Here is a 72,089-nt window from a genome sequence, read left to right on the forward strand (position 1 = left end):
AATTCACCAACAATATATCACAATTACATCATCCTCATCAAACTTCAATCAAAACAACCAATACATATATCAACAACAAGGTCATTCATGGAGATTCAAGATCAATGCTTAGAAACTAAAAGAGAGCGTATTTTGTGTTGGTAACATTAGAGCACACATGTAAATGGTAGAATACAAAGAATTTTAATAGGTGATGTGAGTTTGAAGTGTGAGTGTATTAATAGTGTGGGGAAAAAAGTATTGAAGAAGATGGGAAGTGAGTGCAGGGTTTAGATGAGGAAGAATGAAAGGAAAGGAAAGAGAAAACATACCTTTTAAGAAAATCGTGCATTTGACTCGCCTCAGCGGGTTGCTGACTATAGTTCAGCGGACCGCTGAGAATGGTCTTCCCCGCCTCAGCGGGTCGCTGACTATAGTTCAGCGGACCACTGAGAATGGTCTTCCTTACTGCCTCCATTCGAAGGACCGTTGAGTTCAACTCTGCGGACCGCTGGGTCCCTGATCCACTCAATTTTTTTAAAAGTGAAATTACGAAAATTAAAATAACAAAAATATGAAAATGAAAGGTTAAAGTAAAAGTCAATTAAATAAATCAAACTACTACCTTATGTTCTACGAAGAAACTTCAAAGCTAAAAACTAAATAAGAAAATTAATAAAAACGAGAAAACAACCAACATGGAATTGTATATATCACCCGCACTCTACAGAGCTTATCTTGCGGCAGAATATTATGTAAACACAAAATTTGACACTTAACACATAAAATTGACTCCACACAAATATTACCTCAGATCTTTTAGTTTGACTTTATGTTCTTTAGCATTAATTTTACATGTCCACATACATGACTAAATTGTGGATCAGTTTTGTTAGCAATAAAATGAATTAAAATTATAGAGAGAGATAGTTTAAAAGAATTAACCACAATTTTGTTTGTTCTGTTTCCTTTACTGTGAATTTCCTTCATGAGTTCTTTGAAAGATGCGGAGATCGCACTCATCTTCTTGGTCTGACGGTCGTATATCTCCCACCAACCTTCCATTAAACTTGTCAAAACTTCCGTAGTGGAGTCCAGTCTATTTATTCTTTCTGAAACCTCCTCGACATGTCTCTTACTTCTTTCTAAGAGTCTCATCATCACATCTTCAAAGCTTTATTGTTTGGGTTCATCATTAGGCGTGTATGTCCATGTAGGCTGACAATTTTTGGCACGACACGATAACACAACACGAACCCGCACGAAATTAATGGGTATGTGTCAAAGCTTATTGGGTTCGTGTCCTTATCGCGTCGACATGATAACGACACGAAAATTTCGTGTTGTGTTTATGTCGTGTTCGTGTTACACGTTAAGAAATAATATATTATAATATTATTATTATTTTATTTATTTTAAATTTAAATTAGGTTTAGTCTAATGGAACACTTAGTATTAGTATAGTGTCGTGTTCGTGTTACAAGTTAAGAAATAATATTAATATAGTGTCATTATTATGTCATGTAATATATGTGTTGTTATCGTGTCGTGTTGACCCGAAGTGGTTCGTGTTGTTAATGGGTTTGTGTTGTGTTCGTGTCGTGTTCGTGTTCATGTTTGTGTTTGGAGTTTTCTTAACGAATCGTGTTCGTGTTCGTTGTTATCGTGTCGTGTCGTTATTGTGTCGACACGATAACGACACAACATGCACGATTTGCCACCCCTATGTCCATGTCCTTTTTCCATATCAGTTGTCTCCTAAACTGGAACATATCCATTGTAGTGCTTCATGCTCTCTCTTCGAGTACCTCGGAAAAACAAAAGAAAATTAAAATTAAACTATATAAAAATATTACACTCTAAATTAGTTGATAAGGATCCATGTAAATTATGATCCATTTTCCCAAGAAAACCTAATTGTAGATGTTTGATCTAATATTTTTTTTTGTGAAGTAGGTTTTCTATTTTTCAAGAAAACAAAGGCAAATCAAAGATCCAACAAGAACTATTGATTCTAAGCTAAAACAAGTAAGATCAACAATGGATAATGTGGGAAAGGAAAGAAAATGTCATTGAAGAAGAAAGCTAAGACACTTACTCCTTACTAACATACATTCATGGCTAGATCTTCAAGGAGACAACACACTTCAAAGCATACCTTTACTTGACCCATACTTCACTAAGAATTGATGGGTTCAAGCAACCTAGAACTAGGAATTTGGAAGAAACCCTCAAAGGGGAAACAAATCTCTCAAGCTTCTAATTTCAATCAAGTCTACTTGCAAAAAGAGGAAAATTACTATTTATAGTAAAGGCCCAAAATTCTAAAAGGAGCCCACAAAATCTAAGTGTTGCGTCGTTTCACCCGGTCGGGTGAATTGTGCGGTCCAAAACACCCGACCGGCCGACCGGGTGTTTCTTCTGGAATCCGGAACTGCTTCGCAACACTTTCGCCCAGTCGGGTGATTTTCATGGTGAAAAACACCCGGTCGGGTGTTCCTTCTGGAGCTCCCCACCTTTTCTGCGCGGCTTTAGTAAATCGGCCATAATTCTCTCTACCGGACTCCGATTGAGGCGCGCAAGGTACTCACTTGAAGCTCTTTCGAAGACGAAGACTTTGGTGGCATTTTAGAGCATTTGGACGTCATCTTGATAGGCTGATCACTGCTTGAATCCAGCTGTATGTAAAATCATCGATGCACGGCTTCCATGATCGTATCATTAGTATTATAAACCATTCTACAATATCAGTTTAACACAATAATATTCTTCGATAATTGTGCCAAAAACTTGATACACTATTTATTAACACTAAAACTAATTGCAAGTATACAATGTAACATTAGTATAACTAAAGGTTAATACTTGTTAGTATACAAGGTAGATCTAGTATAACTAAATGTCAGTACCGGAATATCGAATACAAAGAATAAGATTGCAACTGGCTATCATATGCTAAGCATCATATACTATCTAGAGGCACAAGATTTTTTTGGGTAGATTAATTAAACTAAACAGAAAGAAATAAATAACTAACATAAAACATAAAAAATAAATAATACAAAGCAGGCTAAGGAATGTAAAGTTTTAGGAACCATAATCAAAAGCTAATATCCAATCGACTTCCTTGAATTACGGTCTCTAGAGTTACTAAGCTATCACAGATGTAAACCCATATCTTCTCTTGAAGCATATAATTTGTAGATTCCTACCTACGACCGAAGTCTCCTTATTAGAACTAAAGCAAGAACTCCTAAAAGCTCCTATGATAATTTACTTCATTCAAAAGCTCAAATCTCTCGATTATATTGGCAAAGACGTCAATTTCTTCTGTTTCAAATTAAACTACTCATCTCTCGATTATTGTAGTAATATCCACATACATTCATAAGATGTCAATCAAACAAACGTATAAGCACAAGAGAACTTGAAATAACTACAAGAGGTAACAAGGAAAATCAATTAAATAAATAACTTATAATCATAATATGTTTACCAAAAATTCCACAAAACATGTTTACTACTCATAGACAAGTGAAAACAACAATTAAAGTACTAGACATGAAGAAAAACAAAACATATGCAGTCTTCAGTCTTCTCTTGCCTGGATCTGCAGAGCTCCGCTCCAATGGAATAAGAGATGGAAGAAGTATAGAGAGGGAGAGGATTGGAGGCTCTGAGATAATATTATGAATTAAGTTATGGGATATATATAGGCTTGAAAAAGGTTTACAGTTGGTAAAAAAGTATCCTCCAAGTAATGGGAAAGATGGTAATTTCGAGTCCTTCAATTCATAGGGGAGATTTGGCTTCGAAAGGCAACAATTTCTTTCCTTCATTGAATTTCCGCCAGCTTTTGACTACACTGCGCGACGTTCGTAGAATGACCATAACTTTCTCCACATAACTTCAATTTAGATGTTCAAGGTAACCACGCGAAACTCTTTCGAAGAGAATGGTATGTACTAGGCACTGATTGGACTTCAAACACGCTGGTAGAATGGGCTCAACCTGAGGCTACTGCACCTTGGCCTTTTTTGCACATTTTTTCTGTCTTCTTCTATCATTTATCAACAAACGCATCAAAATACCAAAATTTACAACATATGCAATTTAAGAACATAATTTGCATGTTTGACATTTAAAAATAGTCAAATCTAGGCCTTAAAAACATGCAAAACCCGTGTTTATCAGTCAATACCGGGATATTAAGCACATAAAATAAGATTGCAAATGACTATCATATATTAAGCGTCATATACTATCTAGAGACACAAAGTTTTTGATTTGATTAATTATTAAACTATGCAGAAATAAATAAAGTAAAAAAAATAAAACATAAAAAAATAAGATAAATTAGGCAAATAATGAAATTTCAAGGATAATGATTCATTTCACAAATTCTTTAATAAATTTTAGATGTAGAGAATGAAAAGAATTAAGCACATTTATATAGAACTAGGGTTTAAATCTTTCTCTTCAAGTTTTGAGTTTATTTTTAGGATTTTTACCTTAAATTGAAAGCTTCAACTTTGGAAAATGGTTGCAGGAAATATGATAAAGAATCAAGATGGAGGTTGAAAAAATATTTGAAGAGAAAGAAGAAATGGCGCCAGATCTATGGGTTAAGGAGGAAATTTTTTTCCTTTTTTTTCTAATTGGGCACAAGAGTGGAAAGAAACTGACCCAAACCAGTATTTAATTTTTAATTGGGTCAAAGCCCAATACTTTTAACTTAATTAGTTGAACATGGACTTTATTATTTGGATAGGCACCAAATAATATTCCAATTTAATTATTTTTCTTTTGCAAGTTCAAAGGAATTAAAGAAATAACTTGTTCACGTATTTTAAATTTCATGATCCCAACATCCGTACAAAAAAATGAATAATTAATACATCAATTTTATTTGAAGTACTCCCTCCATCACACTTGTAGGGTCCGGGTGGTGCACACCCGAACTCCACATTAGTATGATATTGTCCGCTTTGGGCAAAGCCCTCACGGTTTTGCTCTTGGAGTATTCCCCAAAAGGCCTCATACTAATGGAGTTGGGGTAGCCCATTTATATGCTTGCAACTCTTGTTCATTCTCCGATGTGGGATATGGTTTGCTTCACCACAATCCTCCCCTCAAACCAAGACCACCAGACCAAGACCACATGTCTGTGCCCCATGTTACAGGTCACCAGGTCACCACAGGTCTTGGTCGAGCTCACGCAGAGACATCGGAGAACTTGCAAGCGCAACCCACCGAACCCCGAGCCATACAGGCCCAGCCCCTGAACCAGGGCTTTGATACCACTGTAGGGTCCCGGTGGTGCACACCCGAACTCCACATTAGTATGATATTGTCTGCTTTGGGCAAAAGCCCTTACGGTTTTGCTCTTGGGGTACTCCCCAAAAGGCCTAATACTAATGGAGTTGGGGTAGCTCATTTATATGCTTGCAACTCTTGTTCATTCTCCGATGTGGGATATGGTTTGCTACACCACAAACCTCCCCTCAAACCAAGACCACCAGACCAAGACCACATGTCTGTGCCCCATGTTACAGGTCACCAGGTCACCACAGGTCTTAGTCGAGCTCACGTAGAGACATCGGAGAACTTGCAAGTGCAACCCACCGAACCCCGAGCCACACAGGCCCAGCCACTGAACCAGGGCTCTGATACCACTGTTGGGTCCCGGTGGTGCACACCCGAACTCCATATTAGTATGATATTGTCCGCTTTGGGCAAAAGCCCTCACGGTTTTGCTCTTGGGGTACTCCCCAAAAGGCCTCATACTAATGGAGTTGGGGTAGTCCATTTATATGCTTGCAACTCTTGTTCATTCTTCGATGTGGGATATGGTTTGCTTCACCACAATACTAAATCCCTCCGTCACACTAAAGATGACTCACTTTCCTTTTTTATTTGTCCCAATCAAGATAATCCATTACTAAAACTAAAAAGATGACTCACTTTCCTTTTTTATTTGTCCCAATCAAGATAATCCATTACTAAAAATAAATACATCTTTTATCTCTATTTTATTCTCTCTCTTAATTTATTCTCTCCACTTAACACACTAAATAAAGTTACATAAAATCTCGTGCCGCCCAAGGAAGGGGTCATCATCCTTGAGACGGAGGAAGTACTAATTATCAACTAAAACCTCGATCAACACATATCGTAAGTTAGTTATAACTAATAAAATTTAGTTTCTATTAATACCCTTATTGACATTGTTACAACAACTAGTTGACATCATGTATACCCTGATTGGCATCGTTAGGGTGTCCACTATAAGGTGGACACGCCCAATAGCCCCGCCCCAGTTTTTTGTCCATAGCCCCAATTTTTTATCCATAGCCCCAAAATTCTATTTCCGTCACTATAGTGGACAACTCCAATAGCCCCAAAATTTTATAATCAACTTTCATTTTATAATATATCAAGTAATTATTAACAAATTTATCGGGCTCTAATTAGTGGATTAAGAAAGGCCGACTATACGAATTAAAAATAAAAATAAAAATAAAAATACAAATACAAATACAATACAAATTAAAATTAGAATTACACACTAAATTAAAATTAAAATCACACACTACATTGAATCTAGTACAAATCACTACCAAGTTTACACAACACCACTACCTCCCCTACGTGCCCATACTTCTTCAATCAAATCGGCCTGCAGTGTGTTATGTGATGTGGTCCTGCGCATATCAGCGAAGCGTTGGATCAAATATTCATTGCTCCGTGGTACGCCCATTTGGATCGGCGCGGAGGCGATACCGTGACTTGTACTTGCACCCTCTTCCGGCGCCCATCGCTCTGCCGCAAATCCTTCATCTTCTATTATCATATTATGCAATATGATACAGGCTAACATAATATTCGCGACATCATCTTCGTGCCAAACTCGTGCCGGACACCGTATAATAGCCCACCGCGATTGGAGGACACCAAAAGCCCGCTCAACGTCCTTCCTAGCACTCTCTTGTTTGCGCGCAAAATATTGTTTCTTCGGTCCTACCGGTTGGCGGACAGTCTTCACGAATACGGGCCACCTGTTGAATCAGAGCATTCCAGTTGTCTCTCCACAAATTGTTCATTTCCGACCCCAAATTGTAGTGAGAGAAATTTGTATAGATGTTGTGTTTGAATGGTGTGAAAATAATGAATTGAGTGGGGTGTATTTATAGGTGAATTGAAATGTAAAAAAAAAATAAAAAATTCGCGCCGAATAGCCGCGGCTTTTTCCTCGTTACACTATAGGCGCCGCGCCTATAGGCGCGGCTATAGCTCCATCGCCGCGTCCTCGCCCCGCACGCGGCTATCCCGCGTCCGCCGCCTCCCTCCCCCCTCGCCGCGTCCACCTCCGGGGCGGACAACTCCGCCACTATAAGGCGCCCCGCTTCTGCCCCAAACGCGGCTATAGCCGCGGGCGTGTTATAGTGGATGCTCTTACAACAGCTAGTTAGCATCGCGTGATCTTGGTCGTTTATTTTTTGATCGGATGGACTAAATTTAATACTTCATCCGTCCCACAATAAGTGTCATATTTCACTTTTACTATAAAAGAGAGAGAAAAATAAGTGTGAAGAAATGTGTTGACTTTTACTAAAATAGAAAATGACTTCACTACTATGGAACGTACTAAAATGACAAAACGACTCTATTATTATGGAATAGAGTGATCAGTAATTATGAACTTAAGGTATAGCTATGAGCCTAATAGGACTATATATATAGAGATAGATACAATCTCAATCATTAAAAACTGACACACCATTAATAGTCACTCAGTCTATGATTAATAAATGTATAAAAATACCCTCCATGGTCTCTGGCGATATTTTAGTTCCAAAAATGTCAAAAGTGAAAAAAAAAATTACTTCTCATGTTTTTTAAAAATAAAAATTTATTCCTTTTTTTACCTATTACTAAAAATAAAAACATTCATTTATATAAAATAGATTCCACAATTCATTAACACTAATTTCATTATTTTTTTTCTCATCTCCTCTACTTTATGAATTTTACATTAAAATCTGTACAATTCCAAAATTCCTATTTCTAAGAAACAAATAAAGTACTCCCTTCGTCCCCAAAGAATATAAACTTTGGGTTCGCCACAGATTTTAATAAATAGGAGAAAAAATAAGAGAGAGAGAAAGGATAGTGGAAATAATGTTAGTGGAGAGTGGGGTCCATATTATTATAATGATATAAGCGTTAATGATAATGGTATAAGTTGTAAATAATATGATGTGTATGGGTAGTATGCTCTTTGAATTTTTTAAAATTATAAAGTTCATGCTCTTTAGTGACGGACAAAAAAGGAAATAATTCATACTCTTTAGAGACTTAGAGACGGAGGGAGTTTAAAAATTCTCTAGAAAGTAGAAACATCATGAAGTATTTATATAATTCACTCTTTTAAATTTAAAAAAATACCGCTTGAATACCATGTGGTTAAAACAATTGTATCAACAGTACTTAATTAAGTTACTCATTTATCAATGAAACTTGCAACGCAAAACAATTGTATCAACAGTACTTAATTAAGTTACTCATTTATCGATGCAACTTGCAACGCTTGAAGTTAACTTGGTTAAAATAAGCCATAAGGCCACCCGCAACGCGTTACGCGGGTGGCTCGAGTACCGTCCCTCCGTGACGAGATGGGTGCGTGACGCGTTGCAGCGTCCCGTCCCGTCACCATCCCGCCGAGACCCCCGTCACGCCGAGACAGCGCGCGAGCTGTCTCGCCACGCGCTTGCGAGGTGTGGCGCACTCCGGGGCGATGCGTGACGCCCACTCGCCGGCCCGCGAGTGAGTTTCGTCACGCTAACGCAATAAATCATTTTTTTTAAAATTCAAATTTAATAAAAAATAAAATTTAAAATTCAAAAACGGTAATATTACCGTTTTCGACCGTTTTCCCTTTTTTATTTTTTTTATTTTTTTACTCTATAAATACTCCTATTTCATCCTCATTTCACACACAAGCACACATCTAATCCTCTCAAATCATCTCTCTTTCCACTCCAATTTTCATCTCAAATCATCTATTTTATTCTTCTCTCAAAGTTGATCGATCTAATGGATCCATTTGAGCAAACGCGTCGAATAATGAAAGAATCACTTGAAGAAGATCGACGTCGGGAGGCGGAGGAAGCCGCGCCGCCCCAAAGACGCTCCCTGACTTACATCCATCGTAACCGGGAGGAAGCCGCCGCAAGTAGGGATGTCAATTTAGCCCGCAACCCGTGGGCTGGCCCGAATAGCCCGCAAAATTTATAGGGTTAGGGCTGAAAATTTCTAGCCCGATAAAATTACAGCCCGATTAGCCCGCACCCGATTAGCCCGCAACCCGTTAGGGCCAGACCCGAAAACCCGATGGGCTGGCCCGGAAACCCGATAAAATTTATATTGTTCTATTTGTTTGACTCTAATTCGACACTTCATTGATTATTTTATAATATAGATTACTTAAAAAATAACTTTCCATTTTATATATTAAATATATAAATTATATATTAAGTTTTTATTAATATAATAATAGATAAATGAATTAGAAACTTCAAATTCACTAAAAATATATTTAAATTTCTAAACATGCTTTAAAATTTCTTGTTTATGTTTTATTTTGCATAAATCTCAAATATTAGTATTTGATCATGTTTATGTTTGAGTTTAAGCACATATCTTAAATTTATAATAATTAAATATTTTACATTTTATAAATATAACTAATTTTCACCATTATTTATTGGATTGATCGCATGTTAATTTTATCGATAGCAACCCGATTAACCCGATGGGCTAGCCCAAAACCCGAACTTTTAGGGTTAGGGTTGAACTTTTATAACCCGGAAAAATAATAGCCCGATTAGCCCGCACCCGATTGACCCGCAACCCGAATAGGGTTGGCCCGAAACCCGGTGGGCTGGCCCGATTGACATCCCTAGCCGCAAGGTTAGTACGCGACTACTTCTGCGATAACCCTGTATGGGGAGATACCTACTTCCGTCGTCGTTTCCGCATGCGGCGACCTCTATTTCTCCACATCGCAAATACATTGGCGGCCCGGGAAGAGTTCTTCCAAAAAGGTTTGACGCTGTTGGTCGTCCCAGCCACACGACGCTGCAGAAATGTACTGCAGCAATCCGTCAGCTTGTAACTGGACAAACGGCGGATGTGTTCGACGAATACCTCCACATTTGAGAAAGTACTAGGAGAATGTACTTGATCCAATTCTGCAAAGGCGTCCGGGCAGCCTTCACCGACGAATTTCTCCGGAATTCAAGCACGACAGATTGCCAGTTTCTGCTCCGCCTTCACGAAGAAGTGCACGGATTGCCCGGGATGCTTGGCAGCGTCGATTGCATGCACTGGAAATGGAAGAATTGTCCGGTGGCGTGGAGGGGGTCGTACACGAGCGGCCATAAAGGCACCCACCCCACCGTTATACTCGAGGCCGTTGCTGGCTACCGGCTATGGATCTGGCATGCGTACTTCGGGGTCCCCGGCTCGAACAACGACATATACGTGCTCCACCAATCCGACCTCTTCGCCGAAGTTTTGGATGGTAAAGCGTCGGCCATCAACTTCACCGCTAACAACCGACGCTATAAAATGGGGTACTGGAAGACCTCGAGAGGGGCGCGAATTCGGACCAAGTTATATTGAAGATAACCGAATCGATTGGATCAGTTAGCAAATGTCGTTGCCACTTGATCGATGCAAACTCGCTCTCACTCGTTTCCTACCAACGTAATTTGTAAACTCTTAATTTTGCACTACTTTAACAGTAAATCGGCAAGTTCGGAGTCGATCCCACAGAGAAGTTGGTGTATCAAGTGTGTGAATAGTGAACAGGGGTTGGCTGCTGCCACGCTTTAAGTTGGGAGTTTTTAACTACTGATTTTACTCTAGGCATAATTAAATTTGCTAACTTGATCAAGGTAACTTTAACTACTGGGTCAAGTGCATCGTAACGAAACTGACACTAAAGCAGTAATGCGAGGATGAAAACGAAAACAACTTTGATTAAACTAGAATAGTACAGCGTGAAATTTAAACTAAGCTAGCACTTCGGAAAATAAGAAAGCAAGTAAACCGAGAAGATCCTCGGCGGGAAGCTTAAGAATACGCTGACAGATAACAATTATTCTGCAGCGCTTCTTCAATCGCTCTCTCTAACTAAGCAACACTTTATCTAAACTAAGCTAAGCTATCTAGAAAACTAGACTAAGCTAGAGAACTGAACTAAGCTAAACTAAGACGGAAAGTAAAGGATCGGCTCTTTTTATGTGGTGGCACCTCCTCTATTTATAGGCCCGGCACGACCTTCAACTGGATAACGATCTTGGCAGGGAATATTCGCTCATGCTGAGAGTGAGCGACTTATTGATTGCTACGTGCTCTTCTTCTAGAATGACGACGCTTTTCAGCAACAAAATCGTGACTCAGCTCCGTCCTTGTGTCTCATATTTCAGCACGTGTCCCCTTCTAGAACGTTGTCCTTGATAACAGAATGCTGCGCACCATCCAGCTCATAGCCTCGCGTGTTCTTCTTCTAGAAGCCAGCGATCCCCTCCTAACTGCTTGATCTCCCCCTTTGATCAACTCCCTCGAAATCTGGTCTTTTCGCCTATTGTACTCGCTTGATCAGTTTGGCCATGTTGCCTTGGTCAAACGGCATTCCTGCACATTTAACACTTGCTTTGCGCGATAAACCGATCAACTAGAGTACATTTTACCCTTAAACCGATGCATGAAATGAGCCTTATCAGGTACTATCTTGCCGACGACATCTACCCGAAGTGGCCAACCTTCGTGAAGACGTGCACCAGGCCTGTGAACGCAAAGCAGACTCTTTTTGCGCAAAAGCAGGAGGCTGCTCGGAAGGATGTGGCGCGGGCGTTCGGGGTTCTCCAAGCGCGCTTCAACATTATCAAAGCCCCGGCTCGTACGTGGTTCATGGAGAGCATGGTCGACATCATGTATACATGCATAATCTTGCACAACATGATTGTCCAAGACGAAGGACCCGAGGCGGGAAATTGGTTCGACCCTGAAGCCCCTGGAAGCTCAACCGCAAGTAGTCCGCCTCGAAGTGGAGTGCATCCGTCTATACAAGAACGGTTGTCTATTCGGGCAAGGACACGTGACTCTACCGCCCATGCCCTACTCCAAGATGATCTAATTGAGCACATTTGGGCAAACATTGGCAATCGGTAGACGCACATCATCGCCGGTAGAAATTAAATTATGTATTTTCATTTTTTAGGATTTTTAATTATATTTTGTTTTTTTATTTAAGATAGCTAAGTAATTAATCAAGTTTCTCATTTATCGATACACTTACCGCCTCAAAAAGCACTCACGGATAGTCCACAAACCACACCTACCAACTTAAAAAATGACAAAATACCGGAGTACTACTTCCTTTTACATGTATAGAAGTCACTCACGTGCACTCACGGATAGTCCGCCGATGTTGTAAATTACTCTCGCTCCATCCTTGAAAATAGGCCGATGTTGTTAATTTCTCTCTCCATTAGTCAATAGTAGTCTCATTTATTTTTGTAATAAATTTTAATAAATGTTACGAAAAGTGGATAAAAGAAAGTTAGTGATATATGGTCTCACTTGTTTTATTAATTTTAAATGACATGTTAATGAAATAAGTTAGTAGAATGTGAGAGCCTCTTTACCATTTATAGTGATTATGAACTGAGACTCCTATTCGCGGGCGTACCAAAATAGAAGAATTGGATTCCTATTCACGGACAGAATGAGTATTTAGTTTCGGAAATACTACTCAATCTGTCCACGAAAAATAGTCTCATTTTGCCCTTTTGGGATGTCTACAAAAAATAGTCACATACTGTACTCACTTTTTCTCCTCTCTCCCATACTTTATCTTTTTTTTCTCCATATCTCTCTTACTTTACCAACGTTTTCTCTCATCTCTCTTACTTTACCAATTTCTCATTAAAACTCGTGCCGTGCACAAATGGAACTATTTTTTGTTGACGGAGGGAGTATAAAAAATCTACATTTATAAATGATATCAATAAATGCATAGAAATACTATTGTTACATCCAATCAACTCCAAAATATTTCCTTCATCCGATAAAGTTTGTCACTTTTATTCATTCTTGTTTGTTGCGCAAAGTTTGTCACACGTCACTTAGATCAATTTTGATAGTAGACTCAACATTCCACTAACTCATTCTAACTCATATTTTATTATAAAATTAGTATATAAATAGGATCCACGTTCAACTAATTTTTTTCAACTTTTCATTAAATTCTGTATCAAATTAAAACAAGACAAATTGTGTGTAAATGCTAGATATATTATCGCCGTCCAACCATAATTAACTAATAGTACTAGTATTTGTTTTTTTACACCCCGACAAAGTGAGTCATTTCTATTTTTCAATAAAATATAATACAATTATTCCTTCTTACTTTATTTTCGTCCCACTCATTTATTTTATTTTTTCTCCATTTAATTATTTAAATATCCATTCTTAAATCAAGAAACACCTAATGACGGAAGGGATTAATGGAATACTATAGTGCATAAGTATGATAAATTTTTTAGAGTGAGTGAACAACTTCACTCCCACTCAAAAAAAAGTGTTGCAACACTAATTAATTTAAATTCCAAATTGGTGACGAATATTCCATTAAAGTCCCGTGTAGCCGTTCGGTTTTGTCTTGTTTGCTGTCTCTAGCGCTTTTACCACGTCAGTTTAGCAACTTCACTCAATTAATTAAGACCCACGCTTTTGTCGTAAAGCTCTACCTTTCCAATAAAACTGCACAACATGTCACACTCTATTTCCAAATATACTGCATCATTTTCTTGTGATATGGCAGCATCCAATTCTGGTTGTAGTTAGAACTCTTTTTGTGTCTTACTTGTCATCTTGAAATTATTGGACCTAACTCATGTATGATTTGTTGTTTAATTTGATGCAGTGATCGCTCCGGAGTTTAAAGTTGAGGTCTTTTCGTCGTCGGAGGAGGTTACAACATTTCAAATTTTGGATCATGTAATAGTGTAATGTAGGTGTTGTATGGTCTGATTTTTCAATTTTTTTTGGTGGTTTAGTTAGTGTCAAAGCTGCAAGAGAAATGGTCAGGGAAGCCAAAGCCATACCCTGCAATGTACTCCAGTGTGTTTGGTGGCATCATTCTTGATCCAGCCATGATGCTCATCCCTATAGACGATCACATGGTTCATCGAGGCCATGGTGTCTTTGACACGGCTATCATACACAACGGGTACGCACACTTAGGCTCCGTTTGTAGAGTAGATGAGTTCAGAGTTATCTTGGCTCAACACTTAATTGGTAGCACAATTAACGTATTAAATCAAGATAAGTTACTCCCACCGGTCCCCATTAAATGTCTCATATATTGACCGGCACGGGTTTTACTTAAATTGTTTGACTTTGTGTAGGAGAGTGGATGAAAAAAGTTAGTGGATTTTAGGTCTTACTTTTATATATATTATTTTTATAATAAAATGTTAGTAAGATGAGTTAATGGAATGCAAGATATATTTACTAAAAGTAGTAAAAGTGAAATAAGACATTTATTGGGAACCGTCCTAATAAGGAAATATAGGACATTTAATAGGGATTGGAGGGAGTATTATGTAGTTTGTGTGAGTTGGCTGAGCGATAGAGAGGTTAATGCCTGAGGTGGCGCGGCCTTTAAATTATGTTCATTTACCCATAAAAAAAATAGTAAGTTTGTTATGTAGTATTTGAATATTTGTCAATGATTTTAAAACTATTTAGTGGTTAATTCTAGGTACCTTTATGAGTTGGATGTGCACCTTGCTCGGTTCCTTAGATCAGCATCAAAGGCCAAGATTGTGTCTCCGTTTCCTGAAGCCACACTTAGAAGCATTCTCATCCAGCTAGCTGCGTCGTCCGGCTGCAGGGACGGCACGCTCAGGTACTGGCTGAGTGCGGGGCCGGGGAACTTCTCGCTCTCCCCTACCGGGCTCCCTTCGTCTGCCTTCTATGCGGTGGTCATAGACGGGGGGTTCGAGCAGTGCAGGGAGGGCGTGAAGGTGATAACCTCGAGTATCCCAATGAAATCGCCTCTCTTTGCCACGATGAAGAATGTGAACTACCTCCCCAATGTGCTTGCCAAGATGGAGGCAGAGGAGGCAGGGGCCAACACCTCCGTGTGGGTTGATGAGGGGGGCTGCATCGCGGAGGGCCCCAACATGAATGTGGCCTTCATCACCTGTGATGGGGAGCTAGTGCTGCCAACCTTCGACAAGATCTTGAGTGGCTGCACGGCTATGAGGCTCCTGCAGCTGGCGCCTCAGCTGGCCGAGCAGGGGAGGCTGAAGGGCGTGAGGGTAGCAGCTGTGATCGCGGACGAGGGCAAGAAGGCTGCCGAGATGATGTTTATTGGAAGCTCACTTCCTATACTGCCCATCATCATGTGGGATGGCAACCCTATTGGAAATGGTAAACCACATTCATTTTTCACACACACGCGCACACAATACATGTTTTATAAAATTTGTTTGGTTATGTTTTTCAAGGTAATGTGGGAGAATTGACAATGGCACTCTCGGATTTGCTGTGGGAGGACATGGTAGCTGGCCCTGAAACACACAGGATTCCAGTTTCTTATGCCTAGAATTTGATCCTACTGCGCTTTGTGATTGTCATGTTTATGTTCAAGAAAATAAGGAGTTGTGGTGTTTCAAACAGTGTCTGTTTTTATCCATTTTCACTTTAATTTCCAGCATGATTTCAATATAATGCGTCATTGGATGAACTTGAGACGATAAATATTCATTATTTACTGGCTGCTGACAATCTTTTCGGACTAAATTACAAATTGAACATAATAAATTCAAACAGACATTCAAATAAACGAATTAAATGCAATACATTGTTTCAAAACGCGACGATACAATATTTACTCGAGGAGAGAAATATTATCAACGCCTGTGGCCTGGCTGCTCGTGGAATATCCCAACTGCATCAACCGCAACGAAACCTTCCATTTTTATGCCTTCGAGCTTCTTCTTAGTAGGAGTGCCGTTCACAGAAAGACTTGAGCCTCTCCATGGCTTCTTCGAGAGCAGGTACGTCTACTGCAAATGTGATCCTGATCCAGTTCTTCAGACCCACAGCGATCCCTGCAAAACACGAAGAACAACACATTGAGCTTACTTTATTCGCGCTATCTAGCTATCTATTGCTATGAATTTATACACAATCTCTATACCTGGAAGAATGATAACAGATTCCTCTTTGGCCAGCTTGAAGCAAAAGTCGATATCATCACTAATATCTTTCATCACCGAAAGATTCAGCTTCACCTACAATGTTCAAAACGCAATCAGAAAAGTGAACACGATGAATATGAATTTTAACGCGTTGCAGCCGTGCTACAGTACTCACCATGAAAGCCATTGCTCCTTTAGGCTTTGTTGGACAAGTAATGCCATTGATGTCTTCAATCTTTTGGTAACAGATATCAGAAGTCTGCTTGAGTATGTTAATTGTTTTCCTGAAGAAAACTTCTTGTGTTTGCTCAACAATATCAGGAACCGCAGCCTGTATGAACGTAGCAGGACCCCCGCAAATGTCACAGTATTTCTTGATGCGCTCCACAAACTGTGAAAAAATGCACCAATCACTAACTTGGTAAAAAATTCAAAGAAATCATTCAATATTTACTGACCAAATTAATATTATACTCTAACTACCTTAATTTTGCTAGCCACAAATCAATATCCTAGATCTAGACCAACCCAACATCATCAATCACATTCTTAATCAGAGAAAGGCCGTGGCCATAAAAGAAGGTATGTGGGTGAAAAGTAACTGTATGGCCATTGGTAGGCAAGCATCTTCTGAAATTTAATACTACATGCTACATGGCATATATCAAAGAAGAAAACATACTTTTGGGCTCATCAAACTGCCATCAGGGTCATTGATGACCAACCAACCAAGGCGCCAACCAGGAACCAGCCATCTCTTAGACAAAGATCCAAGCGTCAACACCGGGGCGATTGACCCGAATATTCCCATGGGAACAAAAGGGTTAGCCCCGAAAGCCAGATGGCCGTAGACCTCATCAGCTATCACCACTATACCAAGCCTCTTCGCCGTCTCAGCAATCTGATTCAAGTTCATAATTTAGATCAAACTCTAATCTCAGATCAACTAAAACAAACCAAATAGTGTATGTGTATATATATATATATATATCAACCTTCTTCAGGTGCTGGTGTGAGTAGACGTTTCCACATGGATTCCCTGGATTGATGATCACCATTGCAACGGTATTGTGGTCTGCCAAATCTGCTACTGCATCGAGATCGACCTCCCATCCCTTCTCGGGGTGGAGATCGAAGTAGCGGACTTCGATATTCCTGAATGAGGCGCAAAGGCCGTAAATCGGAAAACACGGCCTCGGGAGCAGGATATTAGCACCGGGGCGAGCCAAAACCGACAATGCTATCTCAATTGCTTGCGTGCAACCGGCTGTGACATACACGGATTCCGCCGCTAGCTGGTAGGGGAGATCCCGTGACAAATACTCCGCGATTGCCCTGTTTTGGAGATGCGATGGATCAGATTAGAGAGTGACTTTTCGCAAACACGTAGAGCGCAAACTAAACACAAATTTATAAACAAGTTGAAGATGATGAGATTCGATCAGTCATCTAGAATCATCATCCGGAAACAAAGGAATAACGAATCACAAAGCGCAATTTAATATTCCACCGAGTTGCATGCCAATCAACACATCGTTTGAAAAATCGAGGTTGCATTAGGTTCAAACACGCCGACTAATTGAATATTTCCGAGTTCATCATTTAGATCCTTGCCTCCAAACGCAAAATTAAATCGAAATCGAAGAAATCTACTACTTTAAAATCTCAATTCACAATGAAAACCAAACAAGCAGAAGCTAGCAGCAGCAGCAGCAGCAGTTGTAGTAGGAAGAGGAAGAAGAAGAAAATTACTCTCTGGTTTGGGGAAGGCCAGCGGTGGGAGCGTAGCCGTTGAATTTGGCAGAGCGCAGAGCCTCGACAACACCTTCCTGAGCAGCATTACTAGCGTGGAAGCAGGAGTAGGCAGTGGGATCCCCAATCCCCAGCGAAATGACTCTCTTCCCGTTCTCCTTCGCATCCGTATTCGACATCAACAGCCCTAAAATCCCCTTGATGGTGATGGTAGTCGGCGCGTCGACCTCCTGCGATTGAGTCTGCAACTCCATTGCCGCAACCGAATCGCGAGATCTGAATCACTCCGAATCTCAGCCGCTTCAAGGAGAGAGAGAAAGAGCGGTTATTAGAGAGAAGATATTGTTTGTATTTGAGTAGTTTGTTTGAGCATTTGGGTTCACAATTTAAAGGAGACAGACGGTTTCTTCTTCTTCTCCACAATTTGCATGAAAATGCCTCCAAAATACCAATACTAATACCAATACTAAACACGTGGTCTTTCCACAAATTTTTCGCGTTCATACATAATATTATTATATTATTTTTAAAATTCAGTCAAGCATTTCACACAGAATATTTATGTAATTCCCCTTTTTTTTAACTTTAACTCTTTAATCTCATTTATATTAATAAATTTCATGATAATAAATGAATTTAACATGAGTATGGAAATCCAAGTTGCATGATGGCTATTTACTCAAAAGTGGCATGTTTAGGATCACCTTGATAAATAAAATGTTGCCTTTTTTTAGATTTAAAAGTAGGTTGCTATTTATGACTTCATAATGAAATTGTGAACAATGTCATCTGTTTGAATTTGTTTTGTGGTTGGAATATTATGTTTATGGGAGAATGGTAGGTGGAAATAAGTGCCATGACTAGAATAAGTTTTGGCCAAGTAGATCAAAGCCAAAATTAATTGACGAAAATATATTGTGAATAATACAAAAGTGTTGCCCACGAAACAGTTTAGTACTCCCTCTGTTTCATAGTAATTAAGATATTTTTTTTGACACGGAGATTATGAAAAAATGTGTGTAGGTGAGTTAAGTAAATGGAGAATAAAGTGGAAAATGAAAAAGGTAGAGAGATGGAGAGAGAAAAAAGTAAGAAAGAGTAAAATATGTATGGAAAAATGTGTTGACTTTTACTAAAAAATGAGATGACTCTATTACTATGGAACATACTAAAATGATAAAATAACTCTATTACTATGAAACGACGTGAGTACACCTTTCGAAACAAAGAAAATACAAAAAGAAAAAGAAAGCAAGTACTCCCTCCGTTCCATAGTAGTGGAGTCATTTTGCCATTTTGGTACGTTCCATAGTAGTGGAGTCATTTCCCTTTTTTGTAAAAGTTAACACATTTCTTCTCACTTACTTTACTCTCTCTTACTTTATTCTCTCTTCATCTCTCTACTTTCTTAATCTCCGTGCCGAAAAGAAATGCCCACACTACTATGGAACGGAGGGAGTAGTAAGAAACTTCCTAGTAAAAATAATTTTAATACGACAAAAGAAATTAACACACTTTTGAGTAGCGCGTATGCAGCCACGTTTATACATTAGTTAGGGAGGAATTAGGAAACACAAACGAAATTCATAAACAAACATGATTTTTAATTAATAGTAATATTTTATAGTAAAAGAATATAATTTCCAATTCTGTTTGCGTGTGTAAAGGTTGCGAAATTTTTAGGGGCGGTTCCGTAATAAATTAAAATACTCCACATTGTCACATAATGTATGATACAATAAATGAATACAAATGGGGCCACTTTTAGGGTTTATGTAAATTTAAAAGAATAAATTATTAAGTACACCCTAAATAAAGTATCAAGATTATTGGTCCAACCTACTAATCTTAACGTTTATGAATGACATTATAATGTAGGGTGAAGTAGTAAAAGCACTCACGTTTATGTTTCATGTAATTTCATATATCTATACTAACATTTATAATAATTAAAAAAATAATTCTCTTACGTTCATAAATTGATACAAATATTACCACTCGCCACAAATTCTGTTCAATTTTCAATGTATAAGTTAGAGATCAAGCTGAACAAAATATGATATTAGAAATATTAGGAGTACTCTTGCTACTTTAATTAACCGTATATAAATATTTTAAATTATTTTTAATATAGATCTCAACTAAATAATTAAGACCTCAAAATGATCTTGAACGTACTTCACAAATAATAACTAAATACGTGTAGGATTTAGGTGAAAAAACTAAAATTTTATAAATTGCTATGAATCCCAGGAATATCACATGTTTTACTAGCTACGAACAGCTGGTGGCGTGACAGACAGTCTGGCTCATCTTTTTTAAATTGCTATTAGTACTATTTACCAGAAAAATTGTGTTTTTTAATTGGTAAATCCGTCATATTTATCAGTATTTTAGGTAAATTACATTTTTGTAGGGATAGACTAAAAAAATACTAGTGAGTAATTTAAACTCGTAACTGGTACTCAATTTGATCACATCCAATTGTCTTGACCAAAAATGTGTTTTCATTTAATTTATGAGAATGTTTTATTAATACGCGTAAAGTTCATATTGGTAAATAATTATAATATTACGATATTCATCAAAATTTGTATTTTTTTATCGGCCTGAATATTTTTACTGAAAATATATCGATATGATTGGATTCGTAGGCTGTTAGAATATTGCATCAAAAACTTAAAATTAGTGGAACGCGACTAAGTTCAATTGCGACAGGCGTGGGAGAAACACAAATATTTGAAAAGAGAAGAAAATAAAATAAAACTAAATGAATAAAATAGATTACACTTCGTAAATCACGGAATGAAAATCAACGGATCTCCTTTTAATTAGAAATTTTTTTTAGAAAAATGACGTGCGCATCGCAAGACTCAAACAAGGACTTAATTATGATTATCATGTGTTACACAAAAAATGAATTATAACGATTAGAATTATACGTTGTATCTATAAATTACTCCTACCCTTTATAATATCAATGTGCATGCGTAATAGTAACTGATGATTTTTACGTCGGAAATATCAAATAAAATCTATATATTCGAAATTAGATATATACCAACTAAATTAAATAAGGGCAATGATAAGTGTACATATATAAACTTTTTTTTAATATTTTACATTTAAAATCGATTTATAAATTGATTTAAAATAAATTACATACTACTAGTCATGTTGCAATAATTTTAAAAAATTAAAATTTTAACTTATATTTGCTTATTTAAAAAATATTTTTTTATAAAATATTATATAATTAATTCGAATTAAGCTCGAAGTCATGTTACAGTATAATGAATCTATATAATTTTTTTTATTGCAACATAATAATATAACAAATAAAAAAATATTTTTAATTAAATTTAATTAAATATAAAAATTAAAGATACATACATGTACAATTTATATACATTTATCTTTATTCATTAAATAATGCGTATTTATTGTTTTACTCGAGATCGTGTAAATGTCATTATACAATGCAAGTTATCATTAACTTCCACGTTATTACAAAAATTATTGTAGTAACTAAATAATTAAAATAGGACACCTACTACTACTAGCACCACTACATAACATTTTGTTTGGAATTTCTTACATACAAAATCTAAAAGAATTTGCGGTTTATTCGCCGAAAGCACTAACTACATCATGCATTTAATTAGTCCTATTCACCATTTTTGTTCAAAACACAAAAAAATGGAACATTGCTTAAACTATAATTAATCTCAACAAAATTGAAATCTTGAAATTGCAAAACAAAAAAATCTGGTACAAGTAATAGAATTATTGCGTCATCGAAATTTTAAAAATAAATTTCAAATATTAGAATATTTTGTAGTCCACTAGTTAACTACTCCTCCAATTTAACGTGGAAGTTTCCATAAAAAACACAGATGTATTTTTCACCTAATTATATTAGTGAGTCTCTGCATTGACTTACCGCTGAAGCACGTGCTTCAACTAAAGCAGAATCCATCTGTGAGTCGCAGTTCCATTAGGTGCAACTTATTCTTTTATTCATTAAATCTATATAATAAACTATCATTCCTAATTCCTAATCAAGAAAATTATTCGTCTGACATTTTAATCAACTTGCTGACTATCTTAATCCCTCCAACGGTTTTCTTATTATGTAAATTATGAAATAAAAATTGAGATGCAATTACTTGCGTTGAAATTTTTTAAAAAATAACAATACTTTAAGATGCAAAAGAAAATATTTTTAAATTAAGGATAAATTAACTTAATCTTTTGCTATTTTAGGACGCTTCTATTTGTGTCGTCTAATTTTAATTGAGACACCAATAATGACATTTTTTGAAGCGTGAGTGCTATATTTAGAAACACAAATCAACATCCTTAACTGTATTAAAAATTATTCTAAACGAGTTTTTTGGTTGTACTGGTTTTCTTATTATGTAAGTTAGGAGATGCTTCATTACAATAGGAGTCTCATTTCTTTCCGACACGGATTTTAAGAAATGTTAAGAAAAGTGAGTGAAAAGAAGTTAATAGAATATGAGCACCACTTATGTATATTAGTTTTAAATGAAATATGAGTGGAATGAATTAGTGAAATGTGAGACATATATATCATTCATAGTAAAAGTGAACCGAAACTCCTATTCGCAGATGGATCGAAATTGAAAAACATGATTCTTATTCGTAGACAAAGGGAATATATAAGTGAAAAATGGAATTTGGGAGCCTAATCATATGATTTTTCAGAAATTTAGGAAAAGAATACAGAAAATATTTTATCCTAAACAATGTGATGCTCAAGAGAGTACACAATGCCCAATTAATTATTTTATATTTAATGCTAATCTCACAGATTAGAAATCTAACAATGTAGTACTACTATACATGATTATAGATATAATTTATTATGAAAGTCTACTATCTTAGGATTCATATCGATAAAATTATAACTATAAGACAAAATAATTCCTTGTAGCTGTTCAACATTCGAGATCCTTTCATTAATCATTGTACTCCAAGGTTATAATTAGCTTCAAAAGTTTGCATCTCGATATTTTAACTATCGTGACAAGTAATGAGGCACATTACAACAAAAAATAATTTAGGCACTAAACAGTTGCATTCATTCATTAGTTTAAAAGCTCCATTATGGTAAGTAAATGAATAAGCGAGTAACCGTTTATAAAAGTAAATAACCAAATAGTAAACGCAACGCCACATGCAAAACTACGTAGGTCAGCTCATGATAGACTAGTAGTACTATTATATTATTAATAGATATAACTGTATATTATTATCATGTTTTTATGCTCATGAGCTTCGTTCGTTATTTTATAATTTATACTGTCATTATTACAAATCTACATATATTGTCTATTGATCATAAAATTTTTTTTGGATGAATATAACACGTGACATAAATAACCAGTTGGCCCACCCGAACACACTTATTTGGATTCTCACTTCATAAATCTTTTGAATGTCATGGAATTATTTTTCTATATTGAGGTTCTTATGGTGTTTTGAACGTCATGGAATTATATTTTTATATTAAGGTCTTAGGGGATAGAGAAGATAGAGAAAATGACTATGTAAGGAAAAAGCTCAAGGCATTTTGCCCACACTTGATAGAGTAATTTGATTTGATTTTATGGCACAACTATTGACAATTATATATGAGTAGGTTGGTACTCCCTCCGTCCCCAAAGAATATACACTTTGAGTTTGACACAGGTTTTAATGCAAAATTGTTAAATCAAGAGAGATAGAAAGAAAAAGTAATTAAAGTATTATTAGTAGGAAATTGGTCTCACTCATCAGAGAGAAAAGAGTTTCCAAAATTGAAAAGTGTGGGTCAACTAAAAAGGAATGAGTGTCTTATTTTGCAAAGAATGAATTAAGATATTATCAATGATACGAGTGTTGTCATTTTCACCAAGAATCAATGACGGAAAGTGAGGGATGACAGATATGATGTTTAACTGAAAATGGTAACTCAATTTTCAATAATCATGACATTATTGTTCTAAATATGGAAGTTCAAGAGAGATCAAAGTGTTCTGTTCATCTCTATTAGGAGTATTTAAGATTAATGTATTTATAGAAGTAATTGATTTGTTACTTCAGGAACTTGATAACCAATATGGAGATGATTAGGTGCATAATTTGCTTCAATCTTTCTATAAACTTCTCTTTTTTTGGCAAGGAAAATGTATTTAAATTTGTCACTTTTGTCTTTCTGAATTTTAAAAAATTGATGGCCATTGAGCGTCAATTTAATATATTCGTATGAGATATTAAAAGAGGTAATCACTTCCAAAATTTGCAAGATACTATTAGTTCTTTTTGATGAAATTTCGTTTATTAAAAGAGGTAATCACTTCCAAAATTTGCAAGATACTATTAGTTCTCTTTTGATAAAATTTATTTAAATGAAGAGAGATGCATAGAGAATGTGTTTTTTCTAAGCTGTTTGATTTTGATTCTTCAATTGTTCCTGTAAGTGAAGATAGTGTGTTTCTTGAAATGACATTTATAAATAATAAGAGTATCCACAATAAGGCGGAATAGCCACGCCGCAACTACAAAAACTTGTCCAGCCTAATAAACAGTCACGCTACAGCCACGAATCACATTATTTTATCAATTGTTGGTTTATTTTAATTGGATTAGAATAAAAATTATCGGAGGAAAATAATTAGATAAAAAAATCCACAATTAATTTTTAAAAAAATATAAAAAACTCGTCGGCGCCGCCGCGACCGCCCCCGTCTAGCAGTAGGCCGCCGAGGCGGCCCTATTGTGGTTACTCTAAGGTGCAAAACAATATGGATGACAAATCTTTGAATGATTGTTTCTTCACTTTTATTGAGAAAGATATGTTTCTATATTTCTCGATAATGATGTACTCAGTAGTTTTGAAGAAATAAGGCACATTAAAAGATAATTTAGTTATGCATCTTTCTTTTTATACTTTTAAATATATAACGTTAAAAACGAACAATGTTTCAAAATATAATACTCCCTATGTACCATAAAAATAAAACATGTGCATTTTCTATTTTCGTCCGTCCCATAAAAATATGTGCATTTCATTTTTGGAAAGTTATATCAATGTAAGTCCCACTATTCATTAACACTATTTTAACTATCATTCTCATCTTGTCTCTTACTTACTAATATCATTCTTCTCATCGCTTACTTTAACATTTTTATCTTAATCCTCGTATCATATTGCCCACGGCGGCGGACGCAGAATTTTGACATTGGGGGTCTAAATCTAGGGTATTTTTTAATGCCAGTGTTATCTAAAATTGCGGCATTATAAAATTGCTTGGGAAACAAGTAAGAAGATAGAAATAATTGCGGCATTATAAAATGCCAGTGTTATCTAGAGATATGTATGTATTTTATAATGAATCTTTTTAAATAGTTTGATTAATGAAGTACTCCCTTCATCCTATTAAATATGAAACGTTTGCTTTTCGGCACGAGATTTTTTGTAGTGTTGTTTTTTGAGTTAATGAAAAGAGAATAAAACAAGAGTGGGAAAAAGTAGAGATGATGATATTTTTCAATTTAAGAAACACTTCATTTTTAATAGACACCCCAAAAAGGAAAACATCATGAAATTTTTTGTGCACAGTAGTTGTAGAAAAATTAAAAAAAACATTACAATAACAAAAAGAAAAATGATCAATTACATTAACTTTATTTGTGTATAATAGCTGTAAGAAAAGTAGAAAAACATCACAAAGAAAATAAACTAACTGAAAAAAAAGAAGAAGGCCAAGATCCTATGCAGGTCCGCCCCTGATTGCCCATAATTTTATGGAACGGGAGGGAGTACTTCTAGTATTAGTTTTTTCCGTGTTATATAACTATTTGTCACATGAGTCGTAACCCAAATCAAAATTGTTGGATACGTCATTAGTAGTTGTCCATGCAACATTCAAAGCATCAAGTTAAGAATAAGCTAGAAGTTTGAAAGTTGAATATGAAAGAACCAACTCGAAAAGGAGCAATGCATTGCCGTGTGGCTCGTGTCTATAAGGGGTATAAATTCATTAGTAAGCATGTATTAGTACATAAGATTACTTTCATAAATTTTTAATTGAAAATCTTTACAACATTATAGATAGATTTTTAGTATTGGATTATTCTTCATCAAACCTCTCTACATGAGTAGTTTGAATGTGTGCACTTAATTACTATGACAAGTTACACATTACCTTTGGATTTTTTTTTTCAACTTATAATTTTTAAATTTTCCGACAGCGTATAAATTAAGTTTTTTTTAGTAATTTCTTACTTTATGTCTAATAAAAAGTTCTAATATTTTTACATCTATCTTGATGAAGAATTATTCTAATGAGTTAATCAAAAAGTTGAATAAGAATCTATTAGTAAATGGGCTAAAAATATCACCCCCTCTCTGCCTCAAAGTACATGTCACATTTTCCTTTTTAATTTGTCACACAAAAGATATCACGTTTCTCTTTTATTTTTCTCTTAAAGTGCTCTCTCACATTATTACATAAAAATATATATTTTCTCTTCAATTAACACGCAAAACAACATATCTTAAAATCACGTGACATCAACCAAGTATGACATCTACCTGGGACGAAGGAGTACTTTTTACATACACAAATATATATACGACATCTAGACATGAAAAAAACTACTCCAATTTGGAGAAAGATAATGTAAAACACATAGAAAACGTTTATAACATGTGCTTATGCCTTTTCCCAAGGGTAGTATTAAATCCATAGGGGGAAATGTACAATTCGAATAGATTTTTGTTATTATTCAGAACGGTCAAAGTTGGGGTAAGGCGGACCACAATTTGAATAGATTTTTGTTACCCCTTCCGTTCCGAAATAGAAGTCCTATTTAGTTATGACACGAGTTTGAAGAAATATAAAAAAAAATGAGTTGAATAAGTTAGTGGAATTTGGATTCCACTTATATATATTAGTTTTATAACAAAATGTGAGTGAATAAGTTGGTTGAATGTGAGACCTACTTACCATTTATGGAAAAAGTGAAGTATGACTTTTATTGTGGGACGGACCGAAAGGACAAAACATGACTCCTATTGTGGGACGGATGGTGTATTAATCAAAATGGTCAAGCCTTGGGGTAAGGCAGACTGCATGGTAGAAAAGAGCATAAGCATAGTCTCACAAACAACAAACACTGCCAAAAACAAAACCAAGACAAAATGAAACCACAACATTTGAATAGAAATTGTAAACGAAATAAGATTTTGTTGACTATCAATATTTCAAACAAATGTAGAAGAACCAATAAATTCCTTAATTTCTTTAATTAGCATGCATGATAGATTGTAGGAGTAGTATTTATCAAGAAAGTAAAAAAAGGTGTGCTTTTATGAAGTTTAATTATTGTATGAATGTTTTATTATAGATGTACACGTGGCATAATAGCATGCTTAATTACATACACTAAGCCCTCCCATGCATGAAATCCACTTCTATTTTCATTATTGTATCAAACCACGCATCTATTTTTCTTTAAAGGTATGCACACTTAAACACTTTCAGACTTAAACACTTTCACTTCTATGACTATGGGATATGGGGAGTCATGGTCTCATGGCCTCCCAATAATTTTTCCTTTATAGAAAGCAATTTATGTAAATAATATTGTGATTACATAATTCATATCATACGCCTCAGATAAATGATCCAATTTAATAATTATAATATTGGTCATAAAAATTGACATGGTGAATTAATCATTGACCTTGTCATCTTCATAATTATGAAGCTCGATATTTGATGAAAATTACATCTAACAAATCAATTTCTTTTTTGAGTGATGCTAACAATTCATTAATAAATGAAAAGAAAGCGTGATATTTTTATTCATCTAACAAATCAATTTCTTTTTTGAGTGATGCTAACAATTCATTAATAAATGAAAAGAAAGCGTGATATTTTTATGGGATTGAGAGAGTATGTAATGTTAGAAATTTGGTTTTCATATGAGTAATTTTAATGTGTATAGTTAATTTTCAGTTTCCCAATTAAAGGGATCCATTAAAGATTAAGATTGGGTTAAAAGTGTATTTATTCATTATGGAAATAAGTGTAGATACCATATGAGATTTTCTATTTGATAAGGGACCAAATAGAAAGTAAAGGGGTTTATATTTATATAAATATAAGCTAGGGTTATGCTCCCCAGACATCAGAAGAACGATTTAATATATGTATTCTCTCGGCAGACTATTGTGAAGAACATCTCTGATCGTCTGGAAGATCCATAGCCGCTGCAAAGCAATTCCGCTTTTTAAATTCGTTATGGATCAAGGTACGCTTCCGCTCTAAGTTTATGCTCCTTCTCCGTTGTTCTTGGTTAATCATTATAGAGAGCTTCATGTAATTGCTCATTCAATTAATCTAACAAGTGGCATCAGAGTCACTCTATTGATGATTCTCTGAAAATTGAGAAAAGGAGAATTAAGATCTTGTCTGTTTTGTGAATCCATAAAATCTAGGGTTTGTATTTTATGGATTTGGATGAATGTTTTGTTGCTGAATTAATTTATGAATTCATGTAAACATGGTTTGAACGAACTGGACAACTACAATTCTTGTGAGAAATTTTGTTTTTTAAGTAATTAAGTACATGTATGGATTAGATCACCATAGTTCACTAATTATCGAGACCTCTTTTGTATTATAGCGCTTACTGAGATGCCTAGTCTCAGAGGTAACAAGCCGAATACAAAGGAATACAAGATTACAAGATTACTAAGTAAAAGATACCAGCAAAAGACTAGTTCTAGTCTTAGTCCTTCACCAGATCAGACACTTGCAGTCACCTATGCTTGGCTCTTCCTGCACACTAAGTAACAAAGTCAATATAACAAGAAATTGATTCTTTCTAATCAAAATCAAAGAAAAGACAAGGATCAGAGATGGAGATGTGGCTCAGGTTGCAACACACAACTGCACCAGGCCAAAGACCTCCCCGCAGCTCAACAAACAGTCACAAGTGAGGAACTGTCAAACTTAGTAGTCAGACACCCTAGTCTCACCGACTACCACCAGCTCCGACCATCTCAACACACGGATCTTCACAAATCTCACACTCTAAACTCAAGATCTCTCAAGCACAACTCCGAACACAAGGAAATCTAACTTTAGAGTCAGATCCAACACTGGATCTCATAGGAAACCGAAGAAGTGACCTCAACTCGAGAATACCATCGATTAGATATCACTAAAGCAAAAAATAATCAGTCCAGAAAGAAGACCAGAGAGAGTAAACGGCGTAATCGCCATAGAGAGATGGTAGAGAGAAGGGAGAACGGATCATCGCAAGGAGAGAGAAAGGAAACGACGCGGTGACTTATCTCACACATCAAGCACAACCTAAGATCCAACAACTTGTGCTCATGATCCGTGTGGAGGTGCCACGCGGTGGCCATCGGGAATAACAGGTAAGTGATGAGTTGGATGTTGGGCTGGGCCAGCACTTCAAGTGTTTGGGCCTATAGCATTTAATATCATCAGGCCAGGCCCAATTGGAATACATGGAAGCCCATTAACAATAGGTTCACCAATATTCAAGATTCTCCACCTTGGACCTCATTCAAAGTACATGGGAAAAGCATTGGTCGATATGTTTCTTCATCACAGCCTATAATGCATTCCTAATCACCAAAGAACACAAAGTTCATTAGATAAGGAATACCAGTTGCCTCGAGACACCGAATGGCCAAAGCCAATTAGTCAAGTAGGACTTAGTTGCCTTTAGACACCAGATGAAGTCGATTAGTCTAAAGGACTTTTAACCCCCGGGACATGAACATGCTTAACCAAAATCAAAGTGTAACCTTTTGATGCAAGCAAATAATTTATCCACAGAAAGACATTCAATACCCATGTCTGTAGGGTTTGAATCAGTTTGCACTTTTGCAAAGAAACTTCACATTCTCCCACAACATCTCTAATGAAATGGAACCTAACATCAATATGCTTAGTTCTATCATGGAAGATATGATTTTTACACAGTTATATAGCAGATTGACTATCAGAATAAAACACAGGAGCACACTTATGAAATTTGAGTTCAGAAAGAGCTCACTTTATCCATATTGCCTCCTTCATAGCTTCTGTAATATCTATGTATTCTAATTTAGTAGTAAAGAGATCAACAATGTGCTGGAGTTGAGATTTCCAACTAATGCAAGACCTGCATACAGTAAACATATAGGAAGTGGCGGACTTCCTCTTATCTTTGTCATTAGCATAATTAGAATCAACAAAGCCACACAACTCAACACCATGTTCACATTTAGAAAATAGAGACCATACTTAGAATTATTTTTCAAATATCTTATCAACTATTTAAGAGCTTCCGAATGCACAGGGCTTGGATTAGACATGTATCTACTCAAACAAGAAACAACATAGGCAATATCAGGCCTAGTACTAACCGTGAGATACATAACAAAGCCAATAGCATTAGAAAAAGGAACCTTCCTCATAGCTTTGATTCCAAACTCAGCTTTAGGACAAAGGTCCTTACTCAGCATGAAATATGCAGTCAGAGGAACAGAAGCAGGTTTAGCATCAATCATACTCCCTCCATCCCAAGATAAGCGACTCGCTTCTTTTGGGCACAAGAATTTAGGAGGTGTTGTTTAGTGGTGTAAGAGAGATTGCTAATAAAGTAGATTAAGTGATGAGATGTATTTTTATTTTTGAACTTAAAATAATAGAATAATTGATTGTTTTTAACATTATTTATTTAGTTCTACTTATTTTAAGTTGGGCATATTTCTAATTAGATGTACTGATACTTTAAATTAGACCTATTTCAAACAATACGTATAGCTGATACTTTAAATTAGGCATATTTCAAACAATACGTATAGCTGACATTAAAATAATCAAACCAAAAGTAATTTGAAATTTGAAATTTTTGACTCACATCAAAAGTTGGAGCCACACTTTCCAGCTGCCATACGAAATTTTCATTCAAATTCACCAAAAAGTGGCGCCATATAGTTCCCTATATATACATCGACTGACATACATTTTCCATAAATAATCTGGCTAGACTTTACATTCTAAAACACAAAACAGATTCGAAATGCAGTCATCCATAAACTTTTCCATAGAGCATCAGTAAAAGGTTGTGCAGTTCATCATAGAAAGATGCATAAACGGTAAACCACCGCAAGGCAAGATGGAGAAAGCTCGGGAGAAGTTTAACATATCAAGATCTACCTACACAAGGTATTGGTCAGAAGCTAAAAAACAAAGAGCAAAAGAAAAAACAATGCGGGTAATCAATCATAGGAAGAACAGAGCCTATAGCAAATGTATTCATCTTGATCTTACTTTACTTCAAAGTTTGCACTACACCAAAAGAGGAAGTATCAAAACATTGGCTGTTGGATTAGGATGCACTAAGAGCACAATAGGAAGATGGGTGAAATCAAGGCTTATTAGATCACATACATTAGCTATAAGGCCTGATTTAACAGGCCCCAACAAACTGTTGAGGATGAGATTCACAATAGAGGCCTTAGAATTGGATAGGATTTTGAAGATAATCAAGTTCAAAGATAAGCACAACACAATCTACAAAGATGAAAAGTGGTTCTATATCACGAAAGGTACACACGGTTTTATTTAGCACCTGGAGAGGATGAGCCACATAGATCATGCTGATACGCTTGGATTTTGCACTATTTTAAGGTCATTATTTGGTCCATTTTGAGTGTTAAAGTTGCATTACATGTCCATTATTTACATATTTGATCCATTTTGTGAGAAATGTGAAAAATAGAGCTGAAAAAGGACATAAAGAGGTCAAAATCTGGAAGCTGGAGTTGAAGCGCAACCCAGTGGGCCATTGGCACACACCAGTGGTCGCTGAAAACCAATCCAGAGAGCTCGGAAACTGTCCAGTGGCTCGTTGGGCCATCCCAGCGGCCGTTGGACCTGTTCGCGCTTAGTAGTCTTAGTTTAAACCCATTTTTCGGCAATTATGAAGTCCGATCAGGATGTTCTATGTACTATTCTCTTCATCTTTGAAATAGCCTTGCGTTGGTACCTTGATCATCACAATTGGACTTCTGTGGAGAAAGTTATGGCAATTCTACGAAGCACGAAATTTTTTCCTTAACCTATGGAGCACGAAATATCCAACTTGGAGGATACTTTTTACCAAGTGTAAATATTTTTCAAGCCTATATATACCCCATAACCTAATTTATAATATTTACATATTCATAGCCTTCAAAATTGGGGAGCCCCCAAGGCTCCTCCTCCATTCTCCAACCCTAATTCCTCCATCCATCATTCCATTCACCATTCTTGGAAATTCGAGCAAGGTAAAAAAAAAACTAAAGATTGCACAACAATTCATCATTGGGTTTTGTTTGCTTTTTCTTTATGTTTTGTACTTTAATTTGTAGTTTTTACCATTAGTCTATGAGTAGCTAAACAATAGGAATTATTTGTATGTGTTGGTAACTTTTATTGGTTTATATAATTCCAGTTTTTGGTATTCGTTTTGTTCATTGCTTCTATTCTAAGTGTTGGATAATTGCTTCATGTTTGAGTGGCACATTCTATGATGATGTATTGATGCACTTTTTATTAGTACAAAAAATACCTGCAAGTATATAGGGTAAGAATAGTATAGCTAAAGGTTAGTACCAGATATCGAACATAGGGAAAACAAACATAAATTGTCTATCCTCTACTAAGCTTCTTTCACTATTAGGAAAACCGAGAAAAAATTGAATTTTTGAAATTAAAAACTTTAAAAAGTGAATTAAACAACTTAAGCAGATAAAACACAGAGACAAATATATGAGATAAGGGAATTCCAGGGATGTGCGTTCACAGTTATGGTTATACAAATTCCAACTACAATACCCTAGCACAGTTCTTACTTCAGTAGGACGAGTCGCCTAAGTTATGCTCTTGCGATGCAAACGTAGGTTACTAGCACTAGGGGCGCTAATCCTAGATCCGTAACTCCCTAAAGCTCCTAAGACCATTAGCAGTGGGGCGCCCTAAGGGGCGCCCTAAGGCGCGCCCTATGGCGCGCCACGTCATCAGTTGTACTATTGTTTTATTTAATTAATTTAAATGTTTTCAAATATAGTATGCAAACGAAAATTAACAAAAAAAGAACAAGTAATTAAAAATCGGCGAATATTTATTACATAAAAAGTTACACAATTCAAGTTACACTAAAAACCGGCTAATCTACGCAATTCCTAACTTCCGGCGCAGATCATCGATCAACGCCCGGGGATATTCGGCTTCTTCGGGGTCCGTACCCTTCTTGAGGGCCTTGTGCGTCTGCAACAACGTCTTCGCCATCGAGGCTGTTGCCAACGACTCAAAGGCGGCGGCCTTCGGGGTTGGGGCCGGGAACGGCGACGGGATTGTGGCGGTCGAGGATGATGTCACCGTAGCCTTCCCCTTGGCCTTCGCAGCCTTGACGCCTATGGGACGCAGGGAGGACATCGGTGTGCCAGTACTATCGTCCTCCATGTACGTCCGGTTGAGGTCTACCGGACGATTCCCGCAGTCGTTGCTCGTGCCACCACCAGCTTCGGTGGCCTTCGACCTCTTTCGCCCCCGGTGTGCACAATCCCGCCTTAGAACTTCTGCTTGTCCCTCAAGAGTGCCCAGATGGCCTCGTGCTTGAACTCGCCGTACAGGGACTGGTACGACAACAGCGCTTTGGAGCGCACGTCGCTTAAGCTCTCGCCGCTGCCCTGCCCCCCGCGCGCACTTCTCGTACTCCGATGAGAACAGGTTGATTTGCTTCTTCACCTAGTCCCAGTGCTTGCGGAGCTGCTCCCGTTAGCGCTTGTACTCTCTCGGCGGCTTCGCTTCATTGGAGTGCTCGGCGATGCGCTCCCAGTACGCGATCTGCCTTTGGTTGTTCACGAATATCGGATCCTCCGATATATCCACCCAACAACTCGCCAATATGAGGATTTCATCCGGCTGGTAGTTTGTACGGCCGGGTGCGTACTCTTGACATACTTTCGGAGGTGTCAACTTGTACGCGCGATGCCGGGTCCACTTCTTTTTGGCGGGTGCGGTGGATGGGGTGGCGTCGGTGGTGGTGGCGGCCTCGGCGGCGGCGCGGCGGGAGGGGGCGACGGGTCGGTTTGGTGACAGCTCCATGTCAGAAAAATTGTACGATTCCGTGCTGAATTCGGGATCGTACTGCGTGTTGGCGACGAATGATCGATATTCACCGGGTTCTGTACCCAGCCAACGAGCCTCACCACTGAACATCGGACTGTTGGGACTTAATGAATTTATTTCGTAGTAATAAAAAATGTGAGTTTCGAGAGTGGAATCGCGAAATGAAATGTTAAAAATTAAGGTTATTTATAAAAAAAATGAAACTGCGTGTCATCGTCCGCAGAGCCCACAATGCGGTGGACGATGGCGCGGACGATAGCCTATCGTCCACCGCTCCCACAATGGCGCGGACGATAGGCTATCGTCCGCGCTATACGCCGTGGACGATGTATTGGCCGTGAGCATCGGGCGCGCCAGATGCCACGCACCCACAGTGGTGCCATCGTCCGCGCCCGAGGACGATTGACGCCATCGGGCGTGCCATCGGACGCCCCATTGTGGGTGCTCTAAGACCCTTGAAAAGTCCCCACTCTTAATTAAAAGTGTCGTTTAAAGACATAGAATCCTATGAATTTAGTTACTAACACATCCCTAGAATCCTATGAATTTAGTTACACATGATAGAATAATCTAAATACATAGTTTGTAGGGAAAACAAAGGAAACATAAGAACTAAAGCTAATAAAACCTAAAGGTTGAATCCTTGTAGCATTGATCTTCTCTTGATTCCTTCTTCAAACCCATCCACCTTGATGAACTAGTAAGAACTCTCAAATATATGCTCTGGAATTATGTAGCAGAAAGAAGATTCTTGTTGAAGTGGTTTACGGGGGTATTTATAGCCATATTTTCGAGCAACATCTATTAAGGCTAAAAGTGGCTAAGTATGGTAAATCTTGGGGAGAAAGTAGGTCAAAATTGTGTGCCACGTTTTCTCAGTGGGCTGCTGCACCTTGGCCAGCGGTCGCTGTGGGTTGATCCGTAACTTCTGCCTCTCGATCGGCGGTCATTATCTGTGTTGCAGCGGTCGCTGGAATTAATCTCGTAGCTTTTGGATCTCTTGGAGAGGTCGCTGGGCGTGTTCCTCTTTTCAGCACAACTTTCCCAGAGTGGACCGCTATTGGCTCTGCGGTCGGTGGCTGCCAACGGTCGCTGGCTCGGTTGCAGCGGACCGCTGGACGTCTTGAAAGCTCCAGATTTCCAACTTCGACTTTTAGCTATCTTTTAAGGCTCAAATATACAAATTTCTCACAAAACACGTCAAAATACCAAAACAGATAAAATATGCAAATAATGGACATATAATGAAACTTTGACACTCAAAATGGACCAAATAAAGACCTTAAAACAGTGAAAAATCCGAGCTTATCAACTCCCCCAAACATACATTTTTGTTTGCCCTCAATCAAAATAATAAAGAAACAAAAGTAGACGCACGGAATGCATAAGGACTAGACTTCTTTGTTGCCTCAAAGTACGGAAAAGATGGACTAAGCATAAATTAACGCAATCAAATCAAGCAAGACTTATTAGTGCACTTTCATTACGAACTTGTGGAACACCTTGAATACATGCACTCACATGTGGCAAACTTCCAAAGATGGGAAGCGTATTAATCTCTCACTCTCAAAGTGTATAAAGGTAATGTGTATAAGCACTCAAATCATGCATCATGCAAAGTTTACCATAGGCTTGCTCAAAGTCTAATCCCTCTTCCACTTGATGTGATTAAGCATCAAAAGTCCTAAAGGTCTTTATTTTTTGTTGTAATGTAGGCTCGTTGGTAGGCGAGGAATATTTGGCTAAAAAGTGACTCAAAAATAAAAATATCCCAAGTAGAGTAAAAATGACTCCACTTTTCTTATAAACCTAAGACACTTTTTACAATTATTTCTAACTTCAACTCACATTTCCAAACTTTTGAATTTTCTTTCTTTTCTACACAACTTTCCTTTCTTTATTTCTCTCTCTTTTTCGTTCTTTTCTTTCTTTTTCATAAGCATCCTTTCTAGATCATGAACACTTTTGCATTTTTTTCTATTTCACAACTTGCACTTTTCTACATTTAAGCACAATACTTTTCTTTATAACTTACCTCCTTATCTCTCTAATTCCTTTACAAAAGGTATAAAAACTATACTAACCCAAGGAATTGTCCCCATTTATTTGGCTTCCAAAGAATAGGCTTCAAAGGGTAAAATTTGAGAGGGTCAAAAATTTAGGATATAAAAGATGGCCTAACATCCTCCTTTATCAACTTAAACACTATGTAAACTTAGGCACACTAGGAGCAAGTTCTAGAAACATTTACATGCATGCAGATAAATCACACAAGAAAGAATTTAAGGCTCAAATCTCACAAGGTATAATGAGCATGCTTCAAGGCGAACAAGCAATTCACTAATTATGCACCTTTTCACCAAATCATCATATCAAAACGTCAAGCCATACTTAATCAAAGATAAAAAGAACTTCATATCATTGGAAACTCGGTCTAAAGTGTCCTTAAACATGCGTGTTTCAAAGTTCTTCATGCTATGTTTATGACATGGATTCACCTTTCGGGTTTTTTAAACAAAAACAAAAACTTAAACTAAGACAAAAACCTAAACTCACGTTCCACCACTTCACCCCTCAAACTTATTTACAAAAAGTGTAAAATAAGTTTGTAGAGTCGGTCGGGAAGTGAGTAAACTATGAAAACTGTAAAGATACTTTGAAATTGCGGCTGGAAAACTATAGTCGGGCAGCGGTCGCTGGGAGCTCTCCAGCGGTCGCTGTGAAGAGTCAGATCGTTCCAGTAAGTTGCCAGCGGGCAACTGCGCGCGCCAGCAGTCGCTGGGTGATGTCCACAAACTGCGAAAATTCCAATCAACACAAAAATGAAAATTAAACACAAAAATACTTAAAAACTAGAAATAAATGACTGGGTTGCCTCCCAACAAACGCTCTTTTATTGTCATTAGCTTGACTTTACCCCTTTTACTCCTTGGGAGGTTCTTCTAGTGTCACTTCATCCTCTTCCATCACCTTGTCCAAGCTATAGAATTTCTTCACACAATGGCCATTGGCTTGAAACAACGTTCCATCCGGAGCTAGTAACTCAACCGTTCCACTATTATAGATTTTCTTGATCATATAGGGACCGGTCCATTTGGACTTCAACTTTCCGGGGAAAAGATAGAGTCTCAAATTATGCAACAAAACAACATCCCCTAATGTGAGCTCTCTTGGACTGATCATTTTTTCATGGTAAGCTTTCATCATTTCTTTGTAGGTAGAAGAACTATCATATGCTTCCTTTCGGAATTCGCCAATCTCATTGAGAAACATGCGTCTCTCTTCTCCGGCCTTTTGGAAATCTTGATTTAGCATCTTTACCGCCCAATAAGACCTATGTTCCAATTCAAAAGGCAAATGACATGATTTTCCAAAAACTAATTGGTAAGGAGACATACCTATAGGAGATCTGTATGCGGTGCGATATGCCCACAACTCATCATCCAAACGTAGTGCCCAATCCTTTCTGTTTATGCTCGCTGTTTTTTATAGGATGAACTTAACCTCCCTATTTGCAAGCTTCGTCTGCCCATTAGCTTAAGGATGGTACGAAGAAGTGACCATATGCTTGACTCCATACCTAGCCACCTATTGTTGAAGTGGGATCCTCCATCACTTATGAGGGCACGGGGTGTACCAAACCTACTAAAAATGTTTTTCCTCACAAATGCAGTCACAACTTTAGAGTCATTAGTTTTGGTAGGAATTGCTTCCACCCATCGAGAAACATATCCAACTGCAAGTAAAATGTATTGATACTCCCCCGATTTTGGGAATCGTCCCATAAAATCTATCCCCCATACATCAAATAATTCTACCTCAATGATGGTGTTCATAGACATCTCCTTCTTCTTAGATATTCCTCATGTGCTTTGGCATTCATTGCATTGCAACACATAACTTGCAGAGTCGCGATAAATAGTCGGCCAATAGAAACCACTTTGAAGGATTTTGATGGTAGTCCTTTGCACACCGAAAGGCCTCCGGTTGGTGATGAATGACATCTTTCAACTATGACATCCCACTCTTCTTGGGGTACACACCTTCTAAGTATAGTATCTGCACATCTCTTGAACATATATGGCTCATCCCACACATAAGACCTTACATCTCTATAAAAAAATTTCTTTTGATAAGGAGTAAGATCGAGAGGATGTACCTTGGCCACTAAATAATTGACAATGTCAGCATACCATGGAAAATTGGCTTGGGTAAAGAGTAGATGCTCGTCGGGGAAGTCCTCATTTTTTTTTATGAAAAACAAATTCTCAAGCCACAAGACGGCGAGCTACAAAGTGGCAAGCCCAAAGGAGAGACCACCAACAAAAGCGAAACCCCCAACCTCCCAAAAAGGGATCCAAAACAAGCAAAAAAATACCTAACAAAGAAGCCCCAACAAAGCAACAAACCAACCATCCTCTCACCGAGCCACAAAAGAAGGAAAAAACATCAAGAGCCCGGAATTCAAAAAAAGTCAGCACAACCTACCTACCTCTTCGTGGAGCTCTTGTTCCTGCACAGCCTCGTCGGGGAAGTCCTCGTTGATTTCTTGTGATAGATCTTCTCCCTCTATAGGATGCTCCAATCGAGACAAGTGATCGGACATTAGATTCTCACAGCCCTTCCTATCGCGTATCTCCACATCAAATTATTGCAGCAGCAAAATCCATAGTATGAGCCGGGGTTTCGTGTCCTTCTTTGCGAACAAATGCCTAATAACTGCATGATCAGTGTAAACAATAGTTTTAGTCCAGACAAGATAAGCTCTAAATTTATCAAAAGAATAAACTATAACAAGCATCTCCCTTTCTGTGGTCGTATAATTAGATTGTGCAGAATCTAAGGTTCTACTAGCATAATAAATGACCCTAAAATTTTATCTCTTTTTCTGCCCAATGCGGAACCAACAACAATGTCGCTTGCATCACACATGATCTCAAATGGTTGGCTCCAATCGGGGTGATGAGAATGAGAGCACTCACTAAAGCTTTCTTCAAGTTTTCATAAGCTTGCAAACATTCATAAGTAAAATTAAATTTTACATCTTTTTCAAGTAATTTACAAAGAGGCTTAGAAATTTTAGAGAAATCTTTGATGAATCTTCTATAGAATCCTGCATGCCCTAGGAAACTTCTCACTGCCTTTTCACTGGGTGGGGGTGGCAATCTTTCAATGGCTGCAATCTTGGCTCTATCCACTTCTATCCCTGCAGAAGATACCTTGTGTCCTAGAACTATACCTTCTTTCATCATAAAGTGACATTTTTCCCAATTAAGAACAAGGTTAGTTTCAACACATCTCTGCAAAACCTTGGCCAAGTTGTCAATACAGTGATCATAAGATTTACCAAAAACAGAGAAATCATCCATAAAGACTTCCATCACATTTTCAATCAAATCATGAAAAATAGCCATCATACATCTCTGGAAAGTGGCAGGAGCATTACATAAACCAAAAGACATATTCCTATAAGCATATATCCCATAAGGACAAGTAAAAGCGGACTTGTGCTGATCTTTAGGAGCAATTGCAATTTGATTATAACCAGAATAACCATCCAAGAAACAATAGTAATCATATCCCCTAATCTATCAAGCATTTGATCAATAAAAGGTAAAGGGAAGTGAATTTTGCTAGTGGCTGCATTTAATATCCTATAATTAATCCAAACTCTCCATCCTGTGGCTACTCTCGTGGCAATCATCTCACCATCCTTATCGGGCACTACAGTCATACCCCCTTTCTTAGCTACCACTTGTGTAGGACTTACCCTTTCACTGTCAGATATAACATGGATTATCCCTGCATCTAGCAACTTAATTACTTCTTTTCTTACTAAATCTTGCATGGTAGGGTTCATTCTACGTTGGTTTTGCACACAAGGCTTATTCCCTTCTTCAAGTAAAATCCTCTGCATGCATGTGGTTGGGCTAATCCATTTTAGATCACCGATAGATCATCCTATAGCAGACCTATACTTGTTTAGCACACATAACAATTTCTCACACTCTTTTTCGGTCAAAGCAGCGGAAACTACAACAGGGTAAGTGTTGTCCTTATACAAAAATGCGTACCTGAGGTGCTCAGGGAGTGGCTTCAATTATACTTTTGGTGATCCTCGTGGTTTCCCTATTGTTTTCTTCCTCTTCTTCAGGAGTGCGCAACGGCAAGAATGTATTTTCCTTCTGAGGAATTCTTTCGGGAAGGACCTCGAGTTTTGCAATCATAACATACACATTAGCCTTGCAATTAGATGAATCAGTAGTAGGGGTGAGAAAATTAACAAGACAAGATTCCAAAGGATCCTGAGTTCGGTGGTATGTGACTTCTACTTCTCCTACGCAATCCGTGACTACTTGGATGACACTGCACTCCTGATAGCCTTCCGCTCCGTCTTTCCCATGGAATTTCAAAGTGTCATTGATGTTGAAGGTGATACTTTCATTATTCATTCGCAAAGTAAGCTCCCACTTCTGTACATCTATCATAGCTCCCCAGTGGCTAAAAATGGTCTCCCAAGTATCAAAGGTACCTTCTTGTCTTCCTGCATGTCCAAAACAATGAAATCAGCAGGAAAAATGAATTCACCTACTCTTACCAACACATCCTCCACGACCCCCCTTGGTGTTACTGTGCTCCTATCCGCCATTTGCAAAGTGATTGATGTGGGGCGGATATTGTCAATATTGCTTCATGTAGAAAGAAAAATGCATTAAATTAATACTTGCTCAAAGTTCACATAAAGCTTTACTTTCTACATTATTTCCCAAAACACAAGATAACGTAAAACTCCCTGGATTATAGCGCTGCAGTTCTCGGTTAGATCAACCGTTTCATACTTCCCCTACTTCCATTTCTTAGCGACCACATCTTTCAGAAATTTGGCATAGTTGGGCATTTCTTGTAATGCTTCCACTAGTGGTATGTTGATGTGGACCTTGCTCATAACCTCCAGGAATTTGGCGAACTGGGCCTCTATCTTTTTGCTTGTCAGTCGCTGGGGGTAAGGGACGGTGGCAGTGCTAGAGAACCGTGGTTCTGGAGACTAACTCTTCTGCAGGGGCCGCTGGTGGTGGTTCTGAATCTAGGTCTGGTTCTAACTCGACTGGCTGTGAAGTTCCCAGCAGACTGTTGTGGAAATGTGCAGCGGGCCGCTGGGTTTGATCGGCAGCTGGCATGGGATCGGTCTGTTCCCTTTCTCTTTGTTTCCTTGTTCTGCCTATATCTGCTGCTTGTGGAGGTTGGTATTTGGTCCCACTACGTAGTTGCACAGCATGACAGTTCCCCTTTGGATTAATCACTGGTAGGCTGGAAAAGTACTAAAAATGCCGGCAAGTATACATGGTAAGAATAGTATAGCTAAAGGTCAGTATCGGATATCGAATACAAGGAAAACAAACACAAATTGTCTATCCTCAACTAAGCTTCTTTTACTATTTGGAAACCGAGAGAAAATTGAAATTTTGAAATTAAAAACTTTAAAAAACAAATTAAACAACTTAAGCAGATAAAACACAGAGACAAATATATCAGATAAGGGAATCCCAGGGATGTGCATTCACAGTTATGGTTATACAAATTCCAACTGCAATACCCTAGCACAATTCTTACTTCAGTAGGAGGAGTCGCCTAAGTTATGCTCAGGCGATACAAACATAGATTACTAATTCACCCCAAAACTCTTGTTTCTCTAGATAGTATTTGATGCTTAGTACATATAAGCCAATTGCATTTATATTCCCCGAGTTCGATATCCCGATACTGACCTTTAGCTATACTATTTCTACCTAAGAAGTTTATTTCTAAAATTATGTTTATGTGCACTGTTGCACGACCATTATTTGGAAGAAATGGAGAGGTTTTGTTTGATGATAAGATAGATATATTTCCATTCATAACAAGGGTTCTAGCAAAGAGGAATAGCGAAAACAGAAGGGCGGGAATAATGGAAACCAAACCAATCGAAAGCATCACAAAGCAACTGATAAGGGACTGTGTGATAAACAAGGTATGGTCTTCTAATCAACATTTAATATCTGCAGTGTTTTAATGCATTATAGTGATAACACATACTGCCAATGTTTTGTTGCACGCATTGAATGAAAAAATTACAGTTAAGATTTGTTTGATGCATGGTTTTAATGTATACATTCAAGTTATACATTCAATTTATGATGAAAGTTGAGTGCATACAATGCAATTAATGTAAGACTTGAATGTAAACACAGATTATTTTAGCCATCATGTCAAAATGGCCAGAGGGAGCAAGTAAGCAAATCATCATACAACAAGATGATGCAAAGCCACACATTATGGATGGAGATTTGGATTTTATTGCTGTTGCAAATTAGAGCGGATTCAATATGAAGCTAGTGCAACAACCCCCTAACTCACCCGATACTAATGTAAATGACTTGAGGTGGTTTCAAGCAATACAATCACTTCAAGTACAAACTGCATGCAATACATTGGATTATCTATTGAAAGATGTGGACAAATCATTTCATGACCTATGTCATATAACCTTGGACAATGTTTTCATGTCTCTACATGGATGCATGATTGAGATCATGAAGTTCAAGGGGCACAACAAGTTCAAGATTCCCCATATGGGGAGAGGTGCTCTAAGAAGATCAGACCAGGACCAGCTACCTTAGAACTTAGAAGTTCCAATGGAGCTAGATGTTGCTTGCATTGCTTATTTGGAAGCACACGGGTATAATGAAGGAATTGAAAGGATTGTGCAAGATTTGGGATTGGAACCTACTGTGCATCTTTTGGGAATATGGGAATCTTTTGGCCAGAAATATTTTGCTAAGATGTCAATCTTTTGGGTAGAAATATTTTGTAGAGATGTTGTAACATGTCAACCTTTTTTAAAAGTGCTATAGTAGCATGTGTATCTTTTGTAAAAACAAAAAACACTAATGTGAAGAAATCTTTTAAAGCAAAATATGCATTACAGCCACACACAATTTACATAGATTCAAAATCAATTCATAGCCTCCAACAATTCACATGGATTTAACAACAATTTACAAACACCAAGAATTCAAAATCACCAACAATTCACAACCACCAACATATCAAATGGATTTAACATGAATTCAGAGCTACCAACAATTCACATAGAATCAACATCCAATTCACAGTCACCAACAATACACATAGATTCAACAAACAATTTAGTAACAACACTGCACATTTGCCACAAACTAACAACAATTAATAATAGCCAAGTTGAGATGAACCATAACAGATGATGAAATATCTCACCAATATTACACTTTCTCAATCTTCTTAGAGGAATTTAATTCATCATCATCATCATCATCATGGTTGTTGAAGCGAGAAAACCCTTCCTCTTTCATCTGTCGTTCAACCTCTGCCTTGGAAGCCTCCCATCTTTTATTAGTCATCGGCCAAGGAAAATACATAGGTGAATATACATCAGATTCAATATCTGCTTCATCAGATTCAATATCTGCTTCGGCAACGGCAGTTGCAGCAGCATCATCCCGGTCCAATATTAGTTGGAACCGATCTTTGAGATCTTGTAACGTGACGCAATCGGAGAGCCCATCGCTCCTTAGCTTATTTGCGTTAGGGGTGGCATGTGGACTTGAAGCTTTTCCATCGGAATCGTCGATCGGCCCAACGAGGGGGCGGGAGGGTGAGAAACTTTGAGCTTTCCTTTTTCCTTGTATCACGGTGAGAGATTTTCCACCGCCACCGCCAGCGGACCCATAGCATCCAGAGACATATAACAAGATGGGGCGAGTGATGGGGCGTTGGTGGTTAATCCACCCATCGTCGGTTGGGTTAGGTTCTCCACTACCAGCAGCCACGACGTCGTCATACTTTGTCGTCGGAAGCCATTGATTGAGTGAGAATTTGAATGAGAAATGTTTGATCTAGGGTTTTTATATGAGGCTGAGAGAGAGAAATGAGAGATTGAGCGGGAAGAAAGAGAGACATAAAAAGTGAATGATTTTGGAATTGGAGCGTTGGGTACTGAAAAATTTCTCTCAATTAGCATTCTATTAGAATACATTATTTTAATGCTAATTGTAATAAGGGTTTTAATTATACTTATTCTAAATCATGTTTAAAATTCCTAATTTTTACTATAAATAGAAATGGCTCATGTATGTTGGGACACCCCAAAGTGGAATGTGACTCGCTTATCTTGGGATGTAGGGAGTATTAAACTTCTCAAGAATTTTTTACACATAAAGTTCTTAGTGAAGGACTAGGGTAGAAGACTTACTATCCCTATAGATGTTGATACCCAAAATCTTCTTAGCATCACCAAGGTCTTTCATGTCAAAGTTATCACATAGAGCAGATTGAACATGTTTCACATACTTAATGCATGGACCCATGATAAACGTATCATAAAAAAAACAGCAAGAACATAGGCACTGTATCCAAGTTTTTCACATACAAACAAGCATCAAAGGTATTTCTAACAAAGCCTAACTTCTGTATGCAAGTATTAAACTTGATATCCTACTGCCTAGGGGACTGTTTAAGACCATACAAAGAATTCTTAAGTAAACAAACATGAATGAGAAACTTAGGATCAACAAAACCCTCAAGCTGCTTCATGTAAATAGGTTTATCTAAATCACCATGAAGAAAAACAGTTTTGACATCCATTTTTTCAACTCCCAATTAAAATGAGCACATAAGGCAAGCATAACTCTCAAAGTAGTGAACTTAACCACATGAGCAAAAATTTCAGTATAATCTATCCCCTATTGCCGAGTAAAACTCTTGACAACCAACCTAGCCTTGTACCTAAGCCTCTCAATTTCATTTTTCAACTTAAACAACCATCTGCAGTCAACCACAGAAGCACCATGAGGCAAAGGAACAAGAATCCAAATTTTATTGACAAACACGGAATGCGTTTCATCTTTCATAGCCTTAAGTCATAAATCCCAAAACTTAGATTTCAAAGCCTGTTTGTAAGATTGAGGTTCATCACCATCTGACTCAAACACATTAAAAGTTAAAGCAATCAAGTTCACACAAGCACCATATCTGTCAGGTTTATTAACAACCCTTCTGGTTCTATCCCTAGCTAGCATGTAATTGTGTAAATCTGGAGTATTATTGGAAGGTGGCTCATTGTCATTAGCATTGTCGATAACTTGGGCATCTGAAGGGTCAGGTAGATCAGAGTTAGGTTCACAGGGTAAGAATTCCATACCTGCTCTCTTCACCTATTTATAAGATTGACTTCTATTGGCTAGAATGGGGATCCATGGAGTTATTAGATGTTGGGCTAGCCCATTAGACAATAAACTTATTAAATCAATTAATCCATGATTTAATATATTATCTAATGGAATATTATTTTATTCCACTAAAGAATAAAGTTGAACTCTCACCTAAATCACCAAACTACGAAGAACTTTGGTTCCATTTTATTTTATAATTGAAGTCCTTGCAGTTCTTAGTGTGTTTTTTTTTGTTGTTGTGCATGCAGGGAAAAACCAATGCAATTGCTCGGTCAATACACCGCGCTTCTTAAATCCACTGGATCACTAGGTCTAGGAACTCAAGGAACACAGAGTATTTTTGTCGTTGAACACACTCGACTCTCCTTCAAAAATTAATCCCTCAACCCAAATTTACTATTAAATTAGTATAGGGAAGTGGGGTCGATCCCACGAAGATGGATTCGTGAAGTAGTGCTTAGAGACTCTGGAAACAAGCGGCTGCTGCCACGCAAAAGGGTTGAGGCTTAAACTACCACTAGACCTAGGCACGGAATTTAAATGCTAGACCTAGGACACCGAACACTTATCAAATCAGACATCATCACCGAAAGAAACAATTACTCACTAGACCGTGTAAATGACTAACTAAATATGACTAGGCAGAGAGAATTAAAAAGTGGGGACCATGACATTCAATTAAAGCAAGTACTGTAAAAGCTGCAACTAACAAACTCATGCAGTTTCCTAACCAGCTCGGAAACGTAAATGAAGAAAACAGAGCACACTCCTAGATTCGAACAGAATATAGAAATCGGGACGCCGGAAACTTGCTACGAATCGGAAGTACATCAGATCTACATAAACTAAACGAGATGAAACGAAAACTCGTAAGCTAGGCATAAAATTAAACCAACACGACTCAGATTCACGTCGAATGCTTAATCCACTCCGGATCCAAGCCATCCGAACTCAACACCCAGCACAATCAACTCCATAGCTCCGATTCTCACAGATCTGCTCAAATCAACTCCAAATACCAACAATCACAGACAACCCTACAACATCAGCAAGTAAAAAAAACGATTCATCCACAAACAAACTCCATTCTCCCAGATCTAACCTCGAACCTGCAATAATCCAGAAAACAACCTCGAAAACAACCAACTCCAACAACCCAACTCAGAATTCAAGTAAACATAATAAACAAACATAGATCAACACAATCGGCATAAACGAAAACGAAACTTGCATAAAAAAACAGCGAAATATCCAGAAAACAAAGAGGTCCGAGCTTCGAACAGCGAAGCTCGGTGAATGCAGCAGAAACGAAAACGGAAAATAAATTGTTTCTTCGCCCTCAAGAAGGACGGTGTTACAACCAGATCGAAGAGTATGTAAGCTAGAAGTGAACCCCAAGAACGCCCTGAACTTCCCACGAAAGAACCCAAGTGTGTGAAAAAGTGAACTAAGCTACATGCTGTTGGCGAGGTCTCCAACCGAGAAGATCCCTCCAGCGTGCATGCTTCTCCCTTTTATAGACGCGGACATAACCTTCTATAGTCTTCGTAGAAATCTCTATTCTACCCTTCAACTCCGAGGCTTCCTCCGTCGAGCAATTTTTCCGCATAATGTCCACTTTTTCGCCTTCTTCCTAGGTCCATGCAACTGTCTCCCTCCTTTGCTGGACCTGGCGAAAATCTTCACACACCTGGCTTAAAACGTGTGTTAGACCCAGAAATTTCATGAATTAAAGCCCTAGACCTATGCATGAAATTAGCCTTATCAATAATATTGTTCACGTTTAAGATTATCTTAATCCATTAGTTTAATTCTTTGTTTGCCATGTGAATTGAGTTAAATTAATTCTCCAAAGAATATTTCTAGTTTAAAACTTTATGTATTAGTCATGGAATAGAATTTCAGCTGTGCAGATTTCTGAATAATAAATTCTTTTTCAAACACCTCTTGGGGATAAAATCATACCATAATGGGCACGCGAATTCTATAAAATAATATTCTAATATTTTCATGTTATTCAATTACTACCACCCAAGATACCATAATTGAGTTGCGAAAAACTCTCACATATTGATGAGTCAAAGTGATGTCTAATTAAATAAGCAATATTAATATTATTTGCACAGACTAGGAAATACTAAAATTTCTGAAGTATATTTTTTCAGTAGATAGCAATAAAGAATATATTTCAGGTTGATCCTTTCACTGCTCTACCACACTAGTGTTACTAATCTCTTCTTAGGTAAGAGAGAATTATCACAAACACCCTTAATCAGTTTGAGACCTTTTGGGGAGTGACCCAAAAAATAAATCCGTGTCGGCTTGACCCAAAGCGGACAATATCAAACTTCTATTGCAGTCGATAATCCGAACAAGTGGTATCAGAGCCGAGTCGACTGCGTCTATCTGTTCCTGATGTGATCTGATTTGAGGGGGAGGTTTGTTATGTACAAACCCATCCCACATCGGGAGTCTGAGGGAAGTTGGAAGGTGTATATAATCCTCTCCAACCCCTAATAGTTTGAGGCCTTTTGGGGAGTGACCCAAAAATAAATTCGTGCGGGCTTGACCCAAAGCTGACAATATCAAACGTCTGTTGCAGTCGACAATCCGAACAATACCAATAGGTGGCCAAGGTCTATCTAGGTTGTGAACTTGTTTTTCTTCTTACTCGCTCCGGCCAAGTCCCCTACTGAGAACCCATCAGATACCCTACTTTAACCTTTTTAGTAAGAAGCCTAAGACTTGTTTATTTATATTTCAATAAATAAACCATTATATTATATTACCTATACATACACAAGCTGACTGTACAAAGGCATATACGCTCGAAGCATCTTTTACTATACATACCCCAACAATCTCTCACTTATACTCAAAGAATGCTTTCGAATATACCAACCGCTTTATTGGCCCTTGTGCTACATATTCACACATTTTCTCCCACTTATACTTGAAGCAGGATTTGACCACTATGTACTCAAATTATAATTCTATAAAAGAATCTAGCAATATAGTTTGATAGAGTTCACAAAAATGCAAATACAAACTTGTTATTTATATCCTTAATTCTTACTTAGGAGCACGTTTACTTGATCAAGATATTACTAGGTCCTTTGATCCAGTAGGCAGAAACCTAGTAACTTGGAAGAGTAGGAAACAAAATTAAGGTAGTGGCACTATCAAGTGCTGAAGCAGAATTTCGAGAATTGGTGAATGACCTAACAGAGATATTATGGTTGAGAAAGTTGCTTGGAGAAATCGGCTTCCCTCCACCAATGTGTCAGTTATACTGTGAAAAGAAAGTAGCAAATAAGTATCTCAGGAAATCCAGTTTAGTACAATAGAACTAAACACGTGAAAGTAGACCGACACTTCATAAAGAGAAGATTGAAAATGAGATTGTGGAGTTACCATTTGTATGGTCAGAAGACCAACTAGCAGATATTATTACTAAGATGGTGAGCACTAGGAGCTTCGAAGAAATGCTGTGCAAGTGGAATATTGGAGACCTCACTACTCAACTTTGGGGGAATGTTAGAAGAAAGATAAGATTACAAGAAATCAATCAACAATAATTATTGGCATTCTCTGTTATGTTGTAACCAAAGATACACATATTACCTTGTAAGTACATATGTAAAATACCTATTAAGAGGATGGCTGAACCGTGTGATAATTCTTTTAGAAATTAATCTCAATCCTACTTGTGTTACTTTCTCTTCTTCTATGGCCTCAATAATCAATATCATTTAACAAATTCACAAAAATATTAGTTATCGAATAGTATTTCATTTTTTTTATTACGTTAGCCCAATTATATACAATTGGCGTTGGAAATCATAGTTCTGTAAACTGATATTCCTACTAAATACATTTCAGTTTTCAATTTTATTTTTGTTATCCTTTGTATTTCCGTAGTAGGAAATTCATCATAGGCATGCCAATAAATTATGACACTTTGTTTATCACTCTCTCCGTCAGTAATAAATGTCTCATACTCCCCCATTTGATTGATTTCTTTTGGCCATTATTTTGAAAAAATGATAATAAATAGTTAAAATGGAGAGAAAATAAAGCAAAATAGAGAAATGTAGAAGAGAGCTTCCTTTATATTATTCCCTCTCTTACTTCACTTTTTCTCCACTTTAACTATTTATTATCATTTTCTCAAAACACGTGCCGAAAAGCACTCAAACACTTGAGATGGGACGGTGGAAGTATTTGACTAAAGGTTAAGAAATAGTTTCACATTGTGAATAAAAGTAGGTGGAAAAGTCATTGGAATGAAGAATCTACGTTTATAGGGTATATTGGTTTTATAATAATCCCTTCGTCCACAAATAGGAGTCCCATTTTAAGTGAGACTCATGTTGCACTAACTCTTTTCAACCCACTTTTCTTACATTTCTTAAAATCTGTGCTGCCAAGAATGAGACTCCTAATGGCGAACGAAGAGAGTAACTGAGTATAATGAGTTAGTGGAATGTGAAGTTCACATACTAAAAATAGCAAAAATGAAATGATACATTTGTTAGGGACCATCTAAATAAGAAAATAAAATATATTTAATGAGAACCGGATGAAATATCAGTATACTTTCTGTTTATAATTTAAAGTAATTCAATGTACCTGCTAAGAAATACATGAAGGAAAGTTAATAAAAATCTTAGTAGGATGTGGTTTTTATTTTGAAATACTAATTTATTGTACTCCCTCCGTCCTGGCTAAAATGACACATTTTTTAGTCAGCACGAGATTTTAGGAGTTATTGGTTAATGTATTTAGTTAGAAAGAGAAAATGTGAGTGTAAGTATTAAAATAGAGAGAGAAAGAATGATGAATATTTAAATAGGAGTGAGAAAAATTAGTTAGGTGTATTAATTGGAAATAGAAAGTTACCAAAAAATGAAATGTGTCATCTTAGTTGTGACAAACTAAAAAGGAAAACGTGTTATCTTAAGTTAGATCTTAGGTGGGACAGAGGGAGTAGAATATAAGAGTAATGACTAAATATAGTAGTATAAAGTCTACTTACCCCAAATAAAAAGAAAATCTCAAAATAATAAAATAAGATATTATTTCATCAAAGGACGAGTAGTTCTTAATTGATCAATAACAAGCTATCTTCCTTGAAATATACTGTATTATATTTTTTCACTGTCGAGATATACCTTGACAAGAGGAGCGGTTATAATAAAAATTAGTATGAGTACTACATTCATCCATAATAAATAATTTCTTTTTAATTTTGGTTTTTATAAAGAATTTAACTATTTCCACTTTTGGCATTTTGAAATAGCCGCGTCTTGAGTGTCTTCTGTAGTTGTTCTCCTCTTTTTATCGTTGTGGATTGCTCAAGTTAATTCGTTAAACTAATCCAGCTAGCTAATCCAACCAAGCTGCTCTAGTGGCTTGGGAGTTGATATCAGGGAGCTTTCACTTCCTAGGAGGTCGCAGGTTCGAATCCTAGGAAGTGCAGATTTGGGGATTAATTTCTCCTTGGGCCTGTGGGCCCAGAATGACAACGAAGCGCACCTACTGGGTAAGACGCTTCACCTCCAACTGTTAGGTCGGGGGTCCGAGTCACATCGGAGGGTAGATGGGGAACCATCGTCGATCCTCCTAAAAAAAAAAAAAAAAAAAAAAAAAAAAAAAAAAAACTAATCCAGCTAGCTAGGTGTATGTCTTCTACCTGCAAAATGCCGGTGAGTAGATCCGGTGGAGATTCAGATTGGTCAACTTGACTTAGATCCGACTTGAGTGAGGTGAGTGGAAGTACTCGAGAGCGTTTTCAAAACCTTAACCCACAATACTATTAACTAGTATAAGGAAGTAAGGATTGATCCCACAGAGATGATGTGTTTTACATTTATTGTGGACACGAATGGGAATGGCTGCAGCCATGCTTTCCGGAGGTGGGTTAATTTAACTACTTGAACTGAGAGACTAAACTACCAAACTGATCCACTTGCTAGAGCTTAACTAATATCTACTTGATCAACTCATATTAAAACTTTCCTGAAATGGACAAATAGAATAAAGTGAACCATTGTCAGTCTCCTGTAAACGTACTATAAAGTCTGAAACTCAGATCCAACCAGATCAAACCGTAACAAAACACTTGAGCTAAGATATGCTTCATAAAACTGAAATTGAAAGTAAATCAGAGCATTCATGCATGATAAACAAACATTTCTACAAAGATCGAAGTCAAAGTTTGCTAAATCAAAACATCAATAGTCTGCAACATCAAGCGTAAACTGAAAATAGACAAAACAAAACAGAAATTGTTTCATCGCCCCTTCTCGATGAGGAATAGCCGAACCAGCCGATTAAAGTGATAAGACTAACACCAAAGCACTGCAAAACTAAACTAAACAAGAATCAGGAGTGCGTAGTGTTGGGAGCCCCCATTTCAGCTCTGGAAGAGAGTTGAAAACTACTGAGAGTCAAGAACTGGGAGCTAAAAGGCGCTGTCTCCTTCCTCCTTCTCTATTTCCATTGATAGGAAGGTGTGAGGTCTTGATCCCTAAAGCATCTGTTCTCTGAAAAGTCATTCTCACCCTTTGCCCTTGGGGATTTTTTCTTGTGTGACACTCAATCTTTTAATCGGGTGCTCCTGCTGCATGCCATTTGATCTGACTTGAACCGTTTGCACAACGAGTTGACTCCTTTTCCTTGATCCATTCGTCCGCCCAGTTGATCCACTTGTTTTCTGAATATGGCGGACTTTCACACACACCTGGCTCAAAATTAGACGTTAGATCACATATTTGAGTGTAGTTTTATCACATAACACATGCATGAAACGAGCCTCATCAATGGTCCCCTATATATATTCATGGGCAATTTGCCATAACAACACCCGGTTTAGCCAAATTCTTGTTAATCTCGCATATTTAAAAAATATACAATTATATTATAATTAGCATTTTTCTCAATTTTTTCATTGATTTAGATTTTGAAAAAATTGTGTATGATTTGGAAGCAAAAATATTATAGCATAATCTTATATTCTTATATTTTTCGTGTTGGAATCGTAGTCCGGTCAACGCAATTGGACTTGGTGTTTATTTTTATTTATTTTTAAATAAACTCCGATATAAAGGAGGAAATTACAACTGATGTCAAGAGGGCTCGAACTCGGCACCTCATACAATAATGTCTAAGCTCCTTGCCACTGGGACAAAGGCTCTAGACAAGACGTAAACGTGTAAGTTCTCTCATCCGCGAGATTTTGTGGACTTAGGTGTTTAATGATCTACATGAAGGTGCTAAACCTTTAGAATGCAAATGGGTCCTTAAAATAAAATTTAAGGCTGATGGAACAGTTGATAAATATATGGCCCGACTGGTAGTAAAAAGCTTTAAACAAAAGGAAAGACACGACTTCTTCAATACCTATTCACTTGTAATGAGGATCACATCCATTAAATTGCTTCTCGCGATTGCTGATCTGCACAATCTTGAGATTCATCAAATGGATATAAAGATTGCGTTTCTAAATAGTGAATTAGAAAATGAAATCTATATGGAATAACCCGAAGGGTTTGTAGTACTTGGACAAGAGAAAAAGGTATGCAAACTAGTAAAGTCCATATATGGATTGAAACAAACGTCGTTACAATGACACTTGAAATTTGATAATGTGATGTTATCAAATGGATTTAAAAACAACGAATGCAGCAAGTGTGTCTACATTAAGAACACTGATAATGGTTATGTTATAGTGTGTCTTTACGTTGATGACATGTTAATCTTGGGTAGTAACATTCACGTGATTAACGATACGAAAGCCATGTTAAAAAGAAATTTTGACATGAAAAACATGGGTCTAGCCGAGGTAATTCTTGGAATGAAGATTCTAAGAACATCTGATGGAATCATCTTAACACAATCTAATTATGTTGAGAAAATATTAAAGAGATTCAATGCCAATGATGGCGCGCCGGTTAAGACTCCTATTGAACTCGATGTTGACTTGAGCAGGAACAAAAGCGAGCCCATTGCACAAGATGACTATGCACGGGTCATTGGGTGCATTATGTATTTAAATAATTGCACTCGACCTGACATTGCTTGTGCCGTGAACAAGTTGAGTCGCTACACGAGTAATCCAAGAAGAGAGCATTGGAGAGCTCTACTAAGGGTTTTGAGATAATTAAAACATATTCAAAATCATGGGCTACACTTCTCGTGATATTCTCCGGTACTTGAAGGGTATTGTGATGCAAATTGGATATCCGACAACAAAGACTCACTTTCAACAAGTGGATACGTCTTTACTATTGTGGGTGGTGCTGACTCATCGAAATCCATAAAACAGACATGTATAGCCCGATCAACCATGGAATCGCAATTCATAGCTTTAGACAAAGCTGGTGAAGAAGTCGAGTGGCTTAAGAACTTCTTCGAAGATATTCCATGTTGGTCTAAGCCAGTGCCTCCAGCGTTGATTCACTGTGATAGCCAAGCTGCTATTGGAGGGGCAACAATGGCTTTAACAACGGTAAGTCTCGACATATTTGTCGACGACATAATACTGTAAGACATTTGATCACAACATGGGTGATTACAATTGACTATGTGAAGTCATTAGATAATCTAGCTGATCCGCTAACCAAAGGGTTAGACCGTGATCAAAAGTATAAACTGCTAGAGGGAATGGTTTGAAATCCACAAACTAAAGAATTGTCATAGTGGTAACCCAACCATGATGAGTGGAGATCTCAAAAACTTGGTTCAATGGTAAAACTAAGCTATGAGAGTTCGTGTGAAATACTCATCCACATTAATTCCCTAGAAAGAAATAGAGTGTTGAAAAACATGCCTAGTGGTGAGGCTAAGTCTATGACTTTAATCATTCTGAAGGATCTCAAGGAGATTGAGTTCTCAAGGAGACCGAGTAGGGCAAGATACTCGACTGGGAATCACCTATGCAAGTGTGAAGTGTGGCCTCTTTACATAACACGCTTATGAATCCAAAGTGGTGTCCAAGGCCGCAATGGACACAAAACGTGAGAACATATGCGGTTGAGGTGTTTAAGTGTTAACATCATTGTCTCGGTGCACGCCGTGGAGGAATAGTTCAAAGCATCGAGCTACTAGTTCGCCTATGTATCCGATGATGTTGACTATGATGGTTTAAGGCCAACAACTACCTAACCTTGTGCTTACATACTTCTAGAGGGTTGAGTTTGTGTCTGCATGCATATTGCATTTGGCTATTTCCACTCATGTGAGGGATTGTTGGAATCGTAGTCCGGTCAACGCAATTGGACCGGGTCATACAAGTGACGTCACAATTTAATTTTAAAATAATTAAATAATTTATAATCGATCTACGCTCCAAGTAGATGATTGTGGTATATTCACTTTCTCTAAATCGATTCTCGGTGAGTGAGAAATAATATATTAAAGTATGTCACAATATATGGAGATATGTAACTAATTAATTGAAACATAAAACATGCTTCGTAGAATGCATGCACATTGATCGGGTCGTCCAGATACATTTCTGAAATGAACAACTACGTGAGAGATGTCTAGGTACATCCGTCCAGTTCATGCTCCATGATTGGCGTTCGTAATGTCTGTAACGTTTGTAACCGCCAACCGTTACAAATTAGACTTAATGGTAAATTTGTCTCCATATCGTCCACATGACCTATAAATAGTGATGCATACTCTTGCATTCTCTACACCAAGACATTTCAAGATACACTTGAAACCTCTCTCAAAGCATTCTCTGCATTCATAAGCTCCCTCTGTATTTTTGTGCATTGTTCTTCTGTCGAAGCTCTGCCCTCATCTCCATCTAGTTCGCCAGAGCTCTGTTGGTAGCGGTGATGCTTCATCAGAGACAAAGCCGTTTTATCTTTGGGGACGAGACGCCAATTCGAGAGCACTATCGGAGAGTATCTCGTCTTGCGAAAAGATGCCTCCTCGACTCGGCTTACTACTACATTTACGGTTTATTGTTTCGAATTATTCATTGTAATTTCTTTTCAGTTTACATTTCTTTATTTTTATTTTGGGTTGTATTACACTCGGCTAGTATTTATCTCTTGTAATCCATAAAATTCAACATTTCGTACTAAAATCAATGGCTTTTGTGGGTAATATACAAAATTGCAAAATAAATCATGGATTTCGGCTTCAATGTCAAAGTTATAATATAATAATTGACTATTTTTTAAAAGTTATGCGATTGACCATAATTTGTCTAAATTTTGTGATTTCTTAGCAATTTACCAATTTTCATTTTCACTCTCATTTATATTTATGTACATTGAATTAATAATACTCCAATTATTATTTTATTTTATCAATATTTAATTGTGAAACTGATATCATTTGCTATTATACTAAAATGAAATAAAATGTACAAATATAGTAATGTGGACACAGACAGACGACGTATGATGTGATATTGAATTATTGATAATCAAACGAAACCTTTGTGTTTTTAGGTAGTTCAAGAAGGGGGGTAGTTGGGCTGTTGGGGTAAGAACTCTATTTTTTTGGTCCCGAAATTCGCAGCTACCCATTTTTTATTATTTATTTTGGAATTTATGTTTTTACGTCACTATCATGAAATCTATTCTATCAAAATACTCCATCGGTCCTATAATAATTGCCGCTCTTATTATGGGCACGAATTTTAAAAAATGCAAAAGAAATCTGATTGAAAAAGTTAGCGGGACGTAGGAATCACTTTTTTATATTGGTTTTATAATAAGATACAAGTGAAGTGAGTTAGTGAAATGTGAGACCTACTTATTATTTATAGTAAAAATGAAATGTGACAATTATTGTGGGACGGATGGAGTAAAAGAATTTACTTCCAATTTCACAACCCAAGTGAATATTTTTCGGCCATCTTAAGATTATTATAATAATTATATAAAAACCAAGCACATAATTGTATTTTGGATTGGAATTTTCCTCGACAGCCACCTTAAGTCTTTTATCGAAAGGGATAATTTTGTATAAATAAAATTTGGCCAAATTTTAACTTATTCCATTCTACTTTTTAAAAAGGAAATAAAAAATTATGAGTTAAGAAAAAAATCATTTTCCATCGGTGATATTTTCAAGCAAATTTATGGCAACATTTAAAATTTTTGTCATAGATAAATAGACAATAGTAACATAATTGAGTATTAATGTGAGTTTAAGAAGCGAAAAAAAATTAAAAAATAAAATAAATTTGGTCAAATGTGATTATTTGAGAATTTATAAAATTTTATAATCTCTCATTCAATATTTGAAATGTACATTAAACTAAAATTTGGTCAAAGTTGATTTAAAAAAAAACCTTTTTCGAAATGATTTGTTGTTATTTGGTTTCCATTGAATAAAATTAAATAGAATTACTATGATATGTTTGTGAACTGTGGGTCACAACCCACGTGTTTTGTTGATATGAATTGAATTCTTCTCAAACTTTAATATAAACCCAGTACATAAAAACAAATACGCAAAGTTTTATACTTAATCAAACTATTTTTTCTTATTTAAACCATTGCGCTATACTTCTTTATCAAACTATTTTTTTATTTAAACCATTGCGCTATACTTCTTTCGTACGTCGCGTCGCAAGTGAATAGAAGTCTCATTTCTTTTTGAAATTTTTTTAGAAAATGTTAATAAAAGTGAATGAAAAATATTTAATGGTATATTAGTTTTAAATGAAATGTGAGTATAATGAGTTAGTGAGAATATGAGTCTTTAATAGTATATATGATTCGGGACTCTTATTCACAGACGGACCGATATGAAAAAACAGGACTCCTATGAAGAAGTATAATCCTATTTGCATCTTTTTTTCAGAGACTTTCCTGATGGGGGGGCAGCAGAAGAGCAAATAAATCAAAGAGTTAGATCTATTTAGCAAATTATTTAGACAAATTTTATTCGCGTAATTATCACAGGTATCATGCTCAAAACTTGAATTAAAACATGCTTTTGATTAATTGAAACATAAAACATGCTTTTCTACGGAGATGATTTAATACCCTCTTGATTCTCTAAAGGCTTGTAGATGGCTCGCTACTTCTCCACGTGATGATCTTCAATATTAGACCACGAATCTTCTGACTGATTCCTGAACTATATTTCGATATCTGGGTGGGCTGATCTTATCAAAATATATCGGACTTGAATAAAGAAGACCGAACTCACACACAAAATATATAGGACTTGAAACAAAAAACGGCGCCTCATATTAGAGAGAGATAGAGAGAGGGACGAAAATTATGTGTGGTGCGTACACTGTTTCTCCTTTATTGTCCTATTTATATTAAGTTACATATGGGGCCAATCAGGGAGCTATATAGGTTTGGATGCAGACCACCCTCAATTGGCTCTTATCTAATTAAATTGAACCCTGATAAGTCATGTTCTAAGCCTTGGTTACTGGTCAGTATGATGTGCTTGATGCACTTTTTATTTGCACTAAATAAACGTGCAAGTATACAGAGTATATCTAGTACAACCAATGGTCAGTACCAGATATCGAACATAGGGAAAACAGACACAGACTATCTACCTTCTACTAAGCTTCTTCTACTATTTGGAAAACCGAAAGATTTTGGATTTTTTAAAATAAAAACTTATAAAAACAGAAGTAAACAGCTTATGCAGATAAAATACGGAGATAAAACAGAATTGATAGGGGAATTCCAGAGATGTGTTTTCACAGTTATGGTTATACTGATTCAAACTACAACACCCTAGCACAGTTCATACTTCAATAGGACGAGTCGCCTAAGTTTTGCCCATGCGGTACAAACGTAGATTACATACACTAGGAGCGTCAATCCTAGATTTGTAATTCCCTAAAGCTCCTAAGACCCTTGAAAAGTCCTCACTCTAAATTATCAGTGCCGTTTTAAGGGAAGCTAATTGTAGTGTCAACTTAGTCGTTCTAACTCACCAACCTCCTATCACGATTATGTAGCAAGTTAATAGATCATCATAGAATGTGCCACTCAAACGTGAAGCAATTATCCAGAACTTAGAATAGAAACGAAGTAAGAACAAAACATATATTAAATAAATAGGAAATGTATAACCAAAGTCGTTACTAACACATCCCTAGAATACTATGAGTTTAGTTACGCATGATAGAATAATCTAAAAACATAGTTTGTAGGGAAATCATAAAGAACATAAGAACTAAAGCAAATAAAACCCAAAGGTTGAATCCTTGTAGCATTGATCTTCTCTTGAATCATTCTTCAAAACCCTTGAACTTTGATGAACAAAGATGAACTCTCAAATATTATGCTCTGGAAAGATGCAGCAAAAAAAGAAGATCCTTGTTGGTGAGGTTTGAGGGGGTATTTATAGCCTCCAATTCGTGTACCACAAATATGACAAATATTCAGCACAGTATGGTAATTCTAGGGGAGAAAGTATGTCAAATATGTGCGCCGCATTTTCCCAGTGGGCCGCTGCACCTTGGCCAGCGGTCGCTGTGGGTTGATCCGTAGCCTCTGCCTCTTGAACAACGGTCGCTGCACTTGTTTCAGCAGTCGCTGACAATCATCCCGTAGCATCTAGATCACTTGGAACGGCCGTTGGGCGTATTCTTCTTTCCAGCACAACTTTCCCGGAGCGGACCGCTACTGGCTCAGTGGTCGGTGCCGGCCAGCGGTCGCTGGCTGGGTTGCAACGGACCGCTGGACGGCTGGAAAGCTCCAGATTTCCAATTTTAACTTTTAGCTATCTTTTTAGGCTCTAAATTGCACATTTCTCACAAAACACGTCAAAATGCCAAAATAGATAAAATATGCAATTAATGGACGTGAAATGAAACTTTCACGCTCAAAACAGACCAAATAAAGGCCTTAAAACAATCAAAATCCGTGCGTATCAACTCCCACAAACTTAATATTTTTTTGTCCTCAAGCAAAACAATAAAAAAACAAAAGTAGATGGACGGAATGCATAAAGACTAGACTTCATAATTGCATAAGTATGGAAAAGATAGATCAAACATAAATTAACGCAATCAAATTATGCAAATCTTATTAGTGCACTTTCATTACTAACTCGTGGAACACCTTCAAATCATCCTTTCTAGATCAAAAACACTTTTTTTTGAATTTTTCTATTTCACAACTTACACTTTTCTACATTTAAGCACTCTAGTTTTCTTCATAACTTTCCTCCTTATCTCTCCAATTCCTTTACAAGAGAAAATAAAAACTATATTAACCCAAAGAATTGTCCCCATTAATTTGGCTTCCAAAGAATAAGCTTAAAGAATCAAAATTGGCTCCAAAGGGTGAAAAAAGATTTTTTTAAAAGGGTCAAAAATTTGGATATAAAAGTAGCTATGAAAATATGACCTAACATCCTCCTTTATCAACTTAAACACTCTGTAAACTTAGGCAGACTAGGAGCAAGTTCTAGAAACATATACATGCATGCAGTTAAATCACACAAGAAAGAATTAAGGCTCAAATCTCACAAGGTATAATCATGATTCAAGGCGAACAAGCAATTAACTAAATAAACTAATTATGCACCTTTTCACCAAACTATTAAATCAAAACGTTAAGCCATATTTAATCAAAGATGAAAAGAATTTACTATCATAGGCAAGTCAGTCTAATGTGTCCCTAAAAATGTCTGTTTCTAAGTTCTTCATGCAATGTTTATGACATGGGCTCACCTTCGGGTTTTTAAAAATAAAAACAAAATAAAAAAAAACCTAAACTCACGGTCCACCACGTCATCCCCCCAAACTTATTCACAACAAAGTGTAAAATAAGTTTGTAAAGTCGATCGGGACATGAGAAAACTATGAAAGCAGTAAAGATACCTTGAAATTTCGCGTTGAGGCTCGACGGGGTAAAAATTCAAAAAATTTGAAAATTGCGGCTGGAAAACTGTAATCGAGCAGCGGTCGCTGGAAGGTCTCCAGCGGTCACTGTGGAAGAGTCAGAACATTCCAGTGAGTTGCCAGCCGTCGCTGTGCGAAGTCTAGAATTTCAATCAACACAAAAGAAAAAACAACTTTAAAACTAAAAGAAAAATTGTCTAAACATAAAAATAAAAATAGTCTTCAACAAAACAAAAACAAAAATTGATACAAGTGCTCATTTAAAGTCATGAGCTTGACTCTTCAATCTTCATTCTTGAGGAGAAGGGAAACGAGTGTTGAGGTCGTCAAAGGCGCCAATGAGATATGCAATGTCGCTACTCATGGTTTGACGCTCCTCTTGAGCCTCGACGACCACCCTTTGGAGCTCGGCAATTTGTTGGCGTTGATGAACATCTTCTAGCCTTTGAGTCTCCCAAAAGTCTTGCTACGCCGTCCGCCAATCACCTTGAGCCGCTCATCCTTGTCGGTTGAAGGCGTTCTCTTATTGTTGCTCCGCCCATCTATTGTCCCATGTAGGAGAACATCTCTCCTAAGCGGGCGGAGGTGTTGACCTGAAACTCCTCGTTGGCACTCGGCCTTCCGCGACGGCGGTTGGCTCTATTGCGGTGGCGGTTGCCCTCTACTTCCTCTTCTTCATCTTGCGGTGCCTCACTTCCATGAGCATGTGAATGTTCCTCGCCTTTATGATAATTTTCTATAGCATCAAAGGCAGAGTCCTCCTCAGAGTCGAAGGCGCGGATGCGCATCGGGATGTTCCTCTTCCTTAATTCCCCTTGAATGGGGTTCGCTTCGATGGCTCGTCGGTGGGCTTGAGTGTTAAGCTTCCGCATGGTTTGATTATCCCACGTGTCAACCTTGGTCAAGTATGAGATAGGAACGAGAAAGTGATCCTGCTCCACTTGGATAAAGAAGGCTTGACCACTAGAATCGGTCTTCAATAGCCCCATCGAAAACAACACCTCTTAGGTGATGTACATCTCGCCCAAGTCCGCGGAAAAGTCCGTGGTTGGAATCGCGATATGCTCGGCAATCGCCGTGATCAATCCCCCACAACATATAGTGCTCCCGTCCTTCTTTGAAATGCGGTCGACGTAGGTAGTAAAAAGTACTTCAAAGTTGATCCCCTTCTTGGTTAGAAGGCACTACATACCCTCAAGCTCGGTTTGGGACACTCCTTTTGGGGATGCGGGAACGTCGGTTCTTGTGCACCTTCTGTGTGCTGAGGAACTCGAGAGTGATTCTCCTATATGAGGGCCAACACCCTTGGAACATGTGGCTAAGGCCATTCCCTTCCCCGACGTTGCATAACGCCAAAAAGTCCTCCAAGATCCCCAAAGTAGTGCGGGGTAACTCAGGGGGTATCGTGATGGCACCGTGTCTCTTGTCGAGACTCTCTTCCACATTGCCTTGTGGTCATCAGTGGAAAGGCTAACCCCATATCCTTTCGCGCTCTCGGGATTTCCTCTTGTTGTAATTTTCATACAAAAGAAATTTAAGTTCTTAAGATAGCACAAAATAATAGACAAACAAGGGTTCTCCCCCCCTAAAAGTCCAAAGCCTTTGTCCTAGTGGCAATGAGTTTAGACATTATTGTATCAGGTGCCGAGTTTGAGCCCTCTTGACATCAGTTGTAATTTCCTCCTTTCTATAGGAGTTTATTTGTAATTTCCTCCTTCAAATAGGAGTTAATTTTTGAAAAAAAAAAGAACAAAAATAAGGGTTCCCCAAACTTGCATCCAACAAAATATATATCAAATAATAATCAACAAATGTGTGCAAGCTTGCATCAAACAATGTTTTAAATTATAGCATATGAACATTAAAGCAATATCAACAATTTAGAACCACAAAAAATTCATCCCCCAATGTGAAATAATCTCTCATGCAGAGACGTATCAACATAATTAACACAAATCAACAATCTCTAAACCTACTCTAGTGTCACAATTCATGGTAGAAATAATAGACTCACAATGCTATGAACATGATTGCAACATTTAACCATGAAACTCAAGTAAAATCATCATCACAGAAAGAGCAAAATCCATGAAATAATTCAACCAAAACTCAGAAATTAAAAGTAGGATTCATACCTTGAGTCGGAGAGAATTGGACGATGAAAGCTTGACATAACGATTGCAATGGAAGAATGAGAGTGTGGGTGTGTGAATTTGATGATTATTTGGAGCGGGGGTCGTGTCCAAGGAAGAAATTGAGAAGATGGTGAACAAAAGAGAAGAAGACATACCTTTTATAAGCTGTCGCGCGTCACTGCCTCTCGCGCAGCGCCCGCTGCGCGTTCGCCAGCGACTGCTGCGGATGCTCTGAAAACGGCGCATCTCCACCGCGCCGCTGCGGCCCGCATAGCGACCGCTACATCCCGCCCTAGGGCCCGACCTGTTCCCGCATACGTGTACAATAGACAGCGACCGCTGTGAATTTTGCAACGGCCGCTCTAGATTAATTTTTTTATGTGCTTAGTGCACGAAAATTATGGAAAAACAAGGAAAACAAAAATTAAAGGAGAGAAACTAAAACAAATTGGATTGCCTCCCAACAAGTGCTTTTGTTTTATGTCTTTGGCTCGACATGAAGTGACCTAACTAGGTGGGTGGATCAACGACTCTCGTGCTGCACACTGCAAATGGGATCAATTTGTTGCAAATCTTCTTCCAACATTTGTATTTCCCATTCGAGGTTTTGATCACGTAGCCCTCAGAGTCGACTATATGTAGAGGCTTTTTTGTCCTTTTGGTTCTTTCCTGCAAAGGAGTTTTAACAAGCTTAGGCTTGCTCTTTTTGGGAGCTCGAGGTATAGGATTAACTATAAAAATAGAAGGTATAGAAAAAATTTCCTCTTCTAAGAATTAGAAAGATATCACCTAATATAAACACTCCTTCGTCTTCAAGTCCAGACGAGGTAGATGGCTATCACCCCCAAGAACACGAAGTAAGTACCTATAAAATAAAAAGAAAGATAAAATAAAATAAAACAAAAATAAACAAACTAGAAGTTAAACAACCTATTGCCTTCCCTGGCAATGGCGCCAAAACTTAATGCGTAATTTTTGTGTTCAAATATCAAGTGCAAGATCACACAAGTTTAATAAAAATAACTCTAATATTATAACGATACTGCAAGAATACAGCGTCGAATGTAGTACTTAGAGTGTCGATCCACATGGAAGGCAAAGATTATTTAATTCTAAAGCAAACAAAACACATAATAAAAAGTACTTTGGTTTGAAGAATCTCTAGGCGTTCCACCAAAACCAACACAAAGACAGCCACAACCCCAAAACATCCAATATTTGATAAGTATAATTTTAGCACTGAATGTGATTGAGGAAATGCTTCAAAAAGGATTCTTTGTTGTAAAACCACACAAAGTTGAGGGTATAAAAAATTGAATATTTGATTTGAATCAGATGTTTACACTCGCTCCCAAGTCGCAAAGGGCTTTGTCCACCTTGCGTTTTCCAATGGAGCACCTAATGATGAATTGGTCGGGATATCTTTGCTTTACAGTCCTCTCCTTTTGTATGATCTCGCTGCAGTGAAGAGGCAACTTTAGGTCGGCCTTTGTGAGCTTTTTCTTCTTCATCTAAAGTTGAAGAGGCAACTTTAGGTCGGCATACCTAGGAATTTTCTGCAACGAATCATCGAGAGGGATGTTAGTGTGTACCTTGACAAACATATTTAAAAAATGTTTGAATCGTTCTTCAAGCTTAAACTTCCTCTTTGGTTGGAATGGGAGAACAATCCCAATGTGCTACACTAGCTGCCAAGACTCGGGTGCTTCTGCGCTACAGAGTGTGCAGCGGTTCGCTGGGAATCGCACAGTCCCCAGATTTCGTTCTGGAGGTGCTGGCTTCATCCTTTTTTTTGTTTAGCTACCCGTATTTTGTTGATATTTGCAATCCGTGCTGCTGCCCTAGCTTTATCCTCCTCCACCTTCTTTTGAACTTGGTCCATTTGATTTTTGATAATCAAGATGGTGGAGGCAATTGTGTTTATCCTTGCCTCGAGGTTGTTTAACCTTGCTTCAACGACTCCAATGTTGGTATCATTGGTCTTTCTATCCTGTACTAGCACTTCCAAAATCTTCATGCTGTCTTGCTCGTACATTTCTTCCTTTTTGACCGGCTCAACTACTCCACCTTTACTCACATTAAACTCTGCAGGAGGTTGCAGAAAGTTATTGTTAGCATAGGAAAGGATAGGATGAGGAAGATTTCCATTATAATTATTGAAATTACGGCCCACTGACTAGGGCGATAATTGTTGTTAAATGGCCTATTGGGACCACCCCTATTTTGGATATAGTTGACGTCTTCAATCGGAGTAGGAGGAACATCGGGTTTGGTGACTGCAATAACTGAGTTTGGAGGAACCAGATGCTCTCTCCTCGACGTGTCCATTTAGTTCACTCTGCCTTTAAGCTTGGTCAATTCCTTAGCAAAGGAACTTTCCTCTGTTTCCTCCAAGGCTGCTACTTTCATTGAATTGTGCATTTCTTTTGACCACCCTCTACTATTGGCGCCGAACTCCTCGATGACTGCCATGGCCTCCGGTCCACTCTTCCTTAGAAATCCTCCATTAGCCCCTGAATCCAACATTGCGACAATCTTTTCAGTGAAACCATTATATAAAATGCCTAGCTGATGGTCCACGGAAAAACCGTGGTTGGGGCACTTGCGGAGGAGGCCTTTGAAGTGAGCAACAGCCTCGTAGAGTGGCTCGTCATGGCCTTGTATGAACGGGAAGATCTCACTCTTGAGCTTTAGGATAGTGCCTGACGGGTAGTACTTGACGAGTAGTACTTGTGGAGACTTGCTTTGTAGGCAAACACTCAAACCACTCTTTAGCATAATCAATCAATGAGAATGGAAAGAGTCTTACCATAATGTTGTCGTCGTTGACACCATTCAACTTCAGAGTGTTCACAATCTCCACGAACTTGGTGAGGTGGCGATTGGCATCTTCAGTGGCCCTACCTGCAAAAGGATACTGCTCAACCCTTTGTATAAGGGGCATTCACAGTTCAACGTTGTTAGCATCTATGCGAGCGCCTTCAGGAAAAGTAATTGTGTTCCCATGATTGAACACAGAGAAAACAGACACAAATTGTCTACCTTCTACTAAGAGTCTTCTACTTTTTGGAGAAACAAAAGATTTGAGAATCTTGAAAGCAAAAACTTGTAAAAGCAACTAAAACAACTAATGCAGATAAAACACAGAGATGTAAACATATGAGAATAGGGAATTCCAGGGATGTGCTTTCACAGTTATGGTTATACAATTTTCAACTACAACACCCTAACCCAGTTCATAATTCACTATAACAAGTAACATAAGTTTTCCCATGCGGCACAAGCGTAGATTACATACACTAAGGGAGTCAATCCTAGATTTGTCACTCCCAAAAGCTATTAAGACCCTCACATGTCCTCACTCTCAATTAACAGTGTCGTTTTAAGAGAAGCTAATTGTAGTGTCAACTAAGCCATTCTAACTCGCCAACCTCCTCTCACGATTATGTAGCAACTCAATAGATCATCACAGAATGTGTCACTCAAACGTGAAGCAAGTATCCAGAACTTAGAATATAAACGAAATAAGAACAAAACGAATATTAAATAAGTAGGAACTATATAACAAAAGTCGTTACTAACACATCCCTAGAATTCTATGAGTTTAGTTACACATGATAGAATAATCTAAAAACATAGTTTGTAGGGAAATCATAAAGAACATAAGAACTAAAGCAAATAAAACCCAAAGGTTGAATCCTTATAGCCTTGATCTTCTCTTGAATCATTCTTCAAACCCTTGCACTTTGATGAACAAAGATGAACTCTCAAATAATATGCTCTGGAATTATGCAGAAAAAAGAAGATCCTTGTTGAAGAGATTTGAGGGTGTATTTATAGCAAAAAATTCAAGCATCCTTAACTAAGGCAAAAAGTAGACAAGTATGGTAAACCTTGGTGAGAAATTAGGTCAAATCTGTGCGCGCATTTTCCCAGCGGGCAGCTGCACCTTGGGCAGCGATCGCTGCGGGTTGATCCGTAGCTTCTGCCTCTTGAACAGTGGTCACTGCACTTGTTTCAGCGGTCGCTGGCAATCATCCCGTAGCTTCTGGATCTCTTGTAGCGGTCGCTGCGCACACCTTAGCGGTCGCTGGGCGTGTTCCTCTTTTCAGTAAAACTTTCCCGGAGCGGACCGCTACTGGCTCAGCGGTCGGTGGCCGCCAGCGGTTGGTGGCTGTGTTGCAGCAGACCGCTGGACGTCTCGAAAGCTCCTGATTTCCATCTTGGACTTTTAGCTATCTTTTTAGGCTCAAATATGCACATTTCTCACAAAACACGTCAAAATACTAAAATAGATAAAATATGCAACTAATGGACGTGTAGTGCAACTTTGACACTCAAAACGAAATAAATAATGGCTTTAAAACAGTGCAAAATCCGAGCGTATCAACTCGCCCAAACTTACACTTTTGTTTTTCCTCAAACAAAACAATAAAGAAACAAAAGTAGATGCACGAAATGCATAAGGACTAGACTTCATAATTGCCTCAAAGTACGGAAAAGATAGATCAAACATAAATTAACGCAATCAAATCAAGCAAGGCTTATTAGTGCACTTTCATTACTAACTCGTGGAACGCCTTGAAATCATGCACTCACATGTGGCAAACTTCCAAAGATGGGAAGTGTATTTATCTCTCACTCTCAAAGTGTATAAGGTAATGTGTATAAGCACTCAAATCATGCATCATGCAAAGTTTACCATAGGCTTGCTCAAAGTCTAATCCTTCCTCTACTCGACGTGATTAATCATCAAAAGTCCGAAAGGTCATTATTTTTTATTGTAATGTAGGCTCTTTGGTAGAAGAGGAATATTTGGCTTAAAAGTGACTAAAAATAAAATTCTCGAGTAGAGTAAAATAGACTCCACTTTTCTTGTAAACCCAAGACACTTTTAACATTTATCTACACAACCTTCCTTTCTTTTTTTTTTCTTTTCTTTTCTTGTCTTTCTCTTTTCTAAGCATCTTTTTTTTCTTTTCTTTCTCTTTTATAAGTATCCTTTCTTTTCTACACAACCTAGATAGGCCTAGACTACATATCGTGAAAGGTTGCAATGTCAATCCGCATATTTCTAAGTCTTACTGAAATAAGATGACATTGGTGTGGTACAACACTGAACGGATCTAACAGCGAGACGTATCTTTATGCTATCTACTGAACGACGAGGTCTTGATAAACATTTATTTCTTAATCAATATATGCTAACATTAAGCATACGATATTGATTATGCATTACATTGACTTATCAAATGGTACGGGTTTTTCAACCAAATAATCATGATATATTGGGTTGTAGTGATTAATATCTAGTGGTGCTATGATTGCTATTATATTGAATTGTGCGCGAGGTGAGTCTCGTTTGATAATGTCCTCAAGATGAGCTCGAAACACGGTTTTATTATTCGGAACCTAGCTAGTTGGAATTTAATTATTCCATAAATAATAAATAAGCGTTTCTTGCTAAGTCCACTCTTGGAATTAAAAGATGTTAATTATTTAAGTTTATAGCAGACACTAATTAATCAATGGACATTTTTATCTTGGGCGCGAGAAATGATTGACAAACAACGGAAACCCGGATTACTTGTAATTTCGGATTTGGATGGGCAATGCAATATTATTTCTATATTGACTGCTAATAATATTCCAATATAAGCTTGTATTAAATTATGAGTTCAATTTAATTAGTAAAAAGCTAATTGAGTGAGGTCATATCCAAAACCTTCCATAGATCTCTGACTAAGCACAATATGAACTTAATATAAATAGGAGAATAAATGAGACAGAAGATATACTTAATTTTCGATAAAATTTTCATCCCCCTCTCTGAACAGAATAGGACGATTTTTCTCAGCTCTCCTCCGTAAGATTTTTCTGTCTTCTTTATTTACTAGTATCCTGGTGTGATCAGCCCACACTGATATCAGAATACATTTCGGGAACCAGTCAGAAGATTTGTGTTCGAGTACTCAAGATCTTCACGTGGAAAAGTAGCAAGCCATCTACGATTCTTTGGAGAATCAAGAAGGTATAATTCTATTCCATAGAAATGCATATTTCTACGGAATATGCGACGCAAGCGACTACGCGGTAGGAGCGGTTCTGGGCCAAAAAAATCGATGGGAAGAGCTACGTCATATTCTATGCTTCGAAGACTCTCAACCAAGCGCAGAAACACTATGATACTACAAAGAAGGAAATGCTATCAGTGGTTTACGTCTTCGAAAAATTTAGACCCTACTTGCTGTGTTCAAGGGTGATTGTTTACACAGATCACGAGGCTATCAAATACCTCCTAACCAAGAAAGAGTCGAAGCAGCGCTTGATCAGATGGGTGCTCCTGTTGTAAGATTTTGACTGGGAGGTAGTAGACAAGAAAGGCACGGAGAATAAGGTGGCCGATCACCTAAGCCGAATTATGCAAGAGGATAACGGGGAAGCCATCTCTGATACATTCCCTGAAGAACATCTGTACCTGATCAAGTCCAGCTCTAAGTCCAGCCTTGAGTTGATGTACCAGGCTATGAGGATAAACCGAGCTGATCAAGGGAAGGAGATCCAGCAGAAGGGCGAACCATGGTTTGCTGATATGGCCAACTATTTGGTAACAGGCGAATTGCCTACGAATGTTGAGGTCTCAAGAGCACAGAAGCAGAAAATCAAGAGCGACTCCCACTACTTCTACTGGGATGATCCATACTTGTGGAAAAAGGGAGTTGATCAAGTCATCCGCCGATGTATACCCGAGTGGGAACAAGAGGACTTATTGGTCCACTGCCACACAGTAGCTTGTGGCGGTCATTTCGGTCCAAAGAAAAAGGCGAGGAAGGTTATTGACAGTTGGTTTTATTGTCTTTCCCTACATAATGACGCTTACAAATTCTGCAAGAGATGCCCACGATGCCAACTGACTGGAGGAATCTCGGCGAAAGATGAAATGCCGCAAGTCCCCGTGATAGTCTGCTAGATCTTCGACGTCTGAGGGATGGATTTCATGGGACCATTCCCATCATCTGAAGGGAATTTATATATATTGGTGGCGGTGGACTATGTGTCCAAATGGATCGAGGCGAAGACAACCAGGACTTGTGAGTCCAGGGAGGTGGCCAAATTCTTGAAGTCAAATATCTTTACCCGGTACGGAGTACCGCGGGTCGTCATCTCCGATCAAGGCACTCACTTCGTCAACTATCGAAGCACTAATGAAAAAATATGGAGTCTGCCACCGACTGTCTACACCCTACCACCCCCAAGCAAATGGTCAAGTAGAGGTGTCGAACCGAGAGATCAACGCGATCCTAGAGAAGACAGTAAACCCGACAAGTAAGGACTGGAGCCGCTGACTGGAGGACGCGCTCTGGGCATACCGGACCGCCTTCAAAACTCCGATTGGAATTTTCCCCTACCGACTGGTGTTCGGGAAGATGTGCCATCTACCGGTGGGGATTGAGCATCAAGCCATCTGGGCTATAAAGGAGATGAACTTGAACGCCGAGGCTTGCACTGGAGAAAGGAGGTTACAACTGTAGGAGCTTGAAGAGCTTCGCCTCGATGCATATGATTCGGCCATGTGGTACAAGGAGAGAACAAAGATGTGGCACGACAAGAATCTCTGGAGGAAAGAGTTCAAGGTGGGGCAGAAGGTGTTACTCTTCCAGTCCAGACTCAAACTGATGCCGGGAAAGCTGAGATCAAAGTGGGCAGGCCTTTATACCATAGTTGCCATACGCCAGAATGGAGCAATCGAACTCCAAGGAAGCGACCCTGATTCGTCTTCCTTTTTGGTAAATGGTCATCGGGTGAAACCCTATAGAGACGGGAATGAGGTGTGCATGGTAGAAAAAATTCCACTACTCATACCTGACTTTTTCCACTGATCGACAGGTAAAAAGAGTTAACTGGGTACCTTTGGGTAGTCTGCTTGATCGAGCTAAATGTGGATTTCAAAATTGATAAACTGATCAAGTGACATCCTAAGGGCACTCAGTCGACTCCTTGGTAACTTAGTGTAAATATGTTTTTTTCTCTTTATTAAAGTTAAACAACTAATAAGTATAAAAATATAAAAGTATATAAAAATATATATTTTTTTGAAATCTCGAGTTCAATTGATCAAGTGGTTATTCCTTGAGTATTCATCTGGATTGCCTTGTCCACTTGATCAGTTGGATTATGGGTTATTTTGTGGTCTAATGTCAGTGGCTTGTTCAAGGCATGGTAGATGAAAATGCGTGCTTAATTGATGAAGCGACGAGGGGAAGCCAATCGTTGCTCTGTCAAATAAAAGGGATTTCATTTGACATATCAATCACTTTTTCCCTCAAATCGCAGGAACCTTAGCCTAAAATCGCCTCTGCTTTCAACAAAAATTCCACCAAATACCGGCAAAATGTAGAAGAGCGAAGCACGCGACCAAGCCACATCTTCAAGGAACGTCGTTTCCGGTAGCAGCGGCAGTGGACGACGGACTTCCGTCCCAGCCTCGGCAGCGCCGCCTGCAAACCCTAGCACCGCCGCTCCACCCCCCACTTCCAATAGTAGATCCACGGTTGTCAGAGCAACTGGAGAGGCTCCTAGACAGCCTGCCCATAGGGACGGACGCCGCGACGACTTTCGCCCACGTCAGAGCAAATCTGGTATTTTCCAGATCTCAAAATCCCGATCCCACTCCCGTAACCCTAATTCCAGCTTCTCCTCCCAAATCACAAATTTCGCCCATGTCCAACCCACCCGTGCACGACAAACCTAACCCAATGGATATAGTGGACAACTACAGTGGAGCTACTGTGCCAGCGGAAGACCTAGAAGTTACAGAGAAGGGGGAGGATGTTGAGCAGCCTATTGTTCGCTCAGCCGAGGACACTGCTAGATCTACCTCGAGGCTGGAGGGGATAGAAGTTGAGCTGCCAGTCGAGGGGACTGGTGAACCTAGCCCTATGCAAGAAGAGGGCGACCATGCCTTCAATCTCCCGTCACCACTGAGTGGCGAAGGCTCTAACTCCGACCACATCCAAGAGCCTAAGGAGGAGATTGAAGTGGTGGAAATTCCTGACGACGACATGGAGGTCCGTCAACCCCTCCCTAGTGACATCTTGCTTCAGAGCAGGGGGCAGACTGAAACCTCATGCGGACGTTAGATGATGAACCCATCCTCGAGAGGGAGGAGGAGCAATTACGCAGAAGGCCACGCCGTGTGCGGACCCTTGTAGATGAAGAAGAGGCTGTGGATGACAACCAGTTAAGGATAGAGAAGAAGAGGAAGGGGAAAGAGCTAGCCCAGCCTTCCCCCAAGAGAACACGCCCTGTCAACCAGAGAAGATTCATTCGGGAAGCTGACCAAGCAGCTCCCCCACTGCCGAATATTAATGATGAAGGCAGTGAGACTGGAGAGCCTGAACTACGCTAGACCAGGACCTCCAAGCGAAGAATGGAGAGGAGGCCTGAGCCAGCCGCTCCTGTGAACTACTCCAAACAATTGGTGGTTCAGACTGCGAATCTCCTCAAGCGAATGCTTGAATTCGACAACCCAAAATGGCAAGAGGAGGTCAATCAGAGGGTGACTAAGCAGAAACGGCTCAAGTCTGGGAAGAAGCTCCACTAGCCCACCTTGG

The 72,089-nt window shown here is 38.0% G+C and overlaps 2 protein-coding genes and 1 long non-coding RNA gene across 5 annotated transcripts; 1 reads left to right on the forward strand and 2 right to left on the reverse strand.

Annotated features, from left to right (window-relative positions):
- Window positions 1–13,820: 13,820 nt before the first annotated feature.
- On the forward strand, window positions 13,821–15,805 carry LOC121805019 (D-amino-acid transaminase, chloroplastic-like). The gene is made up of 5 exons (XM_042204768.1): window positions 13,821–13,885; window positions 13,976–14,022; window positions 14,109–14,281; window positions 14,816–15,489; window positions 15,567–15,805. The coding sequence occupies exons 1-5, from the start codon at window positions 13,822–13,824 to the stop codon at window positions 15,662–15,664; spliced, it is 1,056 nt and encodes a 351-aa protein (XP_042060702.1). The 5' UTR covers window position 13,821; the 3' UTR covers window positions 15,665–15,805.
- On the reverse strand, window positions 15,797–18,429 carry LOC121805018 (probable aminotransferase TAT2). The gene is made up of 6 exons (XM_042204767.1): window positions 18,015–18,429; window positions 17,258–17,597; window positions 16,945–17,163; window positions 16,438–16,653; window positions 16,262–16,355; window positions 15,797–16,172 (listed from the first exon to the last, which is right to left on the reverse strand). Exons 1-6 carry the CDS (start codon window positions 18,266–18,268, stop codon window positions 16,060–16,062), a joined length of 1,236 nt encoding a protein of 411 aa, XP_042060701.1. The 5' UTR covers window positions 18,269–18,429; the 3' UTR covers window positions 15,797–16,059.
- An 18,199-nt stretch (window positions 18,430–36,628) lies between these two features.
- Window positions 36,629–44,207, reverse strand: LOC121803271. Of its 3 annotated transcripts, none has more exons than XR_006050952.1 (4): window positions 43,508–44,207; window positions 40,306–41,550; window positions 37,630–38,950; window positions 36,629–37,565 (listed from the first exon to the last, which is right to left on the reverse strand). It is a non-coding gene; the product is annotated as an uncharacterized LOC121803271 (long non-coding RNA). The 3 variants fall into 3 exon arrangements; XR_006050951.1 differs by having other exon boundaries at window positions 36,629–37,027; window positions 37,149–38,950; XR_006050950.1 differs by having other exon boundaries at window positions 36,629–38,950.
- Window positions 44,208–72,089: the final 27,882 nt, after the last annotated feature.

Source organism: Salvia splendens, chromosome 5 (genome assembly GCF_004379255.2).
Source record: "Salvia splendens isolate huo1 chromosome 5, SspV2, whole genome shotgun sequence".
Taxonomy (NCBI): Eukaryota; Viridiplantae; Streptophyta; class Magnoliopsida; order Lamiales; family Lamiaceae; genus Salvia; species Salvia splendens.

Coding starts and splice junctions, on each gene's coding strand:
- LOC121805019 (XM_042204768.1), top strand. CDS start 13,822: ATGTCACACTCTATTTCCAAATATACTGCATCATTTTCTTGTGATATG. Junction 13,886..13,975: donor TATGGCAGCATCCAATTCTG/GTTGTAGTTAGA, acceptor AATTTGATGCAG/TGATCGCTCCGGAGTTTAAA. Junction 14,282..14,815: donor ACGGCTATCATACACAACGG/GTACGCACACTT, acceptor GGTTAATTCTAG/GTACCTTTATGAGTTGGATG.
- LOC121805018 (XM_042204767.1), bottom strand. CDS start 18,268: ATGGAGTTGCAGACTCAATCGCAGGAGGTCGACGCGCCGACTACCATC. Junction 17,598..18,014: donor GGCCTTCCCCAAACCAGAGA/GTAATTTTCTTC, acceptor TCTCCAAAACAG/GGCAATCGCGGAGTATTTGT. Junction 16,356..16,437: donor AAGGAGCAATGGCTTTCATG/GTGAGTACTGTA, acceptor TGAACATTGTAG/GTGAAGCTGAATCTTTCGGT.